Genomic DNA, 72089 nt, shown 5'->3' on the forward strand with positions numbered 1-72089 from the left:
GGTCCGTTCACGCCGTTTCGTCCGTCTATTTATGTATCTTTACAAAGGAAAAGAACGTATCTTCATTGAATGTATCAAGAACTAATTATATATCTCGACAAACTCAAAAGTGAGATTTTCTATAATTAAACTCCAAATTTTTTTAAATCTGTGTTGTTTGCCCTAATTATAATTAATTAAGCTATTTCTCCGTAATTTTACAATTTGATATTGTTACGTGCTGTTATGATATTAATTTTCGTATTAGAATTCGTTTCGATATAGTATCACTTTGGCAGCTCGTACTAGTTAATTAAAATAGTATTTTACTTCTAGATGTCCGATTAACTAAATGTGATTATTTATCACGTTGAGCCTATTGCTGTTAATGTACGTTTATTTTAGTAATTTCAGTATCTAATCTTGATCGTGTTATTGCGATATCGTATTAATATTAGAATTAGTTTTGATATATCATACAAAAAAAATATTTTACTCTTAGTTGATTAAGAACCTGTTTGGGTAGGATTAAAATCTGATCAAATCAGTTTTGAATCTCTTTTTTAGCTTTTTAACATGTTTGGTAAAATTAAAAAGTGCTTACAAAAATTTAAAAACTGATTAAAAAAATCAAAAGGTGAGAAGCTGAGTATCCCCGGCTTTTTGCTTTTTAGATTAAAATTCTTTTAGGTTTGACCAAAATATTTACCTTTTTATACTTTATATTTTCCTCCAGTTTCAATAATATCCTAAACTTATAGTAGTTTTTTTTTTCCTTTTCATTTTTTTCTTTGTTTTCATCGAATTCATCATTGGTTTGTTCAAAAAAATTATTTTAGAATTAAAAAATAAATAATTCACTTTATTTATGGTGTTAACAACTTTAAGGACATTTAAGTTATTTTAACAACAAAAAATTGTTTAACATCACTTGTTTACCAAATATATCAATAACTTTTTTTTCAGTTTCAGCACTTCTATCCAAACACTTATTTGATTTATCCGGTTGCACTTATTATCGTTCTTGCTTTTTCTCTATTTTTTGCTAGGTTTTAAAGTGTTTGGTTGTGTATAGGTTCTATGACGCTTTATGACATTTTTTTATTTGGTATATTTGAATATATTAAAGAGTGATAATTATATTTGAATAAAACCGACATGAGTTGTGATGCAGCGGATGAGGCTGCTCCATCCTTAATAAAAAATCGAGGGTTCGACCCTGGGTATGGAGAAAACTCTGTTGAGAGCGCTACCCCCCGAATGGGGCCCTACCCTGCGCGAATCCGGATTAGTCGGGCTCCAATGTGGGTATCGGACACCGGATGGAAAACAAAAAAAAATATATTTGAATAAAGATCGATTAATATTAGTGATCAAGTAAGAGTTTCAATTATCATTTCATCATGCACAACTTAGGATAAGATAGTTATGATTTTGGTTTAGAGGTCTTGCGTTGAGCTTTGCAAATGAAGAATTTTTTCGTAAGATCTTGCTGAGTTTATCAAGTGTAAATTCGAATTAGTCGTGTCAGTAATTAACGGAAAAATAAAAATGTTAAGAGTTGTAACTGAAAAGTTTTTATTAGTGGAAACAATATTTTATGTTGTCATCATTACATGTTATTGGACGTTACGGTCTTTGAATAGGCTCTCGATCAACTTAAAATGTCTGAATATTTGAAAATTAAAGAGTGGTAACAACGTTTTAATTATCATTTCATCATGTACCAGTAAAGTTGCGATAAGATAGTTATGATTTTGGTCTGAAGGTCTTGAGTTTTAAAAATGAAATTTTTTTCGTAAGACACTTAGTGAGTTTATCAGATGTGAATTCGAATTAATCAATTCAAAATTTTGTTTTATACAGAAAACGTTAGAATTATAACTGAAAGATTTTCACCAGTGAAAACAATACCTTGTGCCTATGTGTTATATGTGGAATGTTACAGTCTTTGACAGACTCCAAAGTTAAATTAATATAAGACAAGAATTAAAGATAAAAACTAATCTATTAAAAAAACAAATAAAAAAAATATTTGAATTAACTAAAGATTGAATATCTTCGTTCTTTACGTTACAATCAATGCCCATGATAAAATTACTTTACAAAAAAAATAGTGCACAACCTCACGAATGGATTAAAAAATTTTGGAAAAAATTGACAAACAAAAACTATTGATAAAAACATATTTAAATTAGTATTTGCCTATGTGAATTTTAACAATTAAGTACATTCGGATATTATAACAACATTATAAAGTCGTGAGATTATAATATTTTTTAAAAGTATATTTTATGATAAGGAAGATTGAAAATGAAAAAGAAAATAAAAAAAAATGAATTCACGTTCAGTAATTTGGTTGATAACTATCTAAATTTTTATATTGTTGGTGAAAGTTTGATTCCATCTTTATAATTTGTTTCTTTCATTTTTTTCATTCGTTACGTATGATAAAAAAATTATTTAAAACTACTCAGACTGATTATGTAAAAAAGAACTTTTTTGAATAGGGTTAGACTACAAATTTTATTGCTTTGAGACCATCTATGATTTATTCTTTGATTCAAATGACAATGTGCTTACAAATATAATAGATAATAATATCATAATTAGTTTAATCTCTCAAATCAAATCTAGAGAGAAGGGGTGTATTTATCAATGTAATTAGGGATGTGCAAAAATCGAACCAATCAATAAATCAAACAGATAAAAATGTTATTTGTTTATTGTTATTGGGTTATTAGGTTAATGATTTTTAAATGGTTTTATAAAAAAAAATTATTGTGTTATAGGTTCGGTTTCGATTTTTTCTTATTGAATTATTGGGTAAATCGATAACTATATATATATATATACACACACACACACAATTATATATTTCTCTTTCATTTCGAGAAGCCTAAAATTTTCTGAAAACCTATTCAAGTTTGAAAACTTTTATAAATTAAAACACATCATGTAGGATTTTGACTGCAACTTTGATTTCGTCTCTTTTCTTGATAGTTGCTGCTATTTTTATTTTATGCGTACTTTCTTATCAGTTAAATCGAAAATCGATCCGTTAAAGGCTAAAAATCGATAAAAAATATCTTATTGGTTTAACATTTTTAAAATCTGAAAATTGGTAAATAGAACCAATAATACATAAAATCGAACTGAATCAACCTGTGCACACTCCTAAATATAATATACAACAATAATATATTCAGTATAATCTCACAAATAAGATCTAGAAAAAAAAGAATGTACACGCAGTCTTAATTTTATTTTGTAAGAATAGACAGCCAATTATTTTTGATAAATATCAAACTTAAGTAAAATATATCGAAAATAATATAAAAGAAGTCAAATAAAAAATAATAATAAAAATTACAATAAAATTTTGTATTTTGGTTTGTAATCTCATTAGGTAGACGTTTATGTCAATCAAAAAAAAAAAAAAGAAACCGCACGGAGATAGAGAAAGAAAGAGAAAACACCTCTCTTAAATATATACTCGGCCCGTTTCAAATTGAGATAACACATTAATTAAGAAAAATAATTAATAACATGACTAATATCCATAGTATCCCTATTGAATAATGCTTATATTTTAATTTGAAGAAAAAATAATTAATTCAAAATATAAAACATGAATTTTATTTTTTTATTTTTTCTTGATTAATAAAAAAGAAAAAAAAATAGAAAATTAAATTAGAAAATTTAGGATGGAGGAAGTATTGTTATTGTCTTAAATTAAGTGATACTTTTCACTTTTGGATAGTTAAATAAATACTTATAAAATTAATCGTAAATTTAGATAGGGAATTTATACATATTAAAATTATGTGTAAGTAGTATAAATTACAATATTTGATAATTTAAAGTGTGTAAATGATATTTAAAAAATGATGGTAGTAAAAAGAGTTAATGAATTTCGAAAGTTTAATAAGTGTCACATGAACTGAAATAGATAAGTAATATTTATGCATTCCTACTACAATTTCAAATCAATATCTTACTATTCTTTCGATTCATTTTACTTCTTATAGTCTTGTACATCTCTTAAAAGATAATTAATTTTAACTTTCTTTCTTTTACACTAAATTAATATCCTTTCATATTTATGATTAAGGATAAAAATAAAAACAAACAACTACTCTCGCGATCTCATCTTTACTTGTCCATAATTCAATTGATACATTTTTTAAGAAACAATGAATAAAATGATAATTTTATTATATGACTTTAATTAATTACAAGCCATCTAAATGCTGGAAAAATATGTAGTATTTAATAACAAGCATAAAATAGACACAAAATAGTATATTATTTTTTAAGAAACAATAAATAAAAGAATAATTTTATTATATGACCTTTATTAATTACAATCTATCTAAATGCTGAAAAATGTATAGTTTTTAATAACAAGCATCAAATAGACATAAAATAGTAAACTATCTCTTAATTTGTGTATAATAAGAAGCATCAAATAGACACAAAATAGCAAACTATCTTTTAATTTATCAAATTGAACAAATAAATTAGACAATTATTTTTGGTATACTAATCAAGCAAAGATAGACGGAGGAGTAGTTATACCTTACTCCTCCATCCTTAATCAAAGGTCTCAAACTCGACTTCTCCTGATTGCAAAATCATTTTTTGTTAGAGATCGCTTTATTTCTAACTATGTAACTTTCCGACGTGAATTCAAATTTAATTATGCTTTATTGTGAAAAATAAAATAAAATTATACCTTGACATTTTAAAATGAAAAATTATTTTGGACCATTTATTTCTAATACAGATTGAGTAAATACAGAATTCAATAATAGATTTAGTAAATTTATTATATTATATATATATAAGGTAAATAGAGACTAATTATGACTATAATAATGACTGAATAAGCTAAGTAAAGAAAAAGGTTGAGGGAAGAGAGAAAAAGCATTAGCATAGGAAATGGCGAAGAGAAAAAAGGAACAGCAACAACAATAAAAACTCTTCTTGGGTTTTCATTAATTTTCTCCTTTTTCTCCTCTAGATCTATAAAAATCAAATCTTGCCTGCTTTCTATTTTTCTCTCTCTATGTCTATATACAACCATATATAGATATGAAATGGTACTAGGAAGCTGAAAAAATTGTTCTTTTTTCATCTTGTTTAGCTCAGTTTTTGGTGAGAATTTATTTTACTTTAACTGTTTAGATATGTTTTTTTCCTTTACTGTGTGAAAGTCAGTTCTTGTTCTGCTGTGGTGTGCTGTACTGTGCTGCTTTTTAAATCTTGATTGTTCTTGTTTTACTTGTATGTTTATGTTGGTGTTGTTTCAATTCTTGATTTAAGTGGAGGGGGTGTATTGGATAGAGTTTTTCTCCCCTGCAAAAGCTAGGGGTAAGGTCTGTGTTTGGACCCCACTCGTGGGATTACAGATTACTGAAAGACATGAAATGGTACTAGGGAGTTGTTGTTGGTCATAAAAATTTGTTCTTTCTTGATCTTGTTAGCTCAATTTGTGGTGAAGATTGGTTAATTATCGCTGTAAATATGTTTTTTATTTTGTGATGGATTGTTCTTGTTCTGCTGTTGTGCTGTGCTGTGTTGCTTTTGAAATCTTGATTGTTCTTTTTTTATATGTATGTTTATGTTTTTGTTGTTGTTGTTGTTGGTGGTGGTGGTGTTTTTTAGTTCTTTTTTTATATGTATGTTTATGTTTTTGTTGTTGTTGGTGGTGGTGGTGTTTTTAGTTCTTGATTTGAGTCGACGGTCTATCGGAAACAGACCCACAAAAGTAGTTGTAATGTTTGCTATATCCTACTGTCTTTGGACACGGCTTGTGGGATTACTGTGTATATTATTGTTGTTTTTTTTATTCTTGATTTGAGTTGAGGGTCTATCGGATACAGTCTAGTCTCTCCGTCCCACGAATGTAGATGTAAGGTCTGAGAACATCCTACCCTCTCCGACCCCACTTGTGGGATTTATGGGTATGTTGTTAATTTTTTAGTTCTTGATTGGGCCAGGGGACTATCGGAAACAGTAGACAGTCTGTCTGCCCCACAAAGGTAGGTGTTAGGTCTGGGTACCGACTACCCTCTCCGGACCCCACTTGTGGGATTATACGGGAAACGTTGTTGTTTTTTAGTTCTTAAGGGGGGTTTCTTCTGTTTTAAGTAATAGTTTATGGACAATGACTTTGGTTGATGACCTAAAGTTTTGATCTTTATTCTTTTTTTATCTGTACTTGTAGCTGGAAAGATTTTGTTGATTTTTGGGATTCCTTTTAATTGCACTGTGAGTTTTCTGATTGAAGCATCTTGTTCTGAGGTTTGAAAGGTCAGCTTATATTCCGTAGAAATAAACCCAAAATTAAAAGGAACTTTTTTTTAGTCTGAGATAGTAGAATTTGTTGTAATGTGTTACTTGAGCTGAGGGTCTTTGGGAAACAACCTCTCTACCTCCACGAGGGTAGGGGTAGGGTGTGCATACACTCTACCCTCCACTAACCCCACATGTGGGATTTTACTAGGTATGTTGTTGTTTGTAAGATAGTAGAATCTGTCCTTTTAATTTCCAGAAAAGTGAGAATTTCAATCTACAAAAGTTGTAGTATGTGAATTTATTCGTAGGTTGCTTAAGACAGAGTCTTTCCACTTCCCTTTTTCTGTTTTGTCATTCTGTTGAGAATATTAGTATTCATTCCCATCAGTCTCTCTGATATGTGCCTTTCCTTTTTCTTTGAGAATCAGAAGATAAGTGTCCTTTTTGTGTCTTTTCAGTGTGGTGAGTTGTGTTTTTTTGTCGTGATAAAGATAATTCTTGGTTGTGCATATATTCCAATTCCTACAGTAAGTTAAAATTCTGTCGATAAAGCAACTGCTTTCTGAACCTGCGAACATGCCTTTGAATTTAAAGTTTTCATCAGTTGTCACAGAAGGTTTAATTTTCTGTGATGCTCTTGATTTACAGTGATAGATTTTGCTTGATTTGTTGTGTTGTGATACTAATTCTTGATTTTCTTCTCTTTCAGTTGGTCTATATATTGAACTACAAACATGAACGTGAATCATCTAACTGTTGAAACTGAAGATACTCTTGCTAGCTTGCTTGAATTTGCAGCCAACAACGACATAGATGCTTTTAAAAGGTGGATTGAGCATGATCTATCTAGTGTTCATGAGGTTGGGTTGTGGTATGGGCGCCAAAAGGGCTCAAAGCAAATGGTTCTCGAGCATAGAACCCCTTTGATGGTTGCTGCTATGTATGGCAGTATTGATGTTCTAAAACTGATTCTTTCTCTATCTGGAGTTGATGTGAATCATTCTTGTGGCCGTGATGATAGCACTGCCCTTCATTGTGCTGCGTCTGGTGGATCTTTGAATGCTGTTGATGCTGTCAGATTGCTTGTAGAAGCTGGTGCTGACCCAAACTTCAAAGATGCTAATGGTCATCGCCCTCTTGATGTTATAGTTACTAATCCGAAGGTTCACACCGTGAAACCTTGCCTAGAAAATCTGCTCAAAACTGATGCTATGGGAGACTGCAATCCGAGGGTGTCTATGGCCAGTTCAAACTCAAATTCTCCACCACTTTCGCCCTCTCTTGGAAACAGATCACCATCTTCTCCTTCAGATACAACTTCTTCCCCGGGGAGTGAAAAATGTACTGACCTCCCTGTGCCCTCTCCTTCAGATACAACTTCTTCCCCGGGGAGTGAAAAATGTACTGACCTCCCTGTGCCCTCTCCTTCAGAGAAGAAAGAATACCCTATTGATCCCTCTTTGCCTGACATAAAAAACAGTATCTACTCCACAGACGAATTCAGGATGTTCTCGTTTAAGATCAAGCCTTGCTCTCGTGCATACTCACATGATTGGACTGAATGCCCATTTGTCCATCCAGGTGAAAATGCTCGAAGAAGAGATCCAAGAAAGTACCACTACAGCTGTGTACCTTGCCCTGAATTTCGCAAGGGAGCCTGCCGACGAGGGGACATGTGTGAATATGCTCATGGGGTTTTTGAGTGCTGGTTACATCCTGCACAATATCGAACTCGGCTTTGCAAAGACAGTACACAGTGCGATAGAAGAGTTTGTTTCTTTGCCCATACACAGGAGGAACTCAGGCCACTGTATGTCTCTACTGGTTCTGCTGTTCTGTCACCTCGATCAAATACTTCTGCTGCCAATGCAATAGATTTCGCTGCTGCAATGGGCCTAATTCCAGGTTCTCCATCCTCAGTCTCTGTCATGTCTCCTTCAGCCTTCACTCCTCCGATGTCTCCGTCGGCTAATGGTGTTTCAAACATGGGTTGGCCACCACAAAATGTGCCAGCTTTGCATCTTCCTGGCAGCAATCTTCAGTCCAGTCGCTTGCGGTCATCACTAAATGCAAGAGATATCCCTGCTAAAGATCTGACTACGTTGTCAGATTTTGATGTTGAGCAGCAGCAGCTACTAAATGGACTGCCTTGCCTATCCCAGTCCAGCATGAGTCCTAATTCTTTTAACCGTTCAGTTCGTCCGAAAACCTTAACCCCTTCGAATCTCGAGGATTTATTTTCTGCTGAGGGCTCATCTCCTAGATATTCTGATCAAGCATTAGCTCAAGCTGTTTTTTCCCCTACCCACAAGTCAGCGGTTTTCAACCAATTCCACCAGCAGCAGCAGGCCATGTTATCTCCTATTAATACAAAATTTTCACCGAGAAATGTTGACAATCCTCTATTGCAGGGCTCTTTTGGAGTTCCATCATCGCGGAGCATGTCTCCCCGAGGAATGGAACCAATCTCACCAATGAGTTCCCGTGTTTCAATACTTTCTCAAGGTGACAAGCAACATCAATTCAGGAGTCTCAGCTCTCGTGATCTTGGCTCAAGTGCTGCCTCTGCCATTGCTGGCTCTCCGTCAGATACTTGGCCGAACTGGGGTATAGCCTCGGGAGAGCCAGACTGGGCTGTCCGTAATGAGGAGTTTGGTAGGCTAAGGAGATCATCATCATTTGAGCTTGCCAACAATGGAGAAGAACCTGATCTATCTTGGGTCCAATCTCTTGTCAAAGAATCACCACAGGAAGCTACGGAGAAATCTGCATCTCGTGTATCAGGCATTACAGGTTCTGGTGCAGACATCAGCGAAGGATCAACATCGGGTTCCCAGAGTGAACAATATGATCAACTAGGCGCATGGATGGAGCAAATGAAGCTTGATCAGCTAATAGCTCGGTAAAAAACATCCTTATTTTTCATTTTACCCGATCCTAGACGTTGGATTTTTGATTCTTGGTATTCACTTCATGTTGGCTTGGGAACAAGGCAAAAGTGCGGAAGGTCCAAGTTTTGAAGGAAATTATTTCTCTAATTTTATTTAAAGCCAGGTATGAGAGAAAAACCGGTTTGCGCCGAGTTTTTCTCCAACATTACTGTATGTAGACTCTTACTCATATGAAAATTTTACCCTATGTTTCTTTGGTGATCAGTGTACTGAAAGAAGTCATTTTTTTGTGACAATTATGTATTAACATGATTATTATTTCATCTGAGTATCGATAAATGTGTTGATTTTTTCGATCCATACACCAAAACAGCCTCTTGCAGAAATGCTTGGTAAGACTGTGTACAATAAACCCTTGTGGTTTGGTCCTTCCTCGGACACCATGCATTACTTGGTGGTTTGGTCCTTCCTTGGACACCTTGCATTACTTGTGGTTTGGTCCTTCCTCCTTGCATTACTTGTGGTTTGGTCCTTCCTCGGACACCGCGCATTACGTATGGTTTGGTCCTTCCTCAGGCACCGCGCACCGCGGGAGCTTTAGTGCAGTGGGTTGTCTTTATGTTATTGCTTGGAATAATGTTAGTGCTAGAAGGTGCTGTGTAAAGGTAGATAAGAAAGCTTTTTCTGATGTAAATTTGGAATCAGAATTCCATTTTCCTTTAGCCTTTTTCTAAATCAAAACTACATTGTCCTGATCATCTTGAACGCGCTTCGACTATTTTTCATGCTATTTGCTACCTCCCACCTGTAAGTGCACACCGAACAAGGCTTAGACGTATGGAAAGAAATCAACAAATCTTTTTTCGACTCTACTGAAATTCAGTTGAATCTCCTTTTTTTTTTTTTCCCAAGCTATCTTCATCGCCTATATTCACGGTATGTACTCACTTCATTGATCGCTTGGTCCACACTCTTCAAGTCACGTACTCACTTCATTGATCACTTGGTCCACGCTCTTCAAGTCACATGCTCACTTCATTGATCACTTGATCCACGCTTTTCAAGTCACGTACTCACTTCATTGATCACTTGACCGTGCTCGTGGATAAAGGGCAGCTCGGTGCACTAAACCTCCCGCTATGTGCAGGGTTCGGGGAAGGGCTCCACCACAAGGGCGTATTATACGAGTCTTATCTTGCATTTCTGTCAAAGGTTGTTTTCAACACTTAACCCCAGCCCCCCAAAAAAAAGATTATCTTTGAGAGGGATAGGATTATTCTTACTTAGAATACATGGAAATCCTTAGTTGTGGACTTGTGGTGGATTCCAAATCCCAAAAGTTAGATTGGATGCTATGATAATTTTTTTTTTTAATTAATATTGAGAATAATGAATCCTTGTATTTTAAGATATAATAATTATGATGGTGGAGCTTCATGGCAATATATAATAATTATAATTCATTAGATGCTATGAACTTTTATGTGCATGTGAACTTAAATATAAAGAAGAATAATTTCTAAAACCTCTAAAATATGCTTCAAGTTCCTTTTTGCTAAATACTGTAATAAGATTCCAAAAGGTTGATGTATAGGAATATTATAAATGAAAACGATACGGAGAAGGAAAAAAAAAAGAAAGAAAACTCATAAATAAAAAAATTCTAGTTATATATTTATATACTATTTAACCGTGATTAATCGAAAATGGTTTATTATAAAGGAGAAGAGGAGCCTTGAAGTAGCTAGTAAAATTACTGTCATGCGATTAGAAGTTTTATACAAAATGCAATGTAAGATTGCATACAATAGACCTTTACGAACGGGCTCTTCTCGAGATTCTGCGCATAGCGATAGCTTTAGCACATCGGCTATTTTTTTTTCAATTAGAAAGGAGAAAAAAAAAGATGTCCTTTTGATTTGGTGGTTTTATCTTTTTTCTTTTTCTTTATTTTCTTTTATTGCTGAAAGTTATACCTTTGGTCTTGAATAAACCAAATGGCATCATATTTTGAGGATTTGTAAATGATAAAGACTGAAAATTCAGTAGTTGAAAATAACTATTTTTAGTGAGTAACCAAAAATTAAAAAATAAAAATTTTCTAAATTATTAGTCTCTTGAGGACAAGGAAGAGGCAAAGTAGAGAAACAGATTTTAAAAAAAATCATTTTTTAAAATATTGGCACTTTATAATTAAATTTGTGATGCCTTAAGAGGAGTAATTAGTACTAATTTAATATTGATGCCAAATTGTACTTTTTCCCCCATACTTGTGTTTCCTTTTGGAGTTTAAGGAAATGAGATTATTATCTGTAGTAGTCGTTTTCTATAATACATTTCACTATAATATTTTCTATAATAATTTTTCCCTACAGCAACTTTATAATTATCTGACAAACATCGTTATAGAGCGATTTGATTATATAAGGTGAAGAGAGTAACTAATATGACACGATATGATTAAAATATTGTTAGAAAAAGAAAACATTTGTGATTAAAACATTGCTGGTGGGAGGTGACAAATATTTCGTGAAATTAGTCGAGGTGCGCACAAGCTAGATCGGACACCACGTTATAAAAATAAAAATAAAAAAAGCAACTATCTTATTCAATTCAACTACGTTTCTGAAGTCAAATGTTGATTGGAATTGACATAATTACACTTTCTTCAAATGTTTTATTATAAATTAAATGGTCATATCTCTATTATTAATTTATTTATTTTATTTGTTTGTCTATGAAGGTTGAATATAACAGGAACTTTATTATTTATGATATTCCTTGTTATTTTTTTTTCTTTTTTTCTTCTGGTTATACAGGTGAAAGAGTAATACTTTGACCACAACATATCCTTTTTGGAAACAATAAATCATTATAATGAAAAAAGAGCTAGGTTTCATTTATTTAGTGAAAAATAAAATAATCGACATGAATTTGAATTAATAAGATTTAAATTGAGTATTGGACATCTAAACAAAATGAATACCCACTCCTTAATTACCGTTAGAGGCCGATGCAAAGTATTGGTATCAGGTTCATATGAACTTATTACTTTTGACGAGAGCATAAATATGTGTAAAATCCATGAAAATTGCGACAAATAGTATATACGAACTCATAGCTTTAAACGTATGAGTTCACACAAAAAACATTAAAGTTGAATCTGTAAAACTTAAATCCTGGATCTGCCTTTGATTGCACTAACAAGTCTACCTTTATAGGTCTAGGACTCTAGAAGTCTTGTTTGGTTAACTTATACTAAGTTACTCGGACTCTCTAAAAATGTTGTCGCACTCATGTCGGATTCTTCAAAAATACACTATTTTTGGAGGATCCGATACACATTGATCGATATTTTTGAAGATTTCGAGCAACATGGAACTTATACATATTTTGGCAAAACAAAAGTTCATGATTTTGGGCTAATGTTTCCAACACATTAATATGTACCTTGAATGGACAAAAGGAAATTAATAGCAAAAGGTTTAATTTTATGTTGTACCTTATTTTATGAAAAGGGATACATGTGATAAACTTTTAAATGCTTTTACGACTATACTAAACTTTATGAAAAGAACTTGACATTCAACTCACTATCAATAGATTTTGGAATGAATGAGATTCCCTCATTCTTAATAAAACGTTTTGAATTTGAATACGTGAATAAAAAAAATTTGACTGGCAATAGTTTTAACTTTAGTGGGCTCTACGTGGCGCAAATCTAGATTACTCGGATTGGTAGATTTCGATACTAGATGGAAGCAGGGGTGGAGCCAGATAGGGATGAGGGGATTCGTCAAATATACACCGTTTATACATAGTTAAAAATATTCTTTTTTAGAGATAAGCATCCAGTATCCCCCTCCCCGAACTATGGTCAAAGTTGCTACGACACACTCCAACTTCACGGGGTCCTATTACCCCTGAACTAAATTTTAGCGTATTTTTGTCATTTTTTTGTACTGATTCGGCACCTTGCGTGAAGTTAAACATTCGAGACGCGTGAAAGATTGTCATGTGCCACGTTAGCTAAAAAAGTTGACAAAAATACGCTAAAATTGAGTTCAGGGGGCAATAGGACCCCCGTGAAATTGGAGTGTGTCGTATCAAATTTGGTCATAGTTCTGGGGAAACTAGATGCTTGTCTTTTTATTTTTATTTTTATGTACATATAGCAGATAATGAACTCCCTTCGACTTCTTCGTACGATTCCTTAGTGAAAATCCTGGCTCCACGACCGAATGGAAGAACTTTCACTATCTAACTTAATTGTTGGCAGATCCTTTATTAGTCACCTCACTGCCAAATTTGGTTAACACTTTTGCTTTTTACTTGTTTTCACAAGTCGAAATCTCAATTAAAATCTATATTCAACAGAGATAAAATGATTCAATTTTCTCTTTAGAGGTGAAACCAAAACATTAAAGAATAGATTAGGTGTTTTCCTTGTAAAGTAATGTGTTACAAAACCTTTCATTATATTAGGTGTTGTAATCATCTTTCACCATCAAAATTCTAATTGGAGATCTATGATAATGTCATTTTCCAAACACCTTAATTGATTTTACTACCAAACATATGGAATGTAATTGCATAATTCATATAACTGTTGTGTCCGGGCAAGCTGATACGTACTTTAATCACTTCACGGGTACTTGCAATCTCCCACCAGCATGGCTACACAGGCAACTCTGCGTATAACACAAATTTAAACATGAAACTTCATGATTCTCCTCTTATTCTATTGACCGCTAGTCCACAACTAGTGGCGGAGCCACCTTTGCTCCAGGGGGTTCATTCAAAAATATGTTTTATGCATATATAGTCGATGTTGAACCTCCTTCGACTAATTCGTATATATACTTCTAAACCTCCTCAATGAAAATCCTGGATCCGCCACTGTCCACAACGTCCTTCGACATATATCTAAGGGAAATTTAATATAATGACTTTTCTTGTTACTTTTTTTGCTATACTTGTTCTAGGATGACATAAAAGTGGATCTCTTTGAAAATAATACATCATTATAATGAACAAAAGTTGGAATTAGGTCTCTTTCATAAAAGAAATTGAGGTGTATCATACATATATTTTGTGTATATTCCATTTAAATAGCTTAGTCATCCTCCATTTTCACCATTCTACCTACATTTACTAGGGTTTTATTAGCCTATGCCAAACACACTCCAAATATGTAAATGAAAATGTAATTTGTAATTGTAACTTTTATTTTGTTAATACACTTTGATAGCTTAAAAGTCGAGTTGAATGTCTGAATGATCACTCAACTTATAGTAATCAGTCATCAACTGTCACGTCATTAAATAAATTAAAGTGCATATTACGTTTTACACGTTGTTCCTATCAAACAACTTACTATAAATTGAGTGGTCGTTCAGACATTCAACTACCCAATTATTAGATTATTCAGTATCCAAATTAATAACACTTAAACAAAAACAGTTTAATATCATGGATTGTTGTAAACTATAACTCACCATGCACTACTAAAAAACATGTTTTTCAGAAAGAAAAAATAGAGAATAAATAAGACAAGTCTTCTTTAGGTGTAACAAAAGGTTGTATAGGTGCAACAAATTAAACTAGGTGTTGAAAAAAAGATTATTAACAATTACTTGAATTTTTAAGTGAAATGGAGCGATTACAGCTTATTGAGGATATGATTCTAGATAGGAAGGTATGAAGGACACGAATTAGGTTACAGGTTTAGTGCGTGTGGGTGAGTCGTAGCCAGTAGATAGGAGTGCTTTGATGTAGTTTTGCTAGTAGTTGTAGGGCTTTGCACATAGGTTCGAGTTCTAGTTTGGAGAGTTTGGGTGAGATGTGTGCTTTCTGTTGATAGTGTATAGTACTACTCTGTGGGTGTCTTATTTTTGTTATTTTATCTTATCTCATGTCATATTACAACTTTGTTTACTGTCTTTTTGTCCTGAGTGGGGGTCTATCGAAAACAACCTCTCTACTTCTTCAGAGGTAAGGGTATGAACTGCGTATATTTTATCCTCCTAAGACCCCACTATATGCGAATACACTAGGTATGTTGTTGTTGTTGTGTACTTGAATTTTGAGAATGTATACGATTGAATCCACTAGGGACGAACATATTTACTAGTTATATTATCTACAGTTACAACTCGAATCTCAAGAAGTTCTTCGAACCAATCATATACGTCATTGAAATAGGCTCTTAACTATTCTATAAATCGTGATGCAATTAGATAGAGAACATTTCTAGAATTCTTTATTAGCCCTTTCAAGCGAAGAAAGAAGCGGATCATCTGATATTAGTTCACAACGTCGAAGATATATTTCTTTATTTTATTTTTGTTATTCTTAGATTGTTGAAAATATTTTCTCAAAAAGAAAAAAAAAATCCACCAAAATCAGAAGTAAATTTTCGAGGAATTCTATTACTTCATAATATGATTTGTTTTAACGTCAATTTGTTTAAAATATATTTAATCTTTTGTAAGATATAACATTTCAAATTTTCTCTAAATAGAAGTTAAATCTATTTGTTTGAAAAAGAAAAAACTAAATCCATTTCAATTTCTTTTTTAAAAAAATAAATCTATTAACTATTGCCCCCACCCAACCCCCAACTACCCAACCCAACCTATTTTTCCCACCCAACCACATCCATAAATACACCCCTATGTTTGTTGGTATTGTGTACTATATTATTGTAATGAATATAAAGTTTGAATAAATTAAATTATATTATTGGCGTTATAATAAATTTAAAGAAAAGTAGAATAGGAGTAGAGTTTTTATATAAAAAGCCGGTTAAAAAATAAAATAAATTAAAAAAAAATCTCCAAAAATATAATACAACATAAAGTATATGATGTGTCAATCTTATATAAAAATGTATATAACAACATATAAAAGATGCTTATAAACAATTATGGGCTAAACTTAATACGTATAGTATTATAAACATTTTATATTAAACTCAAGCATAAACATTTTCTAAAATAAGCATAAAGCATAAATTTTTAACAAATAAATGAAATTAAAATAACAACAACAACAAAAAAGATAACCATGCCACATAGTACTTTCCACCTTATCCTAATTAAATACTTTGAACGTAATCAAAACAAATATTATATTTAACGAAAAATCTACTCCCTCCGTTTGAATTTTGGTTGTTATTATTTTATTAATTCAATTTATATTTTTACTTATTATTTTTGATAAATTAAAAAGAAGATAGTTTATCATGTTTATTCTTAAAATTAATTACTTATCTTTTAAAATCATTTTTTAATATACGAACATAAATCTCAATAGTTTGGAGCTTAATTACAGAAAATTCCACCATTTTATATAATTACTGAAAATCTCGATTTTGAATCTGTTGAGATACATAAATAGCTCCCGATACATTTTTTTTTATTTTGAATTTGTCGAGATACATAATACATTACAAAAAATTCAATTTTTTCTTTGTAAAATACATAATTAGCTCTCTATATATATTTTTTAATTTTGGATCTGTCGAGATACATAATAACCTTCCGATATATTCAGTAAAGATATATAATTAATTAAAATTTTTATACTTATTTTATAAAAATAAAGATTTATATAAATATAACAAGTTAAAGTATATATTCATATTTTTTTTTTATTAATATAACCAAATTACTATACCAATCATTATTTGTGTGTAAGTTAAAATGTGATAAAGTAAATGTATTAACTTCTTTTAGCTGTCACACAAATTTTGTTGCTTCAGTTTCCGATTTTTCTGTATACATAAACTATCCTAATGTAAAACAGTTCGGTATATAAAAGCTTTCGTTATCCTGCATATTTTACGTATTACATAGATACAAATATATATATTTAGGGCTTGATTTAACGTTGTGGCACTCAATGGCTATTGCAGCAGCAGTTGTTATTGTCCTTTTGGGCATTATATTCTTCATTTCTGGTCTATTCATCAATCTTATGCAGGTATTCTTGAATACCCATGATAACATATTTTATTTAATTTATTTGTGCATTTTTGGATGTTTTGCTTTTCTGGGGTTCCTTTATTTCAAGAAAATATGGTGTCTTTTTGTTTGTCTATACTTGATTTGTTAAGTTTAATGGCAAATGCAGTATATTTTGTTGTCACGTTTCGTTTTTTTGAGAGTCAATTTGATTAATTCGATATTGTAACATGAAAATTTAGAAATTCAAAAATGAAAAGTTCTATAAATTGCTTTTTTTTTTTTTTTTCAATATGATTAAAAATACAGTCAAAGTTTGTATCGTTTGCCTCTAGAAAAGGATTTGTGTTCATTTTTGGAAGTTTTGCTTATCTGGGGTTCCTCTATTTCAAGAAAAAATCAAGTCTCTTTTTGTTTTTTTATAACCGTAGTGTCTTGTCCAGCTTTCGCGCACGAGACTAAATCGACTAATACCTGCGACCTGCCATCGGCAACAAATATCAAGTAACTCTGTCCATCAAGGCTAGGACAAATGGAAAGAATCACCTAGCGTTTTTTTTGTTTTCGCTGAGATTTGAACATGAGACCTCAGGTTTTCACTAGGACTCACCCTTAGGTGCAAATTAAGTCTTTTTGTTTATCTATCTTTGATTTGTTAAGTTTAATGGCAAATGCAGTGTATACTACTATATTTAATTTGCTTGTGTATTTTTTGAAGTTTTGCTTATATGGAGTTCCTCAATTTCAAGAAAAAATCAAGTCTTTTTGTTTATCTATACTTACTTTGTTAAGTTTAATGGCAAATGTAGTATATACAACTATATTTAATTTGTTTGTGTATTTTGGAAGTTTTGCTTATCTGGGGTTCCTCAATTTCAAGAAAAAATCAAGTCTTTATGTTTGTTTATCTTTGATTTGTTAAGTTTAATGGCAAATGCAGTATATGCAACTAGTAGTACTTAGATATCTGTACATAATTAGCTCTGCTGTGTACTTTGTTTTGCTATTGTGTTGAATGAAATTTGTGAAATGGATTTTGATAAGGTGTTGAATTCCAGGCTGCTTGTTTTGTCCTTATAAGGCCATTTTCGAAGAACACATACAGGAGGATTAATAGAATTCTTGCAGAACTTTTATGGTTGGAGCTTGTGTGGTTAGTTGATTGGTGGGCCGGTGTAAAGGTAATTCGCTTTGCATATATATATATGTTTATGTTATTTTGGGGAGTTTATAGTTCACTTGTTTATATGCCAAGAATGTAAATGTAACTGTAAGAAGTTACATTCTTGGCATACAAACTCAACGCCGAAAACAACAAACCCAATAGAATTCCACAACTAGGGTCTGGGGAGGGTAGAGTGTATGTAGACCTCATCCCTACCTTGAAAAGGTACATAGGCTGTTTCCGATAGACCTTCGGCTGAATGAACAATGAAAAGGAGTCATCAGTAACAAGCGGAAACAACAACAGGAAAATAAGATCAAGGCTAAAGAGCAAAAAGTGGTGATAGAAATCTAAAGATACGGAAAAACGAGTAGAATAATACGAATGCTCTGAGAATGAGAAAGAATAAAAGGAACAAGAAGCTTTCATACTAGGACTTTTTCTAAGTGGTTGGCGTCTCATAGAAAGTAATAAAGAAATTGTGTTACAAATCACGAAGTTTTACGCTACTATTTGTTGTTTTTGTTACTATCTATTGTCTCTTGTACTTCAGCTACATCATTGTCTAGACTGTTTTTGTCTTGAGCCGAGGGACTATAGGTAACAGTCTCTCTACCTCTGAGGTAGATGTAAGGTCTGCTTTCACTCTAACCTCCCCCAACCCCATTTTGTGGGACTCCATTGGGCATTGTTGTTGTAAATCAAGGTCTACGTTCACTCTAACCTCCCCAAACCCCATTTTGTGGGACTCCATTGGGTATATTGTTGTTGTAAATTTTGAACCTTTACAGGGTGGATATGTGGACTTGAATTATGTATAAGGATTAGCTAAGATAGTTTCTTTTTCTGTTCTGTGCTTGCTATGACGATTAGGCTTGTACTTTTTTAGTATACCATCTGTTTCATGATATCTTATTTGATTAGACGCAGTTATGTCAGTTACTGGGGTATTATATGTACACAAATTTTTTATTATTAGGAAAAACAACAGATACCAGTGTTCCACCTCTTGAATGTCTTTTGAGGCAGGGTATGTCTGTTACCATAAGCTTTCTTGTACTTAGCAAGTTTTATAGTTTTGAAAGAGTAGCCTGTTTTGTGTCACTTTCGTGAAATGGCCTTTGTTGTGACATTTACTTCATAAAAAGTTTGCTGTGACATTCTGCTCAGTTGTCTCAAAATTTCGTGATCCCAAAAGAAGTATGGCAGACCAACAAGATTTTGAAACTGAAGCTAAGCAAGCATGACAGTGTTGTGAATGCTACCGATATGGAGTCGCTGAATGGGTTTATCCACATGATGAGAATGTGCTGTAACTATGTATAATAATTTCATTATTTAACTTCATTGATAAATTTGTATGCACTGCCGTAAGATTTATGTTCCTTTTATTGTGCCCGTTACCCTTTTCTGAATATGTTTTGTTTTTCTTGTTGGTTTCATGTTACACTTTATCCGCTGGTTTTACTAAAACTCTGGGTTGGTCTCCTGAAAATATGGCAAAGGTTCAACTGATTTGAGGAAAGAAGGAGAATATTATATACTTTTGATTTGCTTTCAGTCAGTTTCTTCTTATGTTTGCCATACGATACTTCTTTTCTCATTGATGCGTTAACCTGGTTGCAGATTAAAGTATACATGGACTCAGAAACTTTTAGATTGATGGGTAAGATATATTCATTTGCCATTTTTACTCTACTGGTGTTCATAGCTTATATTTTGTCAGGTTTCTTGAAGTAATGCTTATTAGTAATGTTATTACTGGTCTGCTGGTTCAACTTTTTAGGCAAAGAACATGCTCTACTGATAGCAAATCACAGAAGTGACATTGATTGGCTTGTTGGATGGGTCTTAGCTCAGGTTTGCACGATTATCATCACCGTTTTGTGATCTATTATGCTGAAACCCTTAAACTTTACTGAGATAATTATATACCAAACTCCATGCATGGCTGTGTTCATCACTCTATAAACTTTACTTTTACTGCATAATGAAGATGTTGTCTTTCAGACGATAACTAATAATCGTTATCAATTGACTTCTGTTTGTTGGTTCTTGGATTCTTCAATTGCAGCGATCTGGTTGCCTTGGTAGCGCATTAGCTGTTATGAAGAAATCCTCCAAACTCCTTCCTGTAAGTGTTTGGGTGAATGTTTTTTTAATCAGTTAAGTGTTTCAAGTGAATGTTATAAAGATTTGACTCTTCATTCTGACCAAAAGCTAGTTGGTATCTAATCTGCACTAACTAGTAGAGAGAACCACTCCATTCCAATATTATCCAGCAATTTATTCGTGATTCTAGATTCTGGAAGAGTAATAGCTTTGTTGCGTTTTGGAGTGGTGCATACAATGGAGCAAGGAAGCAATTTTATTTTAGATGTACGGTCCCCATTGGAGTATTCTATAACCTCATGGGGAAAATCGCTTATCTGCATTTATCTGAATATGGTGGTAGTAGATTGTTAAGAGGAAGGAAAAATGATCCTAGCTAGCATTTTGCTCTTGTTTTTGTTAGTGAATGCTGCTAAGCTCGTATCGTCTAATTTTCCTTGAAGTTGCTATTACATGGACTCTCCCAGTTTATTTCCTTGAACTCGATCTGCCTTTAAGGTCAGTTATCTTATGCATTATGCAGGTACTTGGTTGGTCCATGTGGTTTTCCGAGTACCTTTTCCTTGAACGAAGCTGGGCAAAGGATGAAAACACGTTAAAGGTATAGTTAAGCCCGACCGATTTAGTCATTTCATTGCACACTTACATTTCTCCTTCGTTTGGCTTGTTGATGGGTGTCAGGGATCTGTTTTGGTTAGTTGATTTACAACTATTTATTATTTGATACTTATGGGGTCCAATTTGCAGTCAGGTCTTCAACGATTATGGGATTATCCTCAGCCTTTCTGGCTGGCACTTTTTGTTGAAGGCACTCGCTTTACTCAGGCAAAGCTTTTGGCTGCTCAAGAATATGCAGCCTCATCTGGGCTACCTGTTCCAAAGAATGTGTTAATTCCTCGTACTAAGGTGGGCACCAAATGTTACTTTCTTTCTCTCTGTAGTGTATTCGGCTGTTGGCCAAAGCACCTTGTGCACTAGTTACTCCTCTTAGTTTTACTTCTTCGATCTATTCTCTCTTTTCTCTAACAATTTTTCTTCTTTTCCAATTGGTTTATTTGATTGCTTTATACTCGAAGCTCATTTCTATATTGGAAGATATATATATATTGTAACTGAGGATCCTGTAAAAAAAAATATGTATATTGCATCTGAGGTTGATGCCATCGAAGAGATGCATTGGTTTACTGGCACTCAAATCACTGCCAACATAGGTAACAAACCTGGGAAATCACAAAATATGCAAGATTTCATTACCCCTCAGCAAAAAAGATAAAGAACGTTAAAGGAAAACCAGTAAAGTGAGGGAGCATCAAGGAGTTTTAATGGTGTAAGAACCAGATAAGACTGTAGATTTCTTCTAAGTTGCTCGGACTCTCCAAAAATGTGGCCGCACTCGTGTCAGATCCTCCAAAAATGCTCTACTTTTGAAGGATCCGACACACACTCGATAAGATTTTTGAAGAGTCCAAGCAACATAAGTTGTGCGAACTCTTCATTTTTTATGCCGCACCCGTGTCGGATTCCCCAAAAATACACCACTTTTGGAGAATACGGCGCGCACCCATTGACACTTTTGGAGAGTCTGAGCAACATAGCAAGCAACATAGGGTTTCTTTGTAGTGTTTGAAGTATATGTATACTTATTGGACTTGTCAGTGATATGTTTAAAATGAGAACTTTACGTGTCTTGGAAAAGATAAAAAGAAAATAAGAAATAGCAGTCTACTTGCTTGTGAGGCTTTTTGAATCCTGCTATTTGCTTGGATCACAAAATGAGAACAGAGAAGGCAAATGGTGGAACAAAATCGGGTGTGGAAGGAATCAGGTAAAACGGACCATGGAAATTTCCTCGGATTATAGCTATCATAAGTCGGTTGATGCTTTCAAATTCAAAATATTACATAAATCATGCAGTCAAACTAATTGAGGTGTGGTGAGAGATTCTCTTTAAGTTTATAATGTATTCTAAAGTTGGTAATGATGCCACATTTTGCCTTGCTATCTATTACGGGATTGTTTTGAAGAAACCAAATGTTTGCTTGATGATTTCAGGGCTTTGTCACCGCAGTAAGTCAAATGCGCTCATTTGTTCCAGTTATTTATGATGCGACAATTGCCATTCCTCAAAATTCACCAGCACCAACAATGCTGCGAATCTGCAAGGGTCAATCTTCTGTGGTAAGCAAAACTATCAAGAACTATCAAAGTATCCCCTAGTCACGTATTGCTTCAGCATAACACATTACAACTGTGTTTATCCTTCGATAATATTCAAAAAGGCATAAGCAATCCCAACTTTTCAAGTATATAGTGCATTTGATTGCAGTTCTTGAGATCCTGATCAACATTATGTGTTCATGTGTCCTTATTTTGTGACTGTGTTAATCTGAATAAGTCGGTTCATTCCTTGTTAATTGATGACATGTCTATTAGTTTCATGTTTATGTGTCGGGAATGATTAAGAAGTCAGTTTTGGCCCATTAACTATTGCTAAATGGAAATATGATCACAAGAGAAACGGCGCTATGTTTAGTTTTCAATGTTCATTTGTTATTATGCAGGTTCATGTGCACATCAAGCGCCACGAGATGAAGGATCTACCAGAAAATGATGATGCCATCGCTCAATGGTGTAGAGATATCTTTCTGGCCAAGGTTACCTTTCTTTATCGTTGAACCTCCATAGAAAACACTTGGCAAATCTCGAGAACCTAGTGTTTAAATGGACGTTATAACTTTTTCTACCTCTTGTTTGTGAGCTCTGAAGAATTTTCCATCTCCCTAGATGAATCTTTACCTTGTTTCTGGTTTTATCTCGTCACCAGGACAATCTGTTGGACAAACATATTGCTGAAGACAGCTTTGGAGAACAACAGCTGCAGAATGTCGGCCGCCCAGTGAAATCCCTCGTGGTAATAAACATACTGGCTAAGCGTAGATGAATTCTACATAAACTCTTTTTTCTTTCTCGAAAATCTAGAAATCCCCGAGGGCCAATGGTGCACGATCCAAAGCTCAGTGGATAATGGATCCACCCCTATGCCCTCCTCGACTTAAATTCCATGCTTTCGTCTATGGCAAGGTTCGAATTTGCTATGTGCACCTAATCCACATATCACGAGTTGCGCTCTTACCACTAGAGGCAGATCCACATGGTGAGCTGGGGGTGCAAGTGCACCCGTTAACTTTGAAGAAATAAAGGATCCTTCAAACATATCTGCGAACCTTAACTGCTACATCATTTTCATTTTTAGCTGAAGATTAAAAATGCACAAAACATGTAGGCGACGAGTTTCTAACACACATCCTAAAGTATGCAAACCACCAGACAACAGAACAAACAGAACAAACTTCATCACATTATGCCATTTAATTCATAATTGTACAATAGAAACATTAGTTCCATAGGTGTTTCATATCAGACGAGACGGTGTTGCATGACATCGCCTCGACTAACGTGCATCTGTCTTTAGTGGTACCCCCATTGTCTTCGAATCCTGGGCCCGCCTCTTCTTTGAAGGCTAGTTTTATGGTTCCCCATTGTCTTCGAATCCTAGGTCCGCCTTTTCTTTGAAGACTAGTTTAATGGTACCCCATTGTCTTCGAATCCTGCGTCCGCCTCTTCTTTGAAGGCTAATTTAACAGACAAGTGAGGCTAGTTCTTTGTTTTCTCCAGCAAACTAACTGTTTATCTTTTCTAAATAACAGGTTGTTGCATCGTGGGCATGTATTCTCATATTTACTGCTGTGAAATTCTTACAATCCACAGCATTACTATCCTCATGGACAGGTCTTGCAATTTCAGTTGCACTGTTAGCTGTTATTACACTTCTTATGCAAATCTTGATCAGATTTTCTCAGTCAGAACGATCAACACCAGCCAAGACAAATACTGTTAATCAACATTCAACAAATGGACAAGAAAAACAACACTAGCACAGTGATCACACCTGCAAAGTTGTAGCCTTTTTAGTCTTTGGGAAATACATTAGGTAATGTATTATGCATTTGGCAAAATCGTCCGATTTCGAATAGTTCAAGGGCAAAATTGACCTTTATCTGTTGTCTAGAAGCATTGTGTTTGTCATAAAATTGACCTTTATCTGTTGTCTAGAAGCATTGTGTTTGTCATAGTAGTTGTCTTATATACGTCGTTTCTTATTTTTGATATCTGCTACAATCTATTGTCTATTGTATTTCAGTTATCGTATTCTTTTGGCGTTGCTGTATTTTTTTTTCGATTGCTCTATACTATTTCCTTATTAATAAATTTTTCATCGCTATAAGAGTTGCTCTCTCCTCTACGAGGTAGGGGTAAGATTTGTGTACATTCTAACTTCTTTACATTCCTCTTGTGGAATTATACTGTGTATATTGTTGTTATATATCTTGAATCAGCAAGAACTTGTTAAATTCATCGTTTGGGCTCATAATAAATTAAAAGTTGATACTGCTACCCAGCCGAACTATGTTGCTCGGACTCTTCAAAAATATCATCGAGTGCGTGTCTGATCCTTCAAAAGTAGTGGTGTATTTTTGGAGGATCCCATACAGATGTGGCAACATATTTGAAGAGTCCGAACAACTTAGTTGCCGAGACCCTTAAGCATAAGGATCCGACACGGGTATGACTAACATTTTTGGAGAGTCCGAACAACTTAGCGACCGAGAGCCTTAAGCATTATACAAGGTCGTGTTGTAGGAGTAACACATTGAAGAAATATAATTGAATTTAAAACACATTAATAACAAATAATTTTATTTGAAATTTGAATATTGTATACATCAACAAAAATGATAAATCACATAATCAAATCAATACTTTTAACCAACCAAATCACCAAAAAAATAATAATAATGAACTCGAGCATGAAACAATTTCACAACTTCTAATCATCTTCAAATTTAGCTTTTCAACAAAGCAACAAGTGAGAGTAGCAATGAAATTCCAATAATAGCACCGGAGAATACCAAAGCCGGAGCTGGAGACACATTAGGCAGGCACTTTTCCGGAGGCAACAACGGCTGCAAAAATCACAGCGAGAACAAAAGACTTGAAGATGTTAACCTGTGACATTTTCGATTAATCTGAATAAAAAGTAGAATCGAAAATGTCTAATTGAAACAGATTGAATATATGGAGTTAAATGTATATTATGTATGCTGTGTTGGAGATATATCGAAAGGCGAAATGTGAAGGGTATTTATAGGTAGTGGATTAGGAAATTTGGGTTGAGAGGGACACGTTGTTGAAAGAATAAATCACATTAAAGCTCCCGCTGTATTCACATAGTACCGTAATGTTAGAGTTTGTAATTCGAATTTTGTTGATTCAGCTTTGAAAAGTTTGCAGTGCGACTCATGTTTGTGATTTTTCATAGAGTCTGTGGTGATAGTGTAGGGATCAGGTCGATACGCATGTATTATATAAGTGCGTTTAGCGGGCTGTTTCGGATTGATATATATATACGTTATTGAGACAAATCGTCTCCAAATTGTACTTCTTTCTATTATAGTGAATTCTTTTGTCTCTACTCGTGATTTTTCCCGCAAGAATTTTCACATAAATCTGTGTGTTCTAATTTTTCTTTTGCTTGTGGTTTGCTTAATAATGTCCCATTAATAACAAAAGAATGTATTGTAGATAATTTTATGTTAACCTTTTTTTTTTTTTTAGAGGCTGTTTACATGACTTGTAATAGTGATCTTTTGAAAGAGTAAAAATGGGCACGTTGTTGAAAGAGTGAAAAAAGACAGTACATTGCATTAAAGCTTCAGTTATTCGTAGAGTTTGATAAGTTGGATCATAAATCTATTGCAGCATAGTTTTATCTTGTATTTTTGTCAGAAGCTATTTTCACGAATTAAATTCATGACCGTCTGATCACATGTCAGTAACTTGTTTCAAAAAGAGTTGGACCATTATTATAAGTTGTTATTGTACACAATCTCTTATCTTACATTTATGATAGAGTTATTTTTACGACTTGAACTCATGACCACCTAGTTATATGACAATAATTTTTTTGGAGAAGAATTAAATCACAAAAATATATTATACATAATTTTATCTTATATTTTAATTAAAAAATTATTTTTACGACTTAAATTTATAATCATCTGATCATATAATAATAATTTTATCATTTACTCGAAGTGTTTTGGACACTTAGTTGAAAGGGGCCAACTATAATTGTGTTGTTTGGGGGGTGGACCAGTGTTGGGCGGCGAGGTGGACGGTGGCCGAATTGGTTCTGTTTTCCCACATGTTTGTTGGTTAATAATGTTGACAACCTATTGTATTCACTTACTAATTTTTTTTGGTTTTCGTCTCCGGTATCTGTATTGAAATTCAACTAATTTAGATTCACATCAGGTAGGGCCTCATTCAAGGATAGTGCTTCTAACAGAGTTTTCTCCATGTGTAGGGTTAAATCTTCGATCAAATTATGTAACGAAGAAAAGTACTCTTGCTAATAATGAGTGCATTTCAATAGGATTAAAATTTTATTAAATAAGTTTTTAATTTTTTTTTTTAACTTGGATATGCTTAATTTTTACTTCTTAAATTAATTTTTTTTTAAGTTTGACAAAGATATTTACCTTTCTATCCCTTATATTTTTCTTCCTTCCAACAATATCCCAGATTTGTAGCCCTCTATTGTTTCTTTCTTTTTTTTTTCTCTTTGTCGCTTCTGTTCGTATCTTCCCTCCAATTTTCTCTTCATCTTTCTCTTTTGTTTTTTGAATTCTTAGAATTAAAAACTATATATAATTCAACTTATTTATGGTGTTAATTAACAACTTTAAGAATATTTACGTCATTTTGAGAACAAAAAAATACTTAACAACACTTGTTTACGGAACACTTCAAAAACTTTCTTTCAATTTCATTACCTCTATTCAAACATTTATATGCTTAATTTGTAAGTATTTATTATCAATTTTTAAGCACATAAGTTAAAAATTATTATTTTTTAGTTCTATCCAAACGAACTCAAAATTTTTAATTAGTTCAGGGCTAATAAGACCCTTCTAAAATTCGAATATCTCTCAATCTTTCCGCATAAATTTTAAAGTGGTAATAGAGCAATGCATCATTCATTTTATAAGAGGATTACCAATACCCAATCAAATTTGAATTCATTGGACTATTAGCATATGACCACTTAATAAATGTGGTTGAGTTGCAAGAAGATTACAATTTGAAATATGTCCAAAGATTAAGGCAAAGGCCCTTTATTTATTAGTTGGTATCATGATGTTAGTACTAGATTATCATTATAGTTTGATTTGGTTCTAATTATAGAAGAGTGGAAGGCAAAAATAAGTCATGTGCTCCACGACAAGACAACGTTGATATTGTAATCGGCAATTCGAATCATAAAGATTTATTATACGTAATAGTATCACTATAATGACTTGAACTTGTGACTATCTGATTGCATAAATATTATCTTCATGCGTATTGCAAGATGATGTTTTAATGACTTGAACTTATAACTGTCCTGATTACATATAACATTAACCACCAATATTATCACCATGCAAAACAATGCAAGCTAAAATTAAAAAACAACTTATATTCCAAACACCATCTTGCACATTGACTCAAATGTGCTCTCTAACTCTAGCTCGTTTGCTCCTTACGTCATTTTCAATCTTTACAAAGGTCATATCACTACTTTAGAGTTAGCTAGAGAGGTTTGTTTCCATTTAATTCGTGAAAAATTAATCTCAACCACAGATATAAATAGGAAGAAACAATAATTTTATTGATCAAGAATATGGGTACAAATCTGTTCCTCCCTTGATTTTCTATTTTGATTTTCTCCTTAATTCGAGGGTCATCAGTCGCGTATTTCTCAAATGTAGGAAGAGGATTTGGATATGAATTTCTCCGTAATTCGAGGAACACTAGTGACTTATTTCTCGAACGTAGGAATATTTGGATTTGATTTTCTCCGTAATTCGAGGGCCGTTAGTGGCGTATTTCTCGAATGTAGGAACATTTAGATCTGATTTTCTCCGTAATTCGAGGGTCGTTGGTGGCGTATTTCTCGAACGTAGGAACATTTGAATTTGATTTTCTCTGTAATTCAAGAGCTGTTAGTGGCATATTTCTCGAAGATCAAATCCACGAGGAGTCTTTTGATTATCAAGAGAAGGTTTTGATTTTTATGAATATCCCATTAATTTATTGGGACTTTTCAGATCTTGAGATGCCTTTTAAAGGATATTATATAAGCGTAATTTAGGATTTAGGTAGAGTAGCCACCAAGCTATATTTAGGGTGAAGTAGCCAACTCTAACAAAAATTAAACTCTTTTCGTAGACTCCACAAAATTTCAATGCCTACAAGATTTTTCCTAATAAATAGATCCTCGACTCAAGAATAAACAGTCTAAAGCAATATACATCAAAATCGAAGAACATTCAAACAAATTAACCATCAATATTATCACCATGTAATCTAAAAAAACAACTCAATAACATCTCTCATATTCCAAAAAAAAACAACTCAATAACATCTATCATATCAAACTCATAGCCTTAACAAAGCAAATAAAGTAACCATCATTGATATTCCAATCGAAACTGGCGAAGAGAACCCGGCTCCCGCGTCAGGTGCTAGCGCCGGTGCCGGAGAAAACTCCTTAACGGTGGCAGCAACCGCCGTGAAAACGACGGCGAAGACAAAGACGATGATTATGCTAACTTGCACCATTTTGAGAAATTGTGAAAAATTGTTTGGTTGATGAAGGATGAAAATTGTTAAATGTGGAAGGACTTTATATAGGAAGTTATGAGGATGAATATGGAAAAAAAAAATACTTGCTATAAACTAATAAAGAAGAATAGTAGAGAGAATAGAGAGAGTGATTCTGATTTCTTCTTTTGAGGATGAGAGATCATAAGATTGTAAATACAATGAACAAAACCCCTCGAGGAAATTTACTCCTAGTCTGAATAAAAGATGGGATGCTTTAAATCGTAATAGATATCAAAGTAGATCTTGATAGACATTCAATATAATGTAAATACATTTATAACAAAAGAAATAAGAATCACTCTCTCTATTCTCTCTACTCTTCTTCTTTATTCTTTATTAGTTTATAACACGTTATCAACGCGAGACTTTGCCAAATATGGTGAGATTATAAATCTAAAGGTCAAGGTTAGTAATTCTTATGTTATTTGTATTTTTCTATTAATGACATAATTATTGTTGGATTTGAGGAAAAATAAGTGGTTTGGAACCATTTATGTTTTAAATTCATTCCTCAAGAACAATATTATCAAAAGGAATGATAATATTTGGATTCAAGTCCCATCGATTTATCCCTAAGACGCCTTTATATGGATAAAATATTGAGTTTGAATCTTAATACACCATATTGATGATATTGTGATGGCTAAGGCAAAATAATGGGTATTGGGTGAAAAGTCATGAAATTCGACCCATTAAATATGCTTCATTCCATAAAGTGAATGTGGTAGCAATATATGATAAGTCTGAAATATGACAACTTACTTCATTCTTAAGGTGTATGTGGTAGCAGTGCATAATATGTCTGAAAGAAGATAAGTGATTGAATGCACGAATATAATAATGATATCAAAAGTGATGATATTTTCACACGCTTATATGATTATAAGATATGCAAGAGAAAAATTCTCTACATCATATGTATGCCTCGATTTGCTTCTGAAGTAGCAAAATCTTGAAAGAGGTTATAAGCTATCATAATTTGATACGCTTAAAACATAATTATATTTCATTCCTGGGGAATGAGAAGCTTATTAATGCAAACGTTCACTTGATTGTGATGGTATCACAACTCACCTCCGAATGAGGCAGAATAACTGAGAAGAGTTATTTCGAAATCTACTTCTAAAGTAGTAAATCTGAAATTTATTCATGTAATAGTAAATCTGAAATTTACTAAAGAAAAAAAAGTACATGTCATGGAAAACTTGGAGTTTACTAGAATAAAAGTTCATAAATTGATATGAACGATTGTGACATCTCGAAGATGTGCATGTATTGAAGAACTAGAAGATTCTTCAAGAATTGTTTATGTCGGTTGTTCTCATAATAAGTTGGTTGGACCAACTAATATTGGGATTGTATCCCGTCAAATCTTAAAATTATAAAAGGTGAATAAGGGCCCGTTCACCTATCATGTGATATGTTGAAAAGATGCATCAATAAGATGACCACATGTACATTCATTGTCAACCTGCAGTTTGACATTCATAAAGTTGCTTGCTCAATAAAATTGAGTTAAGAACATAATTTTCAGATTGTGCAATCAAGAAAGTTATCTTGATGATGATGGTTTGTCATTTAATGCCTTCGATAAATAGCTAAATCATCGCTAATGAGAACAAATTAAGCTTCATGTATTGGTCTGAAATATATGATATGTTGCATACAATAACACTTGTATGCATTAGACCAATAAATTATGATTATTTCTTCCCTCTCAATTAGTTCAAGATCGGGAATCAATTATTCCATCTAATAATTTTGATGTGTGGTGTACGATTAATGAATATATCATAATGCACAAAGATGAAATCCTCAAAGAAGTAGAGGATGTATGTTAGTTTTTCTAACATAAGGGGGAGATTATAAGCGCTATGAAATATGGCAGGAATTATCACCAGATCCTCATCCAAAAGACAATTCAAGTCAAATGCCGAAAACATCTCATATTAAGCGCAAGGGCTCTTATTTTTTGTTCCTAATGGACAGAGTCTATGCATGCGTAAAGCGTGGTAGACTAATCGGTTCCAAATGAAATAGTCCTTGAAAAATAAGTAGCAAATAATCATAATAAGAAGGCAATGAGCTCTTGAAGATCCTACGACATAACACTTCATGAAACCTTATGAGAGGTTCATGTACCTGAAAATAATAAAGTGATGAGATCTTAAAATATTATGTCGCATTGTGAACCGATACGAAATGATATATCATCAATATATTTGACACAATATTGGCGCAATATTGTGAAAGATTACGAGGATCTGAATTCTACGTTTATTTAAGCATGCAGACGTAGAAACATTTATCAAGTGACATGAAAGGAATGTATTTTGGTAAGCGTAAAACTTATTTGATTTGCAGTCCAGACACTTGAAGATGTCAGTCATGAAATGTTGAATATTGTCACTTGACAAAACTTATGTGAAAACTTTTAAGGATTCAAACTGCTTGAAGCATATAAAGTTTCTGGAAAACTTATTTATAATCCTTATATTGTATAAGCTTATTGCTTGAACATCATTGGAACTCTTGGAGAGTTTTCAAAGCAATAAATTATTTGATGAAAGTCAAAATATATCAAATTGTATTGGTTATGAAGTACCATATCTTAGTGCAATTGATGCACTCATGTACCTTGCAAATACTACAAGGCCTATAGCCTTTTCAGTCAATTTGTTAGCAAGGTATATTTCTGCTCCTACTATGAGACATCAAATGGGATAAAACACATGAGCTTGTTTTATTCTAAAAATTACAGTCCCGATCTTATTGGTCATGCTGATGTTGGGTACTTATCTGACCCGCATAAAGCTCGGTCTCAAATAGGTTATATGTTCATATGTGGTGGTACTGTCATATCTTGAAGATATACAAAGCAGTCTATCATAGCCACTTCATCAAATTATGCTGAGATAATAGCTATCCATGAAGCAAGCCGAGAATGTGTATGGTTGAGGTCCATGATATATCTCATTCGTGAAAAATGTGGTGTAAAATATGACAATCTACCCACAATTTTATACAGAGATAATTCAGCATACATAGCACAGCTTAAGGGAGGATTCATAAATGGAGATCGAACGAAGCACAGTTTGTCAAAGCTTTTCTACATACATGAGCTACAAAAGAATGATGATATTAACGTGCAACAGATTCGTTCAACTAACAATGTGACTGATTTATTCACCAAATCTTCTCCAATTACAACTTTCAAGAAGATGTTGCACCAGATTGAGATGCAAAGGTCAAGGATGTTCTTATTAGGAGGAATTAATACACGCTGTACTCTTTTTTCCTTACGAGGTTTTGTCCCGCTGGATTTTCCTTGTAAGGTTTTTAATGAGGCAGCCGAAATGCGAATTATTAGAGATGTGTACTCTTTTTCCTTCACTAGATTTTTTTTTCTACTGGGTTTTTTCTAGTAAGGCTTTAACGAGGCACATTATCTACCAATTAGACATTCAAGGGGAGTGTTATAAATGTATTTACATTATAGTGAATGTCTATCAAGATCTACTTTGATATCTATTAGGATTTGAAGCATCCGTCTTTTACTCAGACTAGGAGAAAATTTTTCCTATAAATAAAGAGGTTTTGTTCATTGTATTTACAATCTTATGATCTCTCATCCTCAAGAGAAGAAATAAGAATTACTCTCTCTATTTTCTCACCTTTTTTCTTTATTCTTTATTAGTTTATAACAATATTCATGCAGTTAAAAATTCAATGTGGAATATATATGGTGAATATGTAAAAAGATTTAGGGGTGCGTTCGTTATGGACAAAAATATTTTTCATAAAATGTGTTGTTAATTTTTTCCACATTCGATTGATCAAATAGATTTAGAAAGTAGTAAGTTTTTTAAAAATGAGAAAATGGGTTTCTGATGTGAATATAATTAATGGAATATATGGTGAATATGTAAAAAGATTTAGCGTGTGTTCGTTATGGACATAAATATTTTTCATGAAATGTGTTTTTGATTTTTTTCATATTTGATTGATCAAATCGATTTAAAAAATAATACGTTTTTTAAAAATGAAAAAAAATGACTTTCAGAAATAAAAAAAATAAGGTCAGTGATATTTCATGTTGGTTAATTGTTTCTTTCTCGTCCTCTTAACACACCTCATCCTCACTGCCCTACAATATACCTCTCCATCGTAACCTTCTTTACTATTTGTTTAAATTACGTATACAAATATTTTTACGCTAATATTTTTTTTCACTTACGTACCAAATATAAAATAAGTAAAGGATCCCACTTATTTCCTAGAAATCATTGTCCAAAATAAATTTCATGGATAATATTTTCCTTAATAAATCCTTAATAAGTGATATATAAAGAAAATTTCGGAATGGGACAAATATGGAAATGTTGAAATTATAGTAATGGCGAATATTGAAAAAGATTTTGAAACATGGAAAAATATTTGGGCATAAAGGGTTTATTTTTGTCACAAAGAGTGTAAGAATTACGAATACTATGGAAGTTTTGAAATTGTAAGTTCAAAAATCGTAATGCATCAAATTCAATAGCCATTTTGAAGCTCGATTGACCTGAATTTGCGATGAAAAGTCTTATTTTAGGTGCAAAGCGCTTTAAATCAAAAACGACTTCATTTGTGACGGAAAGTTCAATTTTAGGTGCAAAGCGCTTTAAACCAAAAACTACTCCATATCCATTAGTCGAACTCGAAACATCCAATCTAATTAAAAACTACTCCATATCCATTAGTCGAACTCGAAACATCCAATCTAATTAATTAAAAATAAAGAACTACTTATCACTGTATCAAGACCTTTGGTTGTAGGTTAACAATTCTTGTTCTTATTCTTCTCATGACAAGGTTGTGTTAGCTCCATAACAACAATACATTAATATCTTCTACATTTTTAGTTCTCAAATTCTCCCCTAATTTTCCACATATTACATCTTTGATAACTCTTGCAATATCTTCTCTATAAAATGCTCCATTTTCATCCCTCAAAACCTCCAAAGCTACTCCAATTTCCACTAGCAATTTAGCATTCATAGGTTGATCAAGATTCATAGGCATAGCAATAGTTGGAATACCATAGTCTATACTTTCTGAAATCGAATTCCATCCACAGTGACTCACGAATCTATCGATACTCGAATGTGTTAGAATTTTTGCTTGTGGAGCCCACCCACCCATAACCATCCCTCTATCACCAACTCTTTAAAAAAAAAACCTTGTGGTAATGCCTCTGACTTAAATTTTCTCCTTTTGGAACCTAACTTTTGGAAACAGCCTCCGCCTCTTCAAGACTTAAATTTTCTCCTTTTGGAACCTAACTTTTGAAAACAGCCTCTGGCAGAAATGCAAAATTAGATTGCGTATAATGCACTGTTGTGGTGAGGCTCTTCTTTGGACCTATGCATAACGGGATCTTTAATTTAGTGCACCGGATTACCCTTCCAATTCTTGTTTTGTCAAGAAATGGCCACTCCCAAAATGAGACTCTTATAGTTGAGAACTTTTCTTTTTTCCCTAACCGTTCCATGATCTCTATGTTTCCATCTACACTAGCCATAGGATCTTGAACTAGTGTACCAATTGGCAAGACCTTAACTTTTACTATTCCGGCCATGTAATCGATGAAGGGGAGCCTTGTGGAGTAACTGGTAAATTAAAGTTGTCGTCATGTGACCAAGAGATCACGGGTTCGAAATGCAAGGTAAGACTGCGTACAATACAACTTGTGGTGGAGCCACGCATAGCGGGAGCATAATTGCTTGACATCATGGATTAACAAGTTGGGTTTTCGAGAATTTTGAGTGCCTTTTCGAGTATTTAAAATAAAGAATCAAGCTTTGTACTAAAATAATTAAAATCAATACATACTATTCAATAACAAAGTCAACAAAACAATACCCTCTCTAAATATAAAACATCCATCTCTCATATATATATATATAACTGGAAAATACAGAATCAAAAATCTAGTTCCTGAAGATAGCGAAAACGCACAGAAGGAGGGAAGTTCCAACCAATAAGCCAGAAGACGGCATCGCAAATGCTGCACCAGCATCAGGTGCCGGTGCTGGAGCCAACTCCTGAGCAGAAGTTTCAGCCATAGCTGAGAAAAACGTAACGAAAAATACAATGAAGAACGCGTTGAAAATGCTAGATCCGGCCATTGATGGAGAAATTTAACTGAAAATGTAGAGGAAAGAAGTGGCCGGAGATTGATCGGAATAGTGAGTGGAGAATTGAAGGGAATTAGGGTTCAGATGGTGTGGGGAATTGGAGTGAAGAGTAGTGAATTTATAGTGGGAAGGTGGAGGTGGGGATACGTAGTCACCGTTTTGCCATAGAAATTTTTTCTTTTTTTTCGAAAGATTATTACTTTAATGGAAAAAATAAAAATATGCTCCATTTGGTCATGAATTTTAGTGAAAACAAGTTTTACTTATTTTCACTTTTTTTACTCATACTTCTCTCATAAAATTTTAAAAATAACTTTAATTTATATTCATGGTCAAACACAACTTCATCTTCAACTCCAACTCCAACTTCGAAAAAAATAATTTTCATAACCAAACGGGGTCCGAAGACAAAAGAGCCAATTTTTTGATAAAAAATTTCAAGGCGCAAAGAGCGATTTGCCCCGTGACAGTATTGACAGCACTGACAAATCACTTCGTGTTCAACGATTTACAAATCACTGAATATCCAGCAATTTCGATTTGTAAGTCATTGGATATCCAATGATTTGTCAGTGTTGTTACTACTGTCACGGGACAACGATATGTGAGATTATGTAAGGATAGAAAACGATATAATCAATTCAATATTATATTCATTGAAACAATACATTACGCTGCAATACAATATAATACTCTCTTCGTTTCATTTTTTAAGTCATCATCTGATCGGACACGAAATTTAAGAAATAAGTGATGATTTTGTGAAGCTCTTAAAGTTATTTTAGTGTTTACTTTTTAGTTGTCTTTTTTTATTAAGTGGGACTCGATAAGTATAAAATGAGAATGATATCATTAAATAGTTATCAAATAAGAAAAAATGACATTCTTATTTAGACAGATTCAAAAATAAATGGCGACACATAAAATAAGTCAAAAAATACAATATAATACGATACATTATAAAATAATACGTATTAAAACATGGGGTGGGGTTGGGGTAGGAGACAGCTGGCAACAGAATTATTGATAAGTGTAGTTTACCAAATGAAAAAGAAACGTAACAGCTGGGGAATGTGAAAGCTGTAAAGTTCCATCATGACCTATCATTGTTGGCTTAGTACTCTAAGCAATTATTTGTTCACATTAGTTGTTTGAATTGGCTGATTCATTTTTTTTTTGTGTGTGTCAGGGGAGATGAATGTCTTTCTTTATTTGTTAATCGTTTGTTCGGATCTTCATCAAATTCTACAAGTAGCAAGAGTTTTTAATATATTGAACTACCTTTTAAGTTAAGCGTTTATTGAAAATGATCTATTAGCGGTAAGGTCTGTATACATTATATCCTCCTCATACCCCACTTATGTAATTATGCTAGATTTTGTTGTTGATCAAAACAACACTTTGAGTACTTTCAATTTTCAAGTATTATATCCAAAGTATAATGACGTCTGAATTTATTATCTGAACTGTTTATCAAATTAATTTTTTTTCTATTTGAAATACCACCATCGTTTAAATGAGAAAAAGAGAAAAATTGATAGTTGGACACCACAGTTACAATGATCCTAATGTATTTGCACACAATGATGAATTATACTTTCTTGCCAACCTTTATACCAAAAAAATGAATCAGCCCACCCAATAAACCTTTTTGCCAAAAGAATACTCCCTATATCATGATACATTTGTTCTAGATTTTGTGTTCTTTATACTTGTACAATTGACTAGTCTATTCCTTTTTTGTCTGTGTCAAAAAATTAGTTCATCTGTCAACTGGATTGCAGCTAGTCCAAATATCATGTTGTATGATGTTTTATACAAGGCATAATATATAAACGTATTATTTAGCTTCCATTCTACGTGACAAATCTCACGCTATTTAACAGGTTGGAGTGTCTAGTTGGAAGCCTACGTTTATGTATTATGCCTTTATACAAAGTAGATATATGATCAGCATTTATCTTAGATTTCTAAGAATACATACAATTTTAGAATCACATCAAGAAAAACTATACCCACACACATGCCCCTTTGCTCATTAATTCCTCAAACAAATCAAGAAGGTAATTCAGGTTTGTTTTTCCAGCCACAGTAACAGTACAATTCAAGACATAATAGAGTCGAAATAAACAAAGGATCCACACTTACTATCACTATGACACACAATATACATCAAGCAAAGAAGCACAACCTAATACATAATGGCCAAGCGTAAACAACTTTTTGCAGTATGGTGTAGGTTGAATAACAGTTCAGTTACTTTCGTTTAGATTGCTTCCTGCTCTCCACTTTCCTTCGAGCAGCTTCGAATTCTTCCTCGCTTGGCTCTGTCGCAGATGGATCCCCACCGTATTTGTTAACCAAAGATGAGAACATAGAATTCATTTTTCCCCTCCGTTCATTTTGACGCTGAGAAATAATAGCATACAAATCCTCTGATTCTTTCTTTGCCCTGTGACATTTCAAGTTCTCCAGTTAGAATATAGCACAGCACTTTCAGAGTTTCAGTTAATGATGCATAATAAGGAAAAATATGACTTACTTTTGCCTACGTCTCAACGGGCTTGTAGGTGGTTTTGTTTCGGACACCTCCTTTGCCCATTTCTCATATGCTTTGGTTGACTTTATCTCCCCTATCAAAGTAAAATATATGGTGCCAATCACTTTTCAGAAAAGAAAGAAACGAAGTTTTACGAGGGAATATTGTTACCCCAACAGCAACTATTGCCAAAGGGGAAAAAAAAACTATAGGAACGCTAATGCAGAAAACAGATGGCTAAACAGTGTCGAATGTCACATGATTAGATCAAACGACACATCTATTCCCTGAATGTAAGGGCGTCATAGAGGACAAATTGTGATGTTTGCCGATCCTTGAAATCTATTTGACTACATCACATACTTAATACGATGGGAGCTTCAAGAGCAAGTAAATTTTTATAAAGAGGTCATTCAGACTGGTTAAACTCTACCTGCTGCTATAGCCTCATCCAGAATATCTTTGAAGCGGTGTGAATCTAATTTGGTATCGGAGCAAATCATGGAGCAAAAGAGCCTACAGAAGATTGCATATTAGGTGGAGCCTAGAAATCAAAACATTAAAGTGGAAAGATGATATTGCATCTGGATTTCTGCTCATACCTCGTCATTTTACCCTTGTACTTCTTGTATAGATCAATCAAGTCTGTCCTCTCCGACTCAGATCCTCTATAATTTGCTTCAAACTTTTCAATATCAGCCTCGGTTATCTGAAAAAGGCATGTAGGTTTCTCCAGTGTTCAGAGTGTCTACTACTGGAGTAATAAATTGGAGTCATTATTTTACTGTTACCTTTGGATGCATAGCTCGGAAAAACTCCTTCAAATTTTCAACATCTCCTGCCAGGTCCTGTTAATAGGCAGATAACAATGAGAAAAACTTATTTTTCTATATAAGTTTCAGTGAATTGTGCCCAATTAACACTTCAGCCAAAAAGAACATCCTATTATCTACTCTCCAATACAGATTAAAAAGATTGATTACTAGCTCGCTACAGTTTTCAGAATATCAATATATAAGATTGATATTAAGAGTCCGATATCAGTTAGACTTGTCTACAAGAACTAAATATATAAGATGACTTGATGTAAAAGACCCCATGCATGCATGCCTACTGTAACATTAACTTTGTTGTGCTCAAGGTACAGAATTGATCATACATAAGAAAAGAGAAAAAACATATGCATACAACACAGTCAAACATCATGTTTGGTTCAGGGAAGGGGAGAGGAAAGAGTTGACTTAATTCCCCAGGGAAAGATGGTTATCCTTACCCTTTGATGGGTATATACCTACAAAGGAAGTTAAACACATTCCCTTAAGTCTTCCCTTCCCTCACATGGAGGAGCCTGATACTAAGTGAAGTAGCACAGCACTAATTGTTTTTAATTCACTCTCTATTACCACCTCTTTTCACCTTAACCAAAGTAGCTTTTGACGAAGAATTGGATCAAATATTAGTTGCCAGAGAAAACTGAATGAAGATTAGATTTCACCTTTACTCTTAACAAAGAGCTGATCACCCGCAAACCCAGCTCAACAGTCACCATCAGAATATATTACTACATGATAGTAATGAGATTTGGGGTTTCTCATAACAATGAAACAATCTTTTTACTACATTGCACCATCATATGTAATAAACATAATAAAAAGTTCCAAGCTAGAGTTTCCAGAATATTTCACAGGGAAAAAAGAATCACAACAGTTTCAAAAAAAATAGGAATAAGAGCAAAATGACTCACATCATCATCAACACAGCCAGTCTGATCATAAAGTGCTCGTTTCTCCTCATCACCAAGTATTGATATCACCTTTTGCAACTGCTGAAATTTCTCTTTTGCTTCCTATTGAATGTAATTTAGGACAATTCATCTTCAAATTAGCTAATGTATATACAGCAAACTGGGCAAATCATACTCAATCGTACAGCCATTTTTACCTCGTCATCAGGATTCTTATCAGGATGAAGTCGCAAAGCCAACTTGTAATATGCCTTCTTTATTTCCTGCTGTGATGCTGTTGTTTCGACCCCAAGAATCTATAAAGTAGATGCCTTGTTAGTATTGCATCTCTTCCTTGAACAAAGCAAACCAAAAATAGCAGTAACTTGAACACCAAAAAGGAAAGAGTGCTTAGTCTGTGGAAAGATATCCTGAACCATTGCTCTATAGGCTACTGAGAAGTTTATTTCTATGGCTTCTTTAGCAAGTATATCACATGCCGGTATTCACATATAGAGTCAATTGATCTTAAAATTCTCCAATTAACTCTGTGGCACGAGTTTCTTTTTGCATACTGTAAAGCAACAGCAATTAAATTAATAATACCCACCCACCCACACAAAATATCTAACAAGATATCCAAAGTTTGCAGTTTGAATAAAAAAAAAAGAGTCATTAGCCAGTGCAGCAGTCCCCAATCATTACACCTATGAACTCAATGAACTTTAAATGCAGCACTAAGACTTCACTAACTAGTGCTTCACATGCTTCAGATAGTTCAACATCCTTTGTACAGCTACAAAGAAATCAATTTGGCAGGATCCGTGCAAATACGACGAATGCATGCATATGCATATCTACAAAGGGAGTTTATAATACAATTTTCTAGCATAATACTTATATTTCAATAACAAGTAATACACTCAGTAGCAGAACAAGGAATCCTAATGACAAGACTAAAAGAAAATACAAGCTTGTGCAGTGAATGAATATAGTTAATCATCAAGGGGATTCAACAATCTACATATATACCAAAAGACTTGTTTTTATGCTATTTACATTGAATACACTCCATAAGAAAGCTGAAGCTTTTTCATGCCAATAACTCATTGAGCAACTAGTTAGCAAGTCTTATTTAACACCACTACAAACTGAATTATCTTTCAGGCAAAATATAGAGGGAAAAACTCACGAATCTTCTAAGTCTTTATCAACCACAAACACCTCAATTTCACATACTATAAAATCCCTAGAGTACAAAATTGAAACCAAAATCATACACAAATACACAAACTTAAACAGTAAGGTAAATTTCACATCTGCTACAACCATATACAAAACTCAAACTGTATTTATCGATTAATAATTTAAAAATAGATATATAAAGTCATGTTTTTTCATAACATGATGAACGAGCTACCTTACGTGCATCTCAACTAATTCCACAAGACACCTATCACCTCCCACCAACATCAGGTACCAAGTAACTCTATCCACCAAGGCTAGAACCGATGGAAAAAATTCACCTAATATTTCTCTGGTGCAAATTGGACACGAGACCTCAACCCAATTTCATTGAACCACTAGGTCACACTCTTTGGTGCAAAGTTCTATTTGTTACCACTATGCACAAGCTTGCAATTAATTTTAACTTAAAATCTTAAATCCGTCTACAAAAGATTTTTTTTATAATAGTGGTGTCTGAGTCAGCTTGCACGCACGTCAACTAATTCCACGAAATAGTTATCACCGTCAGCTTGCACGCACGTCAACTAATTCCACGAAATAGTTATCACCTCCCACAAGGTGACAAGTATCAAGCAACTCTATGTACAAAAGATTTTTAAAACACTTGATATCAGGTAAGTAGCATCTCAGTGTATTAAACTCCTGCTATGTATGGGTCCAAAAGGCCATAACATAAGCACATATCAATTATCGTACCCTTCTTACACAAACTCCCACCAGCAACAAATATCAAACAACCCTGTCCACAAAATACTTTAAAAACACTTAAAGCATCACGGTGTACTAAACTCCGGTCCAAAAGGGCATAACATAAGCACATATCCTACCCACCTCACCTTACATTTCTGCAAAAGACTGTTTCTACAGTTTAAAAATCAAATAGTATTAGAAACAAATATTCTTTGTACCTCGTAAAGACTCTTCTCGTTCGAGGAAGAATCGTTCAAATCCCCTTCATTTTCCTTCATTTCTACGTCTTCTTCTTCGGAATCATCCACCGGAACCCTAGCTTTCTTCTTTCCCTTTCCCATAAGGCAAACCTGAAGAAGATGCTTAACCTAATTGTGCACGGTAAAGGAGAATTGATAATATTGAATTGATTTGATTGTGAATTAGGCTATTTATATAGGGGAAGGATTCCCGCCATATTCATCCTAAAGGTCTTTCAGTTCCCGCCAGAGATTTATGGAGGGTTAAGTACTAAGACTTTCGCTATATGTCACAGCCCGGTGCTATTTATTATCGTCATTATTGTTTAATTGAAAGGTAAAAATTATTGTTATGTGATAAAAAGTCATGAATTTGAGGTGTGAAAATAATCTCACAGCTTTAGATCGAACTCGGTGTACTAAGGCTTTCGATACGTGTCACAACCCAATGCTATTTATTATCATCATTATTGTTTAAATTGAAAGGCAAAAGTTGTTATCATGTGATAAAAAGTCATGAATTCAAGGCGTAAAAATAATCTCACATAAAATACATGATAAAATTGAACATAATATATTCTTGTGATCAGAATTTTCTGCCGATAAGAATGCAAGAAAAACTACATCCAATGGCTCAAGTTACTCGATCTTCTCTCGAGTTTTGAGAGGAGGAATTTAATATACCGAGCTATATATATTTTATTGTTTAAATTTAAGAACTGATGTCTTGGTACAAATTTTGAATAATTTGAAATGCTTTTAACTAAAAATTTGCAAACTTCTTTTCCCAACATATGTACTTTACTAATTTTATTCAAAAATAAAGTACTATGTCTATTGGATATGGTAAATTTTACATCTTGTTACTCTTTATGCTACTTATCTTTATAAAAGAGTGATTAAATTTAATACAATTCAAATTAGTAGTAATAGTTTGGTGTCCTCCTTGTACAATGAAGCTTCAACTGAATATTTATAGTGTGTCGAATGAGCTCTATCATTCTAATTCAAATTAATTGAGATTCTAATGCGGATATCAAATACCAAATAAAAATAAAAAATAAATACTCAAATATGCACTAAGGTATTTGGAAGGAATTCTTCAAAACAAACAAGACAAGTGGATATTGAATTATTCACATAAGAAAACGTCAATTTCAAGTCTTTCTATAAAAATTGTGTGGAGTATCAAATAATGACATATAAAGGCATAGGATCATTTAGTAGGGAGACTAAAAAAATTTCGGATTGTTGTTTTAAAATTATAATTTTTGGGTTAATTTATACTTGAGAGATGGTATAAAATAATCTCATTAGATGTGATATTAAGTTTGATATTAGATTTATATCATGTTTGAATGATACTATAAACTTACCGTAAGGATAAATTTATACCGTCAGTTCAGCAAATAAAAAAGATATAAATAATCATATCAAACAAATTCTTCAAAAAAGACTGTCTACTTATGATCAAAGTTGTCAGTAACATGACATTTATCTATCATCTTAAGGCCAATGTTGATTATGCTAAGTATTTTAATTCCTTGATCTTTAATCTGAAGTCTCGAATTTGAATCTTTTATCTATGAAATAGAGCATTTTATGCATATTTAAATTTAATTAAATTTTAATACAAATATTAAGAAAATAATAAATAATTAAAACTACTGGCCTACAACGACCCACATTTGGAAGAAAGTGAATAAATATGCCAACATTTTGGCCAATGAAGAATGCATCTTGTCTTCTTTCGGCGCATGACAACGCCGGCATGCATTTGGCCTCTATTGAGGTGCCTTTGGTTTGGATTCAACCTACGTCTCCGCTCAGTCATGCACTCATAGTTCATATTTATTAGAGCCGTTAATATAGGTCACGTTCATTGGACAAAGATAAAATTATATTTGGGATAGAGAGTTTATTCGAACCTTCTTTAATAAAAAATTATACTATGTATATACATGATTAAAATTATTTTTTATGTATATATACTAGATATCGAACCTCCTTTACTTAATTCGTATATTCACTTGTGAACCTCCCTAATGAAAATTATGGCTCCGCCACTACCGTTGGGCCAGCCCAATCTTACCTGTAATTTAATAGGGTTGGGCTTCAGTTTTTGCAGTCCATTTATGAACATGATTTTTTAGCCCGGCCCGAATAAGTCCATAGCCCGTGAGGCTTGAACAATGTGAGTTGGGTTAGTCCGTGGTCCAAACCGTAAGTCAAATATATGCAATTATTTAGATTGTTGATTAGTATTTTTATAGGGGTGTTGGTGACTTGATTAATAAGAATTAGCACTATATGATATTGTCTAGTAATATTTATGTTTGTTAACATTTTAAAATTAAATTATAAAATATTATGTTTTTAAAAGAGGACTGACCGGTGAAGTCCGCAGAGTAATGGTGTGGGCTTGGTGTTTTTTTGCCCATCATTTTATTGGGCCAGCCTGACCTGACCCGTCAAACTCAAAGCCCGTGTGGGCCAATTCAGATGAATTGGGGCGACCCGTATTGACAACTCTAATATTTCTTATGTGAGGTGTATTTTGAATTGGATTCAATCTTCGCTTATCACTCAGTTACGAGATTGTTGTATGAGGCTTGTCTAATATGGTTGATATTTCTTATGTGATTTATAACTTATAAGCTATTATACAATTTGCAAATTATCACAAAAGGTTCAACTTATTCAAGAACAGAAACTGAAGCAGAGGTTGTGAGTTCTCTAGAGATTTAAAAAAAATAAAAAAAATTAATCTACTTAATTTATCCAAATTTACCGCGAGTTCTCTGGAGATTTTAAAAAATAAAATTAATCTATTTAATTTATCCAAATTTACCGTAAGTTAATTTAGACGTGATCTAGATTAATGTAAGTGATACGTATTAGTTGTTTTCTATGTTAGCATTTTTACAGTAGGGGTTTATTTGTGTATTAGATAAAATTGGTATGATATATGAATTTACATAGAATAATATTATTAATGCAAATTTATATGATTGATCCCAACTAGGGGTGGGTGTTCGATACTTGGTTCGGTATTTTTAAAATTTGGGTTAATTAGATAATCGGTATTTGAACTCAAATACTACATACCATATTTATAAATATCGGTTCGGTAATTCGATAATCGGTAAATTAAACTTCGGTTCGGTATGGTATTTGGTAATACCATATTAAAGCTGTAGATGTGCAAATGTACGTTTAAACTTCAAAGAGTATATTTAATAGAAACCCTATTTAGTATTCTTTTTGTTGCGTATTACGAATGTATTACCAAGGTCCAAGAGATTTTTTTGGATAAGTAATAGTACTCTATATATATATATAATTTGGTATTCGGTAAATACCGAATACAAAATGGTATTAATATCTTGTACCAAACCTAATCCCAAATGCCAAAATATTAAAATTTTACTCTCAAATATCATATCAAATACCGAATTACTGAATACTAATTACCAATTTTTTGATTCGGTTCGATAATTCAAATTTTGATATTTTATGCCCAGTGCTTTCCCAACTTCATTAGACAAAAAATTATTTTCTATAAGAAAAATTAGTCTAACTCTTATCTTGATCCAATTTTGAAGAGATCGCAACACAATTTATTTACTATTTTTCAGTACTTATTTGAATTTAATCCAACTTGACACTCTATAGTCTATAGACATAATATAATGCTGACATAGTTAATGACATTTACTCCACATATATTTTATTCCACCATATTTTATTTATTTACTTAAAACATACCTCAAAACCAGTCAAAGAAATTACAAGCCTTAAAAGAAGGAAAAAAATTACAAAAATATATATTAATTATGGAAGCAAATTAGTACTACTTAATAATGTGATTAAATTTAATTGGGCTGTCTCTCTCGAAAAAAGGAGGAGCGTATGGAAAAAGGAATGGCAAAACTGTAAATTACAAGTTTGGTAAGGATAGGTAAAGAAAACAAGTCGTGGCCCATACTCCAAATCCCAAAAATCCTTTGTTTAATTTCAAAGTAATCACTTAATATTTTTCTATTATATCCTTTAAAATACTTTAACATAAATAATTATTTCAAATTATTTATTTATTTACCAAAATCAAGATTAAAAATTTAATTAAATTTTTTATATTTTGTCCCTAAAATTAATACTTTTTGGCAGTTCTAAAAAGAACTTTTAAATTTCGAAAAGTTTCTTTTTCAAAAGAGTATATAAAAGGTAAAAATAAAATTACTTTTTTTATTTATAATTTTTTAATAAATGTGTAACGTAAAATAGATAACTTACATTATAAAAAAATTACTTTTCATATTTATAGATTTTTATGATTTTTTATATGGTATTTAAATGAGATAGTAAGACAATTAATAGAAAATATGGTGGCGTTTAATTTGTTACGGGAGTGAAAAGGAGAAAGTAGACAACTAATATGCACAAAGAGTGGAATCCCAAATTAGAAAGAAATAAAATAATTCAAAAAAAGAAAAAAGGTTAATAATTCTAAATATAAATAAAGCAAACAAATAATTATTTTCCTTAATTTTTCTCTTTCTTTCTCTCTTTTTCAGGTCTCTCTCTCTCTAATCTCTCTCAATTTTCTTCCCCTCTCAATATCTCAATTCAGGTAACAATTTTTTTTTAAAATTTTTAATTTTTTAATTTCTGTAATAATATTTGATGTTAATTTTATGTTTTTTTAATATTTTCTGGTGTAATTTTATTTTTTTTTTGAATTAATTTGGGGATGCTTGTAATTTTTTTTGGTTGATTTTGAATTTTGAGGTTGAAGATCGGGGAAAGATTCGATTTTGATTGATGGGTGTGAGAGTTTTTTATTTTTTATTGATTTTTTGAAGGGTTTTCTTTAATTTTTGATCAAAAAATTGAAAATTGAGGATGTGTTTATGAGTTTGTGTGTGAAAAAAGGGGGCTTTTTGATTAATTTGATAGATTTGGGTTGTTATGGTTCTTGATTTTGTGTGATTTGGTGTGTTATTTGTGTAAAGTTTTGATTTTTTAGGGGTGTTGGTTTATGACCCAAGTGGGAAATTGGTGATTTTGTATTTGTTGGTTGAGAATTTTGGTGTGTTTTTGTTGATTGTGAAGTATTGGTGCTATTTGGATTATCTGATGAACTGTGGAAAAGTAGTTGAGTTTTGTGTTGAGTTGTGGTTTTGTATGTTTTTTTCTTATTGATAACCATGGTGTCTGAGTTAGTTTTTGTGTGCCTCGACTAATTCCACGTGATACCTGGCACCTTCCACCAGCAATAGGTAGCAATAGATACATATAACTCTGTTTACTGTGGCTAGAACAGACAGGAAGACATCACCCATGTTTTCTCTCTGCTTGATTTGAACGAGAGACGTCAAAGTGCTCAACCGACTTCATTGACCACTAGGCAACAACCTTGGCGCTTGGTTTTATGCTTTTTTTTTTTTTTTTGATAACCACGGTTTCTGGGCCATCTAGTTGCGCGGCTCAACTAATTCCATGTGATACCTGTCACCACCGGCCAGCAAAATAAGTACTAGTTAACTTTGTCTCCTAAGGCTAGGACAAATGGGAAGAAGTCACCTAGCGTTTTGTGTTTGTTGGGATTTGAACTTGAGAACTCAAGGTGCTCGATCCACTTGATTGTCCACTGGGATGCACCCTTGGGTGAATGGTTTTATATGTTCTTATTTGGTTCTTGAATCAATCAACAATGATTCAATCCCAATTGCAAACTAGTTGTGTTTAGCTATACAAATCTTTTGGGTTTCTTTGTGAGTGTATGTTACAATAAATACTATTCACTGCGAGATGATCCCATGTTGAGCCAGGTTATATTTTCCCGTGATGAGAAGTATTAAGCAATTTGGCAACATAAAGGAATGCTCTAATCTTGAATAACTCTTCCTGCAAACAATAGTGTCGGCATCTCTGAGATCTATATATGCATTCAGTTCTCACAAGAAATAAATTTACTGAATTCGTGTTGTATGCTTTATGATATTAGCGAAAGAAAAATCTTTGGACTTCATCCTTACCATTCTCAAAAAACAAACAAATCTTTGGACTATTTGGTATTTGTCTAGATTTTACTACTCATGCTCTTTTTAATGACAACCCTTGAATTGTTGAATTCAATGTTAAATGTCTTATAAGTGCAAGCTTTTGCTTACATCAAGGGTTACAGGGTTGTCTTCTTGTCGGTCTTTACCACTTGCTTGAGTATTGGCGATAGCTATGTTAGTTTTTCATTTTTGGGGTTGAAGGAGCTACGGTCGGTTAGTTAAGCTTTTATTAAATAGAAACATAAGAATAAGTTTCCTGTCTTTGTGTTGATTCTGATTTGTTACAAAAATTGTACAAGCTACACGTTCTTTTTAATGTATGATTATTTGTTATTACCATTGGCAAGGGGGAGCTGACTTTACTGGCAAAATCCGTAGTTAGCTAAGCAAGTACGAGTGGAGCCTAGGATATCTCTGCTAGATTGGGCAACTTAAGCATCCAGGTTGCTTGTTAGTAGTAGTTTCACCCTACACATAATTCTATCTGGTAACTTAAAACTTCGTAAACTTTACAGTGTTAATACAAATTTGAGCTCCTAAGTTCCTGCAAAGTCTAGATAAAGGTTGGTTAAGTTAATTTGAAATTTGCAGGCAAAATATCTCGCGCCATGCTGAGGTCTATGTAAGAAAGATGTGTAGTAGTTGAGTACAGTTATTCCGGCTAGCTAACTTTACATCTGCTTCTGGATGTTGTAGAGGTGTAAAAAGTAGTTTTTATAAAAGAATTACTTTTATTGTTGTGCTTGACATCGTTGAGAGGTTTGAAGAAGAGAAGGCTGGAGTTTTTATCGACCACCAATTATCATGACTAATTGTCTATATTACTGAATTTAACCCTCTTTAGTGTTGACACAGCACCAACCAAAAGGCACTGGTTTTGGTGATTATTCTAGGTAAGGTAGGTTGTTGGAACGTGTTCTGATTGCCAACACTGTTTGATCATTTCGGTGTTCAATAGTTGAGGAACTTGTGTGTTCCATTTTATTATGACGATGGAACGTGGATAATGAGCTTCTAGTGTTGCAAGTTGCAGGTTCGCTGCTGCATAGAATGGAGTCTTCCAAAGAGACAGGCTGCCAAGCTCCAGAAGGTCCCATCCTTTGCATCAACAACTGTGGGTTCTTTGGTAGTGCCGCCACCATGAACATGTGTTCCAAGTGTCACAAAGACATGATACTGAAGCAGGAACAAGCTAAATTTGCAGCAACATCAATCGAGAACATTGTAAATGGAAACTCAAGCAGCAATGGCAAAGAGCCTATTGTCACTGGTGCGATCAACGTGCAACCGGGATCAGCAGAATTGAAGGTTATCTCTACAGAAGCATCTTCAGCTTTATCCTCAGGTCAAAGTTCAGAGGTGAAGCCAAAAGAGGGCCCATCTAGGTGCACTTCTTGCCGCAAGCGTGTTGGTTTAACAGGGTTCAACTGCAAGTGTGGAAACCTTTACTGTGCAGCTCATCGCTATTCTGACAAGCACGACTGCCCATTTGATTATAAGAATGCTGGTCGGGATGCTATTGCTAAAGCAAATCCTGTTGTTGTAGCGGAAAAGCTAAACAAGATCTAGGAAGCATCGTCTATTGAATGTTATGTGAACTGAAAGTATGACGTTCTTGCTTTAAAATCTGTTGGTCTTCGTATAAGGTGTCCCTTAGTTTTCGATGGTATAAGTGATGAAACTGGGGCACATCCATTCTATCTCCAGTTTGTAAGTTGTTATTTATGCTGGTTTGGTGGATATCATCATTGGACTCGTAGTCCTTGTTCTTTCTCAAATCTTTCTTGTTCTGTTTGTCATACAATGCAGATCGACTATCCATCGCAAATGTGTCTGCGTTTAGTGGTTTCATGTTTGTGCATCCTTTTATCATTTTGCTTGGATGCTATTATATGGGGATCACCGAGGGTCCTCCAGAAACAGCCTCTCTACCTCCACACGAGGTGAGGTCTGCATACACTCTACCCTACCCTCACCAGTCCTACTTGTGAGATTTCACTATATATGTTAGTTGTATGCTATATGGGGATTCATAAGGCGTAGTTATTACCATAGTTTTGTTTGATATAATTTCTAACCGTTGTATGGTTACATTCAGATGGGGCAATTTTTAGATTTATCTTTACATGGGGACCTAAGTAAGCTAGTTTTCAAGACTTGAATCGATCATCAAAAGAAGAATTAGGCCAAAAATTAGAATACGTTCTGGTAGAATCAAACTGGGACGATGAAATAAGAGACATTTAAGTACCCGCGCTTTGTTTTTGGTTTAGTGGTAAGAGCACATCACTACGCATTTTTGTTTAGCCACAAACCCTGCGAATGATCTAAATACTACTGTTACTTCGAGTTCACTCACATCAGTGGCATATATCAATGCAGGTAAGTGCCATAAGTCACAAATTCAAACCTGTTTAGCCACAAACCCTGCGAATGATCTAAATACTACTGTTACTTCGAGTTCACTCACATCAGTGGCATATATCAATGCAGGTAAGTGCCATAAGTCACAAATTCAAACCTTAACGCAACCAAAAACTTGATATAGAAGAGAAAGATAAAAGGTAAATAGCGTGAAATCTCATCGATATAACAATGTAGTAGTTGCAACTAGTCTCTTCTTGTTTTACAGCTACGAATCAATCAATCATCTCGTGTATTGTCAAGAGTATCAGATTGAATGACCCTACGTTCGTATAGAAAAATCTTTCTGCATAGCGTACACATATATATATGTTTATATAAATAGAAATAAGGGACATAAAGTAATTTTCTCCCTCTCTAGCAGTGATCAATCTGGAGTTCCTCCTTGCTGTTTTGATTAGAGGAAGGTGAAACCCAAAATCTGAATTCTTGATGACTCTCTTCTTCTTCGCCAACGGCTGCTATCAACTAATATGTTCGATATATATACAGCTAACCACTAGTAAAAGACTTGCTTCTGCTTTCATAGCTCCATTTTCAGCTGATTTGGCTGTAAAGATGCTGCAAAAATCATAAATATGACGATTAGCCACGAAGCTCAACTTAATCGTGCTGCATTCACTTACAAATATATATGTTAGATGCCATGTCCTAAGCTTTTTGCATCACGGTTGGTGCCAAGAAGGATTGAACTTGAAGAAAAGAGTAATACATAGGCCATTAAGTTATGATATACCTGAATTTGCTGAGGAATCATACGTCAAAAGTGAGTTCTCTGGAGTAACAAAGCTAGAGTTGTCTTCTAATCTTCCCCAGACCGGCTGATGGAATCCTTCAAAATGCCATAGATGTTGATAATGGTTTCCGTTTCCGCTGGTTTGTCCCTCGGTCCAGATAGGTGGCACAACCATGTCCGGTAAGTTACTCTCCACGTGGGAACCACTCCGCTAATTTTTCCAAAAGTAAATCGAAACTCTTATGGGAATGATCACAAGTTTTGAACATCATGACGATTAGCAATTAATAACTCATTCTAAAGCTAGTCATGTAGAACTAGAAACAAGGCACTCTTGAACTCTTTGAACTATCATAATCCAACGAACAAACTGGCATTGTTTTTTTTTTTTCTTTTTGATAAGGTGACATACAAACTGGCATTGTTTGTAATTATATTGCAGTGAAACATGATAATGTACAAAAATTTCTTGTTTCCAGCATTCTAGATGTCGTGACGTGAGAAGTTGAAGCTTGCATAAATGATGACAGTAAAGTATAATATGGCCAATTCTCCTCTACTGAGGTGTACTGATGAATAGAGGACCCACTCAGAGCCTGACAAAGGTAAATCCAGAGGCTAACAACATTGTGGTATGGTCACAAGGCAACCTTTCAGGTGACCACATATCAGAAAGAACAGTTGGAAGAGTAAATCTGCATAGGAAGGCAGACAATAATGGTGGTCCACAATTGACCCTGCTCTGCCATTTTGGATGGTCAAGAAGCGCGTTTTTCAAAATTTTAAGCGGGGACCAACAAGTACAGCGAGTAAATGTAGAACAGCTCTTTTTTTTGTGTGTGTGAATTATCTTCTTATAGGTGGTCTTATAAGCTGACGCTGAAGGTGAACTGATTGGGTACCATCATAGAAGAAACAAAACAAACAAAATTACTATATGGTGTTTTATTTGACAAATTGAGTAAATAGCATGAGATAAAGTCACGAAACACAGCATCACTTATATAATCTAGCAAAACAAAGTTGACAAGCAAAGGAACTTACTTCTGCTGCAAAGAGATTGTCAAGGTTGAAATCAACTCTCGGGTTAACCGCAGCAAGTCTCATTGATAAGAACTACAACCAAACAGTTATCCATCAGGAAAACGATCAAGGCAACAGATTAAAGTATTCTATATGACCAAGTAATGAGGAGGAAAAATTACTTTCTCGAAGGTCATGAAGGTTCATTTCACATGTGGGATTCCCACCGGTCTACTATATCTTTGCCTACATTCCCAAAATTATGTCAAAAGACGCAGGAGGTGTAGGGTACTTATCTGTACAAGGACCGAACATGCTAGGGCACTACATGCAGGCTCCCACTCCCCAATATCATTCTTGAATATTAAGCAAGGTCACTGAAATTTATATTGAGTTCCTATAGATATTTAAGTTAACCGTGACAATATTCAGACTATGATTGTGTTTCCTCAATAAGGCACAGTTGTTCTTCGGGTATTGAGTTCAGTAGTTCTCCTTTTCCTTATGATGGTTTACTAACAAGAGAGCTAATGAAAAATTAAGGGCTGCTGCATAGCAGTAAAGTTCTCCTCTTTTTCTTTATAACTTAAGCAAATCATTGCAATAGTTGAGGAGTTACAGGTTAAAGCTCTTTTCCTGCATAGTGGGCACTACATTTTGGAAGAGATGGCTATTTAGAGGGATAAAAATTCTATAACTGTAGAGTGAGAAGTCTGGATGCGATATGATATCATAATCAATATAGTCATCTGCCTATTTCAGCACTAAAATACATCAGATGCAAGGATTTCTGAGATCTGACCTCCACTTGTCGCTGTAGGGATTGTACATGGTTGATGATCTCATCCAACACCATTGCAGTACCTGAGATCTGCAGATATGGTTTAGGCATTACAATGTGCTAATTGAAATATCTGCAGAAGTCTGCTAAATAGCCACTAAATTAATCACCATATACTGCTTAGCCTCATAAAAACCAGTGTATGTACAACCACAGCACGAGAAGTTAAAATATAGTAATCCTTTTTTAAGTCTCGACTATATATTACATTGACCATCACTGAAACATTCACCGAAGTTCATTTTGATACAACCGTCAACTACAAGCTGCAAACCACACTGATTTCTAGTTCAAACGAGTGTTCCCCAATATAACATTATACGATCAAAAAAGTTTTAGATGGAACAAATGATTCCAAAATAACCTACAGTACAGTGCATAGGATCAGACTCTTTTATATGTAGTTTAGGAGTATCAAATTGGTCAAGTCACAAGTGGCTGGGTTAGTAGTCTCTTTATATATACTTCAACAATCCTACATCGAGCAACCTTTTGACTTTGAGCATTTGAGGCAAGCGCAAAGTTCATATTCATAACATATATCCGCATTTCTTTTTGCTACGGTCTTTCTTATCATTTTCTTTAGTCCTATAGTGTATTGTCCTGTAAAAGAACTTCTCTAGTGGAGCTCTTTCAGCTCATTATTCTTTTGGGCATAGAATACTGTTTCCTTTCTTATTCAACTTCTTAATTGAACTAGCATTCAGCTTTAGGTTTGGATTAGGTCAAAGGTCTATTTTCTCAACATATAATCCAAATAAGATTCTCAGAAAGTTGAAACAGACATCGCACCAACTCCACCCTACCTTCATCATGAAAATGATGGCGTCCGGGTCCATCAGCATAGCTCGACAAATTTCACGAGGTATCTGCTAACTTCTACCAATACAGGTACTTAGATGAACATGAAACCACACAGTTCTTGATCCATTTTAGAGACCACAAGGTCACACCCTTGGATGCAACTATGTTCTAATAAATATCCTCCTCCAAATTTATACTTTATCTAAAAAATAAAAAACAGAGTTCGGTGCACTAAAGCTCCGCTACGCGCAAGAAAGGGCCGGACTGGGTCTGTTGTACAAAAAAAATTCAAGTATCAATTTTTTGTTTAAGAAGAGAGTTTCAAGACCCTTGTTAAATGACAAGATTGACCCTAGGAAAAAGTTGCAGACTAAAAAGTTACTCCTACTACCCATCAAATGCAAGGCAAAAAAGCTGAAAGAACAGTATAATTGTTCGCCACTTTTCTTGGTGCCAAACCCACCACCTTTATTTGTTGTTAAGAAAAAGGTGAAAAGGACTGATTTTGCACCAAAAAAGCTAATCAATAATGCAATGAAAGCAATCAAATTGCAGATATTTCCCCCCTATTAATTAACAATCAGTACAACTTATTAGACAATTATTATTAGTCATAATAATAATTAATTAATACTGATAAAAGGGAAGGAGCCTTAAAAGAACGGGTAAAGTTGCTGCCACATGACCTGAAGGTCACGAGTTCTCGCTTGGAAACAGCTTCTTGCAGAAACTTAACATAAGGCAACATAAAATAAAACGTTGTGTTTTGGCCTTTCCCTAGACCCCACACGTAGCGGGAGTTTTAATGAACCGAACTGCTTTTTTTAATACTGATAAAAGTGACAGCTAACCTTATTACATCCCGGGACCAGTTCTTGAAGTAGCTTCATCCTAGCATTAATCTTCTCTCTCCTTGCCTACATATATATACATAATCGAGACAATTATGTACTAACCATGTTTAGCAAAACATTAATAGCTCTTAATCTTCAAGGCTTACTCTTTCAGCTAAGCTATGGCTATCGGTAGCTTGGCCACGACGAGCTCGGACATGAACATATGGGAGCTTCTCCGCGCCTTCTTCTGAGGTATCGTTAGCTGATTTTTTCCCCTTTTTTGTAGTTTCTTTTACCTGAATTCAGCAGAAATTATTCATCAAACTAAAATTTGACTGCTCTTTCTAAAAATCGAATTTAGAAATGAATAGTAAGAGTCACTATTCTCCTTGTATCAAATTGGTGAAAGATGTTACAACCTAAGTTGGGATGGACTCTTCACTTTGATGTTGCACCTGTGACAGATTCTCCAAAAATATACTATCTTGGGAGAAACAAACACCCAAACGCTAACATTTTTTAAGAGTCCAAACAAAGTACAATTTACAACAAACAATATGCCACATACCCAGTATAATCCCACAACTAGTGTCGGAGATAATAGAATGTACACAAAACTTACCCCTACCCCTACCTGAGAAGCGGATAGGCTAATTCCGACAGACCCCCGGCTTAAGGAAAAGCATATCAAAAGGTTGTTTCCGATAGACTCTCAGCTCAACGAAAAGCATATCGAAAGGATGTTTCAATAGACACTGAGCTCAACGAAAAGCATATCAAAATACTATTTCTGATAGACTTTCAGCTCAACGAAAAGCATATCAAAGCAAATCCAACAACGAATTAAACTACGAGGTAGATGGGGTTGATTAAAATTACCTTTTTCTCCCTTTCCTTTCTCTTCATTGATTTCCGATCACCCATCGGAACAGAACTCGCCGGAGATGAATTCTGATTAAACTCAGAATCCATAGGTTCTTGCTTAACTAACAACGCTTTCGACCCCGAATTCGAAAGCGTTGAATTCGACTCCGGTGAATTCCCAACACCATTTCCACCACCACCAGCAGTAGTAGCAAAGACGGAGAACTTCGATGCTCTATCAATCAAAGCAATATCCGATGGAAAAATCGGAATTGGAGTCGGAGTGGGACCCAAAGCCGGAGGAGGATAGTGATAGTAAGGTACATTGATTTTATCTGATTCAATTTTGTTATCAGTTTCCGGGGTCTGAACTAATAGCTCTACAGCTTGATTAGCTGGAAGTCCAAGTAAAGCAGTGAATGAACTTCCGGGTTCTGATGTAATGGGCAAGATCTCCTCATCGAAGCTGTTGAAATCAGTTGGTATTTCTCCCATTTTAGCTCCGGAATTATCGGATCTAGATTTGATCTTGCTCGCTAACTTTGATAGCAACAATATGTAGTCAAATTCTGATAACAATTTACACTTTATTGCTACAAAAAATTGAAGAGAAAATGGAAAAAGGGGTTATAGGAACTGAGCTAAACAGAGGTAAAATGAAGCTTTCTATTTACTTTTTCTTCTTCTTCTTCTTCTCTATAGTTTGGTAGCAATTTTGCGAAGTTTTTTGAGTGCAATTTTGCAGTAACCACACAAAATTTGAGTCAATGAGCTTCAGAACACCAACAAACAAAGAAAAAAATGATGGAAAAGAGTGAAAAAGCTGAGCCAAATAGAGGTAATTGAAGATTTCTTGAGTGAAAATGAAGCTTTACACACTTTTCCTTCTTCTCTCTTTCTTTTATGTTGCAATTTTGAGAGCTTCAGGAGCTTCAATGGCTTCAAGTTTTACACAAACCCCACAAATTCAACACAATGAGCTTCCCAACACTAAGAAAAAATGGAAAAAGGGAGCTAAAAATACTCAGCTAAACACAAGTAGGTTGAAATTTATGAGTGAAAATGAAGCTTTCTATATACTCTTTCTTCTCTCATCTCTTTTCAATTCTTCAGAGATTTTTTTTTTCCTTTTTTTTTTTTCTATGTGGAGCTTATTTATTACCACCTTCAATGGCAGTCAATAATATATATTTTTTTTTTTGCCTGCAAATTTCTCTGTACGGTCTTTGTTTTGTTTGTTATCTTTGACTCTATAAAAAGATTTGCCACTTTTTGTGCTCTGCCTTTAAAAAGTAGTAATTGTAAGTTGCTTTGATTTTTGTGCACTTACCAAAATCTTAAGGTACCAAATTTAAAATTTTTATAATATATTAACTCTAGGTGATATATATATATATATTTCACGTACCACAACAATAATAAGAGGTACGTTGGTAGATTGTTTAAATAAAATAATAGTAATCGATTTGCGTATTATTAATATTTTATTATAAAAATGTTTTGTTTTTATTTTAAATTATCACAAAATTATTGAGACACACTTAAACTTGAGAGGGTTCTATTATTTTTGGACTAATTAAAATTATATTTTTGACAATCTTAATGTCTATATGGCACATACATGATACATACGTGTGCTTATGTGGTACTATTAACTGTCACTTAAATATGAGATAAAAGAAATTATTTCTGGTAGATTCTCAACTTAAGATAAAATAAAATTATAAAAATGATATTTCTTTGTAAAAATTAACCTATCGGAGTCAATTGATAGTTGATTAGAGTTATATGAATATCATTCGTGAAGTATGAATTCTATGAATCTTTTATAAAATTTAAAGTTACATAAAAGTTTTGAATATTTTAGGCCGAAGTTTTATTTGTCAAAGCTATAATACCATAGTTATTTTATGTTTTAGCTAAAAATATTTTTGTAGATATGTTACTTTTACCTCAAAAAGTATTAAAAAAAAAATTATTATAAGAAACACTTTATAATTGATTATTCGAACTTGATTATACGAATAAAATTTCAAGTTAACAAATAATTCAAATTTTAAAAAGCAGCTCAATTTGACAACTGAATAAATTGTATTGACATAATAAATCCATTATTTTTATTCATTATTTTAGAGGTGCAATTAATTCCAATAATATTAGTCAAAATTAAAATGAGGGGTTGAAGTAGAGATACGTTTTTTTTGTTAAAAAGAAAATATACATAAATAATTTTGAGATAAAATACAGAATTATTTAATTATATATTTGATTAAAAATATTATTTTCTTCGTTTCAAAAAGAATCTTTTCTTTTTAGTCCGTTTAAAAAAGAAAGACACTTTTTCTTTTTTGACAATACTTTAATTTCAACTTTTCACGTGGCATATTTAAGACCACAAAATTAAAGAATATTTTGGTCTATTTGATACAACTTTAATTGAAGGCTATAAGATTTAAAAACTTCTTTATTTTTTTTAAAATTTTATGTTAAATCGAAGTAAGTTATTCTTTAACATAATGATAAATAAGTTACTCTCTCTCTGTATATATAATGAGATAAAATCTTTTTGAAATAATTTATTCCCAACCAAATGAGTAGACAAAAAGGCATAGTAAATGGGATGGGTTTTATTGTGGGCTCACCAGATTCTTACCCAACCTGACACTCTTTTAATTACAGTGGATGGCCTGTCTTTTTCTTTACATTTATGTCATTTTATGTTTTCTTGGGTCGGAAAATTTTATCTGAAATAAATTTTTTTATTTTCATAAATCAGTTTGCAAAATTATATTTGATATATTGTTGTTGTTATTATTATAAGCAAAATAATTATAAGAGTTTGTTAAATTTTGAGTGAGATGCTCGATTATTGTATCTGTTGTGTAAAGTATCTTTGAGTTGTTCTTTATTCGAAATGAGCTACTTGATCTCTTATAAGTAGTGACACAAATGTCGATTATATGTCAAATATTTTTCTTTTGAGCCGAGAATATTTTGAAAATACATCCTACTTTCTTTATACTTCACTTGTGAGAGATTATGTTGAGTACGTTGTTGTTGATACTCTAAGCGGTGAATTGATTTCTCAGATAGCCGCTCAACTAATAAAATAATTATTTTCTCAAGAAGTTATTTATTCGACTCAACCAAAAAAAGCATATTGAGAGAAGTAGTTAAGAAGAAGTGTAATGACTGAGAGTTATTAAAACTAACATATTAAAAAAACAAAATTAACACATGAGCAACTAATATATTATTAAGTAAAAGTGAATACAACGGTTGTGAATCGAATACAACAGCTAAATGGTATTCTATTTATATTTAATATGAATACAGATTATTGATAAAATCGAATACAGCGGACGTAAATTGAATACAGCGGCTATAAATGGTAATTATATAAAATATGACTATGAAAAATGAATTTTCCAGCAAAATATAACTATTTTTAAGAGATCCTCTTAAAAAAACAACGAACCTAAATAACACACGAGCAATTAATATATTATAAAGTTTCTTCCTTTTGATCCAATTTGTAACCTTAATTAGCATATTCATTTCATTATTTTTCTGATCAAGCTAGATATTATTAAAAAAAATATATATCGAATACACCACCCATGCCAAATTAATAAAAAGAAATTATTCTATTCAAATTTTAACAAGTAACATGTGTAACAAGTTATCCAAGTATTGTCATATGTATACTCAACTTTTGCTGCAAAATAGTTATTAAAGTTATTATGATACCTTCTTATAGCATATGAATTAATTAGCAATTGGACCAAAATGACCAAAAAAAAAAAAAAAAGGGAATAAAGCTTTTGGACATTTGGGAAATATTCAACACGCAAGCTTAAATAGAAGGGGGGATTTTGTCAGATCAGAAAAGTAAAGGGTTGTCCAGGCAAATTTGGCAAAAAAATTCAACTCTTAAGTCTTAGCTTGAAACTAAATTATAATTATGCCCATTAATTTTATGAGTGCACGAGTAGACCCTTTAATGCTATAAAAATTGAACAATAAATCACTTCAATTTTGTCATTTACATGCATGAAACTCAATCGATCCTACGTGAATTAGTAAACCACTCAGATGCTGCCACCTAATAAAAAACACACATTATAACTATGACATTTAACTTTGGTAGTGCACAAGTAGGCGCTTTAATTATACAAAAGCTGAACAAAAAAAACACTTCAATTCTAACTCTGACGCGTGTAATTTTGAGTGTTTACACACATTTTATCAGGTAGAATTGGAGTTTTTTTTTGTTCAATTTTTGTATAGTTAAAGGGTCTACTTCTGCACTGATACAATTAAAGATCATAGTTATAATATAGTGTCAAGTTAAAGTTTCTGTTTATTAATCTACTCTATGTCTAGCGAAACATAAATTTTGTTAGAAATTGAAGTCATGCTTGGACATAAGCTGTGAAATAATATAACTACAAACAACATAAATACTGACACCCAGTAACGGAGCCACATTGAATTCAGGGGTTCATAAAATTATACTAATTTTACATGATCAAAAATATTTTTATGTATATATAGTAGACGTGAACCTCCTTTGACTTGTGTATGTATTTACTTTTGAACCTCCTCAATTAAAATTCTGACTTCGTTACTGCCGACTCCTTGGAGCCTAGTCACGGAAAATTCTGACAATTTGCATAATTACTGAAAAATTCAATCTTGAGTCTGTCGAGATACACAATTAGCTTCTGATACATCCAATGAAGATACATAGTTAGTTGAAGTAATTATTTCGTAAGAGTGAGAATTTGTATAAATATGATAAATTAAGATGTATATTTATGTTATTTTTTCATATTATAATAACAACAAAAACAAAAACAACATACCCACCAATAAAGTTTGGGGAGGGGGTAGAGAGGTTGTTTTCCCGAGAACCTCGATCAAAGTACAATAAGTCAAAGTAAGAAAGAAGAAAACGGTGAGAAAAGCATAACAGTTATTAAGAAAAGCAGTGCAGAACCTACACGAAAGAAACAATAACATCATCAAAATAATTTGGCAACTGAAACATAATAACAAACATATAACGGTAGATATCAAAAGTCAAAACTATAAAAAATTACAAGTTATGAAAAAATATTATGATTTGAAAATATAAATTTATGCGCTGCAAAAACAGTCATACCTATTTGTTATAAGGGACAACATACATGGCCAAAAGTGCAAATGACCTCCTTAAAAACAGATTAAATAGCCCCAATGATGGGCCAACTTCTAATTTGGATTAGATTTGGTAAGATAACAGCCTAATTGTAGTTTGAGCATAAGAGCCCATTTAGCCCAATCACAGAGTAATTAATTAGAGATAATGTTTTACTCACCACTTTTTGATTTATTTTTGTAAAGAAAAAAATCATTATCTTAAAATTTTATTTTTTATTAGTAAAACTTCATGACATTATGAGCAAGAAGGTAGTTATTTGTTAATTTTACTAGATAATTTGATCTTATAAGTGGAGTTTGTACAGATCGGGTTCATGCAAACCTCACTCCTACTTTTGTGAAAAAAAAATATATATAAAAAAACTCGCTTATTTAACTTTATGAATACGTTAAATTTGTCTTACCTCGTCGCTCTTTGGAACTATGAATGTTAAAGTTGGTCCAAGAAAATATAACTCGTCCAATCTGTTCATTGGAGGGAGTTGGAATTGTGCGTATCTTCATAGTGAGTAACCTTTTCGCGCATTAATAACCCCTTTATCTACTAAATTAATTCATTTTAACTCGTTTAAATTTAGATGAACACGAAAAACGAGCCACTAAATGACAAACACTCCATTATAAAAATGGCATTTTTAAAACTAGTGAAATGTCATCCAAAGGTGAATTCCCCCATTTGTTGGACTTATTACCAATTGGATAGGGTACAAAGTGTAAGAAATTGACAATAATTCATTGCAAGAACCTACAAGACTGGTGTTTCATTCTACTTATTGTCATCGATGGAGTCAGGATTTTTATTAAGGAGGTTTAGAAGTAAATATGTAAACTAATCGAAGGGAGTTCAATATCTATAATATCTACATAAAAAATAATTTTAAATATATGTAAATAGTAGAATTTTTCATCGAAAGAAGTTAGGATGAACCCATCGTCTAAGGGTAGCTCCGCCCCTGATATTGCATTAGAGTCATGGCACATATAGCTGTGTAGAACAGAGACATCTAAGAGCAATTCATGTACATCTTTAGTTTTTCTATGAAATTAATATTCAAGTGGTCCAAAAATCAATTCTATATTTTGTATTTCCACAAAAATTGTGTGTTATTACTCCTTCCGTCTCATATTATCTGTTGTTTTTCATTTCTCGATATTCAAATTACTAAATTACTAATCCAATTTAACTTCAAAATTAACCAAATTGGCATTTCAAAAAGAAAATCGACACTTGTTTTGACAAAAAGTGAATTCTTACAAAAGTAGAACCCAAAAGGAATAACACTTAATTAATAATTATATTCAATTATAAAATTATGATTTAAAGTAATTAGTACTTAAAAAATGAGGATTTAACTTTTATAATTTGACCTCCATTATTACATTTAAAGCTATTTTATAAAAAGGGAAAAACAATAAAAAAATCAAAAAACACCTATATGAAAATGACCAACAAATTCCTCAAAAAGAAAAGGGACACAAAAATGTCTTACTCTATTACAAGTTGAGTAGTAAGCAATATATATAGGGAGATGGGACAACAATATCCTAATCTCTTAAGATTTCTCGACATGTCATGTCAATTGTTTGCTACCATAAATACTAGAGTTAATACATAAAAATAAAAATGATCATAAATCTGAAACTAAATTATAATTTTGACCTTAAACTTTGATAGTGCACAAATATGACCTTTAACTATTCAAAACTGCACAAATATGACCTCCCTCCAAGTCAGTCCTTTTAACGATGTGGCACCGTGTGATTGGATTACCTTTCCACGTAGGCGCGAGTGAAACTCACGCATGGGATTGCAAAATCGGAGATCATATTTGTTCAGATTTTGAATACTTAAAAATCCTATTTGTGCACTATTAAAGTTTAAGGTCAAAATTATAATTTGGTATCAAGTTTATGATCATTTTTATGTATTAACTCTAAATATTATTATCATGACGGATTCAAAATCTAAATTTTATAAATTCGAAAAGACATTATAGTAAATCATTGATCATATGAGTTATCCATCAAAAGTTTAGTATTTATATGTAGTTAGTAGATCTCTTAACATATATACATTATCTTCTAAGAAATCACAAATTGAAAAATCTTGTTTGTGGCGACATTCTTGTGTAAACATTTAAACTTTGTAGACTCTTCAAGAAAAATTCAAATTTTGTTAGAGTTCTAGGAGTCTACTTTACCCTAAATTTCGCCTATTTAAAGAGTAATATATTTCCGAAACAGACATCTTGAATATCTCATAAACTGATGGATATTTGTAAAAAGATCAGGATCTCCAATATTTCACAAAATCATGAGATATTCATAAAGAGATCATCCTATGTTCAAGAAATAAGCCACTAACGGCCCTCGAATTACGGAGAAAATCAAGAGACAAGAATGGGAGGGACAGATTTGTACTCACGTCGTCTATGTTTCTTCATATTTTTATTTGTGTTTGAAGTTTATTTTACATGAATTAAATTATGTTGGAAACAAATTGGCACGCCCAGTGGAACCAAATCTTCCCTTCATCTCTTCTCTCATAAATCAAATCTGCAAATCTATAGCCTATAGCCGCCGCATAAGCTCTATTGGTACTTCAAGACTCGTCATCAAACCTACACTTCGACAAGCCTTGAAGTAGGGGCATTTGTAAACATCTAAAATTTGTAGGCTCTTCAAGAAAAAATTCAAATTCTGTTAGAGTTCTATGAGGCTACTTTACCCTAAATTCCGCCTATTTAAAGGGTAACATATTCCTTAAAACAGACATCTTGAATATCCCATAAACTGACGGGTATTCGTAAAAAGATTGGGATCTCCAATATCCTACAAAATCATGGGATATTCATAAATAAATCATCCTATATTAGAGAAATACGCCACTAACGGCTCTCGAATTAAGGAGAAAATCAAGAGAGAAGAATCAAGGTAGAAACAGATTTGTACTCATGTCGTTTATGTTTCTTCATTTTTTTATTTATGGTTGAAGTTTATTTTACATGAATTAAATTATGTTGGAAACAAATTGGCACGCCCAGTGAGAGCAAATCTGTCATTCATCTTTTCTATCATAAATCAGATCTGCAAATCTATAGCCGCCGCATAAAAATGGAAGCTCATTGATCTTTCAATACTCGTCATCAAACCTATACTTGGACAAGCCTTGAAATAGGGGCATTTGTAGACATCTAAGATTTGTGGGATTCTTCAAGAAGAATCAAATTTGGTTAGAGTTCTAGGAGGCTACTTTATCCTAAATCCCATCTATTTAAAGGGTAACATATTCCCTAAAACAGACATCTTGAATATCCCATAAACTGATGGGTATTCGTAAAAAGATCGAGATCTCCAATATCCCATAAAATCATGGGAGATTCATAAAGAGATCATCCTATGTTCGAGAAATACGCTACTAACGGTCCTCAAATTACGGAGAAAATCAAGAGAAAGAATGAACAGATTTGTAACCACCCCGTTTATCAATAAAATTGTTGTTTCTTTATATTTTTATTTATGGTTGAAATTTATTTTAAATGAATTAAATTATGTTGGAAACATCGTTCACTTTTACGGGCACACTTTTATGTCATCACAAATAACATTTAGCAATGGATTTTGAATTAAAATTATTAGGTTCCAACAAACTCGTCACTTTAACTATGCGTTCGCCCTTTTGTTGATGCCTAATTTATTTTTTTCTAGTTTCTGTACTACTTCTCGCCGTCGATTTCATTTTATGTGTCAGAACTCAAAATAAGAAGGACAATATATTCAATTTTATGTAAATTGGACCATGGAATTAATTAGAAGTTTTTTCTATATTACAAAAATAAAATTTATGTTTTTTATTAAAATTCTACAAAATGTAGTAAAGTTTACTGTATTTGATGATTTAAAATATTTAAAGTTCTGCAGGTCGAAGACATATATTTAAGACTGCAAATAAAAGCTACTCATAATGTTTATGGTCCCAAACAATGAAAGAATTAATACTAGAAAGGGAAAAATATATATATATATATTCTTCTATTGTTTGATAAATCAATTTTCTCTCTTTTTGTCTTTGCAAATATATATAATAGCTAGAGATTGTAGTTGGTATAAATATTTATCCAATTCCATAAGGTGAAAAAATTAAAGCAAGAACATATATATCTCTTAATCATTTCGTAAAAAAACGTAGTATATTTTTACCTTCAATATTCTAGTATAATCATTAAGTAGTCTATCAGTGCATTTGAACAATGTGCTTGGACTATGTTATCAGCTATGCTGCTCGGACTATGCTCATTAATTTTATGTTGTTACATATATTCTACTAGCTTATCAGCTATGTTGCTCGGACTCTCCAAAATGCTGCACCACATAAATTCCAATCAGTCAATGTGCATATAACGATATTTCAACTTATGAATATTTAATTGTTTCTCCTTTTTCTCATTTTACTATAATTATCATTGTGCATGTTATTAAATACATAAGTAAAAAAACATATCCTTTAGAAGCAAAACATGATTGAGAGCTACACAAGAAAAATGACTTTAAGTTTCAAATATAGACAACCAAATCTCCTTACAACAACATTGTTAGTACACACAATTTTTGATTGCTATAACAAGATATTATAAAAAATATATAATATAACCTAATATGAAAATCTGTTGCAAATAAAACTTGATCGTTGTAGTATAATAAAACTCCACTTGTGATCTGTAGAATTATATTGAATTTGTTGTTACTAATTAGTGATTAGTGATGTAAGTGTCCAAGAAAATCCACATTATTTTTTTGTAAAAATTATTTTATATCTCTCATTTTCAGAGGCTGGACCACATAATTAAATCTTTTTCTGGGAAAATATAATTTTCAGAAAAATCATAATCAAACAGCCTAACGACCATAGCAATGGCCCATTAACCTCGTGCTCTTCACGTGGAGATGGGCCCTTTTACACTCGCAGCCCATTAAGGTCCAATATTTCTAGGGTAATAAGATCATTTCCAACTTATAATCATATTTTAAAATAATAATTATTAGAAAATAGTTTTCATATTAAAAGCTAGTATCTCTGTACCTCCCCGAGATAGTGATATTATCTGTGTATAGCCATATATTCTATCCTCCTAGACTTAACTTGTAAGATTTCGCTGGATATACTGATGTTGTTATTGTATCAAAACTTAGGAGTTCAATTTTTGTAGTCACAATTTAGTATAGATAGTTTTGACGTATATACTATATAAAGTTTTGATGGATAGCCTTGCTACTAGTCTCGAATGTTAGAATCAAGCGATTATTATCAACGAGTCAAAAGTTATGGCCGGTTACAAGACCGCAATTTTTTTTAATAAACTAATCCATCAAACAAACGTGATATTGGATCATGATTCCGATCGAAGCCACCCTAAACCCATGAGTCTTACACTTGGCATGACGCAATTTTATAATCATAGCTATCGTATCATGTCACTAATCAATACTTGGTTCTTTAGTCAATATTGGAATAGAAACCGATGTAATTGAAAAAAAAAAAGTTCACTTATAACTTTCAGTTTTACAATTACGGTATATTTGTCTTGCTTTGATAGAGTTGAGTGCGATCTGTTTGATTAACTCCTTTTTATTTTTTCAGATAGCCAACAATTACTCATTGATAAACGCTAACTGAAAGCGAACGAGAATGAGCACCATGCCATACAAGAATCAAACTTGTGTCGTTTTATTTGCGAAAGTGTCTTTAAAGCAAAATAAGAATAGAGAATGGAACACCTTTTTGCCTCAGTCACCCGAGTCATAGCTCAATCACACACACATAATTTTTGCAATCGATATCGATCTATATTATCATATATAACACATATTTGAGTATATTATGTTTCTTGCATTATTTTCTACTTGATGCTTCAAAGATATTTATAAATCTAATTTTATAGACGTGTTGCTATTTCGATAAATAATATTCCACTTATTGGAAAGGGACCAAATTGAGAATAAATACTAAATAAATAAATTGATCTTTTAGACAAAGACAGTTTGCAAAACTTTAAAAATGTAGGTCCATTTACGTGGAATTGTCTTGTCGTACAAAAATTGACAACTACAATTATTTATTTCGTATTAATTTATGTGATGCATTTAAAAAGGTGAAAAAGACATAAACGACACTTTAAATTAAATTATTTTTACGAAAATGATCCTGAAATTTAATTCTAGCCATTTCAATTTACTCGCTTGTTCTATACTGTTTCTACACATCTTCTATACAGTTTCTGTACAAATCTTATACATATAAATATTCTATACGAAAATTATATAATTTTGATACATAATTTATATAATGACTGCACTTTTTTACATGTTTTATACAACAATTATATAATTTTCATACACTTTTTATATATTTTTTATATATATATTTTATACATAATTCTTTTAGAAGATTTAATGATTCAAAACAATTGCTTTTACGCATCACACACTATAGAAAAATCCAAGTCCAAAAAGCAATACAAATTCTCAAAATTTCTTTATAATAATAACTATAATGGTAGGCCTTATTTTTTATTTTTTTATACCCTTAAAGGAAAGTCTGTTCATCAAATTTGTAGGGTTCAGTCAGGCTAGAAGTGATTCTATTTTATTGGAAATTATACATTACGTTGATTTTTATATTTTGCTTAAATCTATTATTTTAATTTTCGATGTTCTGAAGTATGAATTAAGGTTATTTCATATGTAGTTGTCATTGATGAATTAAATTATTATAAAATTCCACATGTTTAATAAGTATAAGTTTTCTTTTTATCTACTTCTGAAAAAGAATTTATCTAATAGACAAGTCTAGCAGAAACAAATAGCTTTCCTAATCATACTACCAAGAAAAAACAGTAAGAGCACTTACTTGGCGTTTGGTCATGAAAATTATTTTTTTTTCCCAAAAAATTATTTCACTTTAATAAAAAAAAGTAAAAATAAGATGCGTTTGATCATGAAAATTTCAAACACAATTCCGATATTATATTTGAAAACACTTTTTTCACTCATACTTCTCTCACAAAATTTCAAAAACAACTTTAATTTACAACTCCAACTTCAACTTTAACTGCAATTCCAACTTCAAAAAATTATGATTTTTATGACCAAACAGGGTAACTTCTAACCTATTAGGAATGAGATTCATGAGACCAAAATCGATAATTTCATACAATAACAACATACTCAGTGTAATTTTATGGAGGATAGAGTGTACACAAACTTTTACGGGATGTGCTATTAAAAGGGATAAACTAGTTACTCAATTAGGTGAGAGTCATTCGAATCTTAAAAATTGTGTAAAAGGGACAACTTTTTTCAGTTTTTTTTTTTTTAAAATATTTTCGCTCCAACAACTAAATAAGTTGCCTCAACAACTATCAAAGTTGTCTGCAACTTTGCACAGTTGTGCAATAACTATCAAAGTTGTTCGACAACTGTGCAAAGTTGTCCGACAACTTTGATAGTTGTTGAGACAACTAATGCAGTTGTCGAACAACTGTTCTAGTTGTTTAAGCAACTTTATTTCATTTAACTTAATAATATTATGGGACTTATTTGTCATTTTTTTTAATTAAAGATTTGAGAGGGTCTATAGGCTCATTTTTCTCGACTTTTACACTACCTTATAGGTAGATAGGCTATCTCAAATAGTGTGATACCATATTATTATTATTATTTTGCTTGTCATATTATCGGCATTAGATTCCTTTGCTTTATACCTGAATTTATTATACTTGAGCTGATGATCTTTTGAAAACAATCTCTCTGTCTCTCCGAGATAGTGATAAGATTTGCATATATGTTATCCTCTCTAGATCTTAATTGTGGTATTTTACTGGGTACGTTGTTGTTGTTGCCATATACTTTCTTTCCTCAAAAGTGAAAAAGTTAATGCATAATTGCCGAGAAAAATAAGCCAGAAGGGTCTTTCAAGTTTCCAATTAAAAAAAGGAGATAAGTGGATCCCACAAACTTATTCCTTAAAAAAACTAAAGCCCTTGAACAACTGGGATAATTGTTGGACAACTACATTTATTGTCTGAACAACTTCGCGAAGTTGTTGAACAACTTCTCTCAGTTGTCGAACAACTACCAAAGTTGTTCTACAACTGGGACAAATTGTTGGAACGGAAAAACTTTAAAAAAACAACTCAAAAAACTTTTGTCCCTCCCACCTAATTTAAAAAACTTGGAGGACTTTCACTTAATTGGACAACTTATTTGTCGTTTTTAATTAAAAGTCACATAGTTGCCTACCTTGTAAGTGGGCCTATAGGGCCTATCTCAATTGGGTAAAAGTGATCATTGGATTGAAGATGCTTGGCCCTGTCCACACCCATTTAAGAGCAAAACATTAATTAAATACATGACCCTATTCATTTTGTATATTTTTGACTTATTTTCAACCCTGTCTTTGTAAAATAATCATAATCTTTCAATGAAAACTTAATGACTCTATGTTGGAATTCACTTCTAGAAATTGAAACTCTAACAACAATAATAACAATAATAACATATCTAGTGAAATCATGAGATTCTGGGAGGGTAAAGTGTACGCAGATTTTACAACTACCTTATGGAGGTAGAGAGACTGTTTTCGAAAGAACATCGGCTCAAATACAGTAAATTCAGGTTAAAAAAAAAAGGAAACAGTGAAGAAATTATAGCAGCTAATAAAAAAACAATACAGATGCTACAAGAAAGAAACAAAAATAACAACAAAATAATGCGATCATCTAAACACAATAAACTACAGACTATGATGGATATTTCTAAGCAAGACTATAATAAAGTTATTATTTTTTAAATTACGAAGCTTAAAAGTGGCTATTTTTAAAATATTAGTAAGTTGGCTATTGGGCTCCACATGGGAAACAGGAAAACAAACTTCAGTTTAGTCCAGACTTTGAAAATGACTAAACCAAAATACAGCTGTTTTTCACGGACCAAATGAATTAATGGAGACAATGAATTATGAAATTATGTACTCTAGATCGAAAAAAAAAAAATGTACATTGGGACCCATTAAAAATGTACGTAGTAATAGCGCGGACTAGCCACTTTTCAATCTTATAATACAAAAATAGGAAAATCATCTTAATGAAGATTGAAATTTTACCGTTAAAAATTTATGATACTGTACCAGAGTTCACTTGTGGAATTTTAACATGAATCTTGACATTTGTGTATCTTCGCTTCCTCTTCACGTGTATAAACCATCTCATCCTCACTTCTCTCGTTTCATTTACTATAGAGGCCACTCCCGCCCTAACTCTTTAACTTCGTTCTTAAGCATATCTATCGTAGCATGCCCATACAACCATGAGACATCCTCGTCGTTATTTTTATTTTATGAACGCTGGCATTTTTAACTTGCCAGTACTCTGTCCTATACAATAGTACAGAGTGCGGACCAGTTAAAAATTTACACGTTTTAAAATATGTGATACTCATAATAATATTCTAAAGTTTTACATGTAAAATTTGAAACTTCGTGACATGACAATGATTAGTTTTCAATACAAGAGTTAAAAAGTGGAAGTGACTCTTTGTAAATTTTATCTTATACGGAGCCCATTAGCAGGCCCAACAATGAGAAAATTGACAATATCTACAAGTCAATGTCACTAAACAGCAAGAGGCACAACTGTCTCCATCAATGGCCCAATGGGCCATTCTTAATAATGGTTAAGTTTTTAATAGTACACACAGAGAAAGGAGGCCAATGATGTTGTTGTACGTTAAATATCTTGTTTGTCTCTCTATTGAAGATCACTTATAGACATTTGCCAGAAAAATAGGCCCACTTTATGTTTATGGATTCATTCAACTCATTTGCTATTTGGGCCAGGTAAAATTGATAGCACAAAGGTCCAAGTGAAGGTTATGCATGGCCATGATTGTTTATTTTCTATTTGGGCCAAGTGAAAATAGATAGCCCAAGGGTCAAAGTGAAGGTTATGCATAGACATGATTGTTCATTTTCTACTTGGGCTTAGGTAAATGGATAGTCAAAGGGCCTCTCAGTTATTGGTTAGCCCAACGGCCAAGTGAAAGCAATGCATAGACATGATTGGGCCAAAGTAAAGGTTATGCATAGACATGATTGTTCATTTTCTATATGGGCCTAGGTACAATGGATAGTTGATGGGCCTCTCAGTTATTGGTTAGCCCAAGGGCCAAGTGAAGGCTATGCATAGACATGATTGTTCAAGTTCCGGTCGTTTCGCCCGTTTAACTTGAAAAATGGCTCCCCCAGCCTCGCCAAAGAAACTCGATCCATTTAATAGGTTGTCGAGGGACCATCCGAGAAGTTTTGCCCAGATTTTTTTCTGAAGCTCGAGCCCACCCACGAATCGTGATCTAACACCTACCGAAAGTCGCAAAAAACCCGCAATTCCTACTGTTTCGCCCGTTTGACTTGAAAATGGCTCCCCATGCCCGTCAAAGAAACCCAATTGATTTAATAGGCCGTCTGTAGACATCTAATTTCGTCCCTCCTCGATGTCGTTTTACCTATTGTTTACCTTATCCTACCGTGTACCCTCACCCATATGATACTCCCTCCAAAAAATGTCAAAAAATAACAACCCCCTAACTAATTTTGTTTTATCCTAATATTCTAACAACCCACCCAATTAAAAAACAACACCTACCCTATCTTAACAAACTCTACCCCACCTCATCACTACCCCCTACCCCCACGTGACCCCAGCTACCTCACGCCATATACAACCACGCACAGAACCCACACACTGGATTTTTTTTCATCTTCTTCTTCACAGAGAACACACACAAAAAGGAACACAAAGGGGGGCCGTTTTTTTTGAATCAAAAAGAAGAATTAGAGAGCATTCGAGGCTCTTCTTCTTTCCTCCTCACGATTCCACTCACAATAGACTCCACATAAACAATACAGAGAGGGACAGATTGGACAGAGAGGGAGACAGGGGTAAGGAGCGGAAATCGAGCGAGAAGGAGAGAAAAGGGGTTGGGTTTGACTATTTTCGGTGAGTTCCTCACCGAAAATCGATTGGGATCATCACTGAGAAAGATCCGGCGGTCACTGTAGCTATCGTTTAATCAGCAGAAAATACACTACACACACTCAAGCACACACACTCACACGGGAATGGGAGAAAAATAGTGAGATCGAGAAGAGAGTGAGAAATCAGAGAGAGACAACAACTTTGAGTGAGAGAGGAAGGACGAGAGAGACGTTTCCGTCGAGATATCACCGAAAAATGCTACATCCGTCTGGTTTTCTCCGATTTGCGTTAATACCGAGCTCACCGGAGCTCCGATGTAACAAAAATACGACGACCAGCCCTCTGTTCCATCCAAATACGCGTCAAACCGTTGTTCCCGATCTTGATTTTGGTTTAATTCTCGCCGGAATCTCTTTGCTTCGTTGAATTTCGCTCAGATTCAGGCACTAGG

The 72089-nt window shown here is 33.1% G+C and overlaps 6 protein-coding genes across 12 annotated transcripts; 3 read left to right on the plus strand and 3 right to left on the minus strand.

Moving 5' to 3' along the window:
- Positions 1–4838: 4838 nt before the first annotated feature.
- On the plus strand, positions 4839–9501 carry LOC107843926 (zinc finger CCCH domain-containing protein 30). 3 transcript variants are annotated; one of them, XM_016688356.2, is made up of 2 exons: positions 4839–5139; positions 6992–9501. In XM_016688356.2, exon 2 carries the CDS (start codon positions 7017–7019, stop codon positions 9186–9188), a length of 2172 nt encoding a protein of 723 aa, XP_016543842.1. In that variant the 5' UTR covers positions 4839–5139; positions 6992–7016; the 3' UTR covers positions 9189–9501. The 3 variants fall into 3 exon arrangements, with proteins under 3 accessions (XP_016543842.1, XP_047253418.1, XP_016543844.1); XM_047397462.1 differs by lacking the exon at positions 4839–5139 and adding an exon at positions 5489–6297; XM_016688358.2 differs by lacking the exon at positions 4839–5139 and adding an exon at positions 6571–6898.
- Positions 9502–16798: 7297 nt separating this feature from the next.
- On the plus strand, positions 16799–24626 carry LOC107843925 (1-acyl-sn-glycerol-3-phosphate acyltransferase 2). 5 transcript variants are annotated; one of them, XM_047397465.1, is made up of 12 exons: positions 17453–17756; positions 18199–18321; positions 19476–19810; positions 19932–19971; positions 20092–20165; positions 20380–20439; positions 20941–21018; positions 21165–21323; positions 22470–22595; positions 22979–23071; positions 23242–23328; positions 24125–24626. In XM_047397465.1, exons 3-12 carry the CDS (start codon positions 19685–19687, stop codon positions 24350–24352), a joined length of 1071 nt encoding a protein of 356 aa, XP_047253421.1. In that variant the 5' UTR covers positions 17453–17756; positions 18199–18321; positions 19476–19684; the 3' UTR covers positions 24353–24626. The 5 variants fall into 5 exon arrangements, with proteins under 5 accessions (XP_047253419.1, XP_047253420.1, XP_047253421.1 ...); XM_047397467.1 differs by having other exon boundaries at positions 17455–17756; positions 19476–19826; XM_047397463.1 differs by lacking the exons at positions 17453–17756; positions 19476–19810 and adding an exon at positions 16799–17159.
- A 9423-nt stretch (positions 24627–34049) lies between these two features.
- On the minus strand, positions 34050–35359 carry LOC124887908 (beta-D-glucosyl crocetin beta-1,6-glucosyltransferase-like). Its single transcript, XM_047397838.1, has 3 exons — positions 35190–35359; positions 34515–34840; positions 34050–34285 (listed from the first exon to the last, which is right to left on the minus strand). Exons 1-3 carry the CDS (start codon positions 35357–35359, stop codon positions 34050–34052), a joined length of 732 nt encoding a protein of 243 aa, XP_047253794.1.
- A 2021-nt stretch (positions 35360–37380) lies between these two features.
- LOC107843928 (chaperone protein dnaJ 6) lies at positions 37381–42171 on the minus strand. Its single transcript, XM_016688363.2, has 8 exons — positions 41787–42171; positions 39849–39947; positions 39652–39753; positions 38699–38755; positions 38510–38616; positions 38341–38423; positions 37911–38001; positions 37381–37820 (listed from the first exon to the last, which is right to left on the minus strand). Exons 1-8 carry the CDS (start codon positions 41907–41909, stop codon positions 37625–37627), a joined length of 858 nt encoding a protein of 285 aa, XP_016543849.1. The 5' UTR covers positions 41910–42171; the 3' UTR covers positions 37381–37624.
- A 4072-nt stretch (positions 42172–46243) lies between these two features.
- Positions 46244–49653, plus strand: LOC107843929 (zinc finger A20 and AN1 domain-containing stress-associated protein 8). The gene is made up of 2 exons (XM_016688364.2): positions 46244–46440; positions 48909–49653. The coding sequence occupies exon 2, from the start codon at positions 48926–48928 to the stop codon at positions 49442–49444; it is 519 nt and encodes a 172-aa protein (XP_016543850.1). The 5' UTR covers positions 46244–46440; positions 48909–48925; the 3' UTR covers positions 49445–49653.
- Positions 49654–50433: 780 nt separating this feature from the next.
- Positions 50434–56751, minus strand: LOC107843930 (transcription factor bHLH48). The gene is made up of 7 exons (XM_016688365.2): positions 55419–56751; positions 54704–54835; positions 54555–54620; positions 52861–52929; positions 52080–52151; positions 51036–51246; positions 50434–50860 (listed from the first exon to the last, which is right to left on the minus strand). Exons 1-7 carry the CDS (start codon positions 55896–55898, stop codon positions 50823–50825), a joined length of 1068 nt encoding a protein of 355 aa, XP_016543851.1. The 5' UTR covers positions 55899–56751; the 3' UTR covers positions 50434–50822.
- Positions 56752–72089: the final 15338 nt, after the last annotated feature.

The sequence above is a fragment of the Capsicum annuum genome, chromosome 10 (genome assembly GCF_002878395.1).
Source record: "Capsicum annuum cultivar UCD-10X-F1 chromosome 10, UCD10Xv1.1, whole genome shotgun sequence".
Classification (NCBI taxonomy): domain Eukaryota; kingdom Viridiplantae; phylum Streptophyta; class Magnoliopsida; order Solanales; family Solanaceae; genus Capsicum; species Capsicum annuum.

Excerpts from the sequence above, each read along its gene's own strand:
- LOC107843926 (XM_016688356.2), top strand. The coding sequence starts at position 7,017 with ATGAACGTGAATCATCTAACTGTTGAAACTGAAGATACTCTTGCTAGC.
- LOC107843925 (XM_047397463.1), top strand. The coding sequence starts at position 17,079 with ATGGCTATTGCAGCAGCAGTTGTTATTGTCCTTTTGGGCATTATATTC. Across the intron at positions 17,160-18,198 it reads TATTCATCAATCTTATGCAG|GCTGCTTGTTTTGTCCTTAT; the intron begins GTATTCTTGAAT and ends GTTGAATTCCAG. Across the intron at positions 22,596-22,978 it reads GCAAGGGTCAATCTTCTGTG|GTTCATGTGCACATCAAGCG; the intron begins GTAAGCAAAACT and ends GTTATTATGCAG.
- LOC124887908 (XM_047397838.1), bottom strand. The coding sequence starts at position 35,359 with ATGGCCGGATCTAGCATTTTCAACGCGTTCTTCATTGTATTTTTCGTT. Across the intron at positions 34,841-35,189 it reads GTTGGAACTTCCCTCCTTCT|TTACTCCACAAGGCTCCCCT; the intron begins GTGCGTTTTCGC and ends TTAATTTACCAG. Across the intron at positions 34,286-34,514 it reads GCCAGAGGCTGTTTTCAAAA|AAAGTATAGACTATGGTATT; the intron begins GTTAGGTTCCAA and ends ATTCGATTTCAG.
- LOC107843928 (XM_016688363.2), bottom strand. The coding sequence starts at position 41,909 with ATGGGAAAGGGAAAGAAGAAAGCTAGGGTTCCGGTGGATGATTCCGAA. Across the intron at positions 38,617-38,698 it reads TCCGAGCTATGCATCCAAAG|ATAACCGAGGCTGATATTGA; the intron begins GTAACAGTAAAA and ends TGCCTTTTTCAG. Across the intron at positions 37,821-37,910 it reads CCGTTGAGACGTAGGCAAAA|GGCAAAGAAAGAATCAGAGG; the intron begins GTAAGTCATATT and ends GAAATGTCACAG.
- LOC107843929 (XM_016688364.2), top strand. The coding sequence starts at position 48,926 with ATGGAGTCTTCCAAAGAGACAGGCTGCCAAGCTCCAGAAGGTCCCATC.
- LOC107843930 (XM_016688365.2), bottom strand. The coding sequence starts at position 55,898 with ATGGGAGAAATACCAACTGATTTCAACAGCTTCGATGAGGAGATCTTG. Across the intron at positions 54,621-54,703 it reads GCCATAGCTTAGCTGAAAGA|GCAAGGAGAGAGAAGATTAA; the intron begins GTAAGCCTTGAA and ends ATATATATGTAG. Across the intron at positions 52,930-54,554 it reads TGGTCCCGGGATGTAATAAG|ATCTCAGGTACTGCAATGGT; the intron begins GTTAGCTGTCAC and ends CCATATCTGCAG.